The 71,471-nt window shown below is 46.6% G+C and overlaps 3 protein-coding genes and 1 long non-coding RNA gene across 7 annotated transcripts; 2 read left to right on the top strand and 2 right to left on the bottom strand.

The window, feature by feature from the left end:
- Positions 1-37,774: 37,774 nt before the first annotated feature.
- On the bottom strand, positions 37,775-40,350 carry LOC119288692. 2 transcript variants are annotated; one of them, XR_005141254.1, is made up of 3 exons: positions 39,830-40,350; positions 38,837-38,973; positions 37,775-38,002 (listed from the first exon to the last, which is right to left on the bottom strand). It is a non-coding gene; the product is annotated as an uncharacterized LOC119288692 (long non-coding RNA). The 2 variants fall into 2 exon arrangements; XR_005141253.1 differs by having other exon boundaries at positions 38,837-40,350.
- An 11,202-nt stretch (positions 40,351-51,552) lies between these two features.
- Positions 51,553-55,411, top strand: LOC119283413. The gene is made up of 8 exons (XM_037562972.1): positions 51,553-51,860; positions 52,794-52,870; positions 52,956-53,004; positions 53,667-53,743; positions 53,829-53,877; positions 54,441-54,499; positions 54,585-54,633; positions 55,154-55,411. Exons 1-8 carry the CDS (start codon positions 51,741-51,743, stop codon positions 55,409-55,411), a joined length of 738 nt encoding a protein of 245 aa, XP_037418869.1. The 5' UTR covers positions 51,553-51,740.
- A 1,226-nt stretch (positions 55,412-56,637) lies between these two features.
- Positions 56,638-66,143, top strand: LOC119285042 (proline-rich receptor-like protein kinase PERK2). 3 transcript variants are annotated; one of them, XM_037564238.1, is made up of 8 exons: positions 56,645-57,169; positions 57,606-57,754; positions 57,838-57,886; positions 58,638-58,721; positions 59,494-59,613; positions 64,790-64,852; positions 65,371-65,447; positions 65,749-66,143. In XM_037564238.1, exons 1-8 carry the CDS (start codon positions 56,675-56,677, stop codon positions 65,840-65,842), a joined length of 1,131 nt encoding a protein of 376 aa, XP_037420135.1. In that variant the 5' UTR covers positions 56,645-56,674; the 3' UTR covers positions 65,843-66,143. The 3 variants fall into 3 exon arrangements, with proteins under 3 accessions (XP_037420137.1, XP_037420136.1, XP_037420135.1); XM_037564239.1 differs by lacking the exon at positions 64,790-64,852 and having other exon boundaries at positions 56,641-57,169; XM_037564240.1 differs by lacking the exons at positions 64,790-64,852; positions 65,371-65,447; positions 65,749-66,143 and adding an exon at positions 61,999-62,468 and having other exon boundaries at positions 56,638-57,169.
- Positions 66,144-66,565: 422 nt separating this feature from the next.
- On the bottom strand, positions 66,566-68,035 carry LOC119288690 (peroxidase A2-like). The gene is made up of 3 exons (XM_037568259.1): positions 67,694-68,035; positions 67,246-67,600; positions 66,566-67,124 (listed from the first exon to the last, which is right to left on the bottom strand). The coding sequence occupies exons 1-3, from the start codon at positions 67,922-67,924 to the stop codon at positions 66,694-66,696; spliced, it is 1,017 nt and encodes a 338-aa protein (XP_037424156.1). The 5' UTR covers positions 67,925-68,035; the 3' UTR covers positions 66,566-66,693.
- Between the last annotated feature and the right edge of the window lie 3,436 nt (positions 68,036-71,471).

Genomic DNA, 71,471 nt, shown 5'->3' with positions numbered 1-71,471 from the left:
TGAGAAGGCGCAGTAGATGTTTCTTGAGGATGGTGTGAAAATTCGTCTCAGGTATTGACAAGGGTCTATTGTTTTCAAGCTCATCAATTTGAGCCAAGATCTCATTACAGTTCGCGATGGCCACTGACAAGCGAGAGAGATTTTTAATCCAGAGTTTCAGAGCATGCCGGAGTGCTTTGAATTTGCGGCAGAGAACTATCGCAGCATTAAGGGATCTGACCGGTCTGTTCCAAACCTCTTGAACTAGATCTATGAATTCGAACCTAAAAATTTTGCTGCAAAGTATAGAAGTTTGGATGGAAACCAGACAAGGGACATGGTCGGAGACAGACTTACCGAGAGGTTTAACCATGGTGTTGGGGTAAGCATTAGTCCAGTGGAGCGAGGTAAAGAACCAATCTAATTGTTCAAGTAGGGGGTCTTGTTGCATGTTGCTCCAGGTGTAGGATCGGCCTTTTATGGGTAGTTCAATTAGGCTTTGCTTGCGGATAATATCATTAAACGTACACATGTAATTGTCGGTGTCAAAACCGGCGGATCATGGGTAGGGGGTCCCGAACTGTGCATCTAAGGCGGATGGTAACATGAGGTAGGGGACACGATGTTTACCCAAGTTCAGGCCCTCTTGATGGAGGTAATACCCTACATCCTGCTTGATTGTTCTTGATGATATGAGTATTACAAGAGTTGATCTACCGCGAGATCGTAGAGGCTAAACCCTAGAAGCTAGCCTATGGTATGATTGTATGTTGTCCTACAGACTAAACCCTCCAGTTTATATAGACACCAGAGGGGCTAGGTTTACACAGAGTCGGTTACAAGGGAGGAGATCTACATATCCGTATTGCCAAGCTTGCCTTCCACGCCAAGGAAAGTCCCATCCAGACACGGGACAAAGTCTTCAATCTTGCATCTTCATAGTCCAACAGTTCGGCCGAAGGATATAGTCCGGCTGTCCGAAGACCCCCTGATCCAGGACTCCCTCAGTAGCCCCTGAACCAGGCTTCAATGATGATGAGTCCGGCGCGCAGTTTTGTCTTCGGCATTGCAAGACGGGTTCCTCCTCCGAATACTCCATAGAAGATTTTTGAACACCAGAATAGTGTCCGGCTCTGCAAAACAAGTTCCACATACTGCCGTAGAGAGAATAATATTTCCACAAATCCAATCTGCTGACACGTTTGACAGCATGACATCACGCCATGGCCCGGTCATTATTCGAACCGTTTTTCTCAACCAGCACCGCACGTAACGCGGGGTGGTTTTCTTGACACGTCTTGTCAAAGCAGAGATTGTGTCCCCCTTATTACGGGATTCTCATCAATACGGACGTGGGTAACCCAACCGCGCCATCAATTATGGTGCCTGGGGAATAAGCGATTTTACCAGGCAAGTGGGGAGATGCATCGCCTCTTCCGCCCTTATAAAGGGACAAGGATTCACCCCCTTTTACCCATGCCTTCTACCTCCTTGCTTATCCATTCTCACGCACTCGAGCTCCAGCGCCCAAGCTCGTGTTCCTCTTCTCCAACCACTCCAAGCATGTCCGGAGCAGGAGGCAAGTGGATGGTCTCCTCCGTCACGGAGGAGCACATCGCAAAGTTACGGGCAGCCGGATATCTGGCCGCGGATATCGCACACCGACTGCCAGATGCAGGACAGATCGTCCCTATGCCCGAACCCCATGAGAGGGTAGTTTTTCTTACCCATTTCGTCCATGGACTGGGATTTCCCCTCCACCCGTTTGTCCGCGGGCTCATGTTTTACTACGGGCTGAATTTTCATGATCTGGCCCCCAATTTCATCCTCAACATCTCGGCGTTTATCGTCGTGTGCGAGGCCTTCCTCCGCATTAGGCCCCACTTCGGCCTATGGCTGAAGACCTTCAATGTCAAGCCGAAGGTGGTGGTTGGCCAACAAGCAGAGTGCGGAGGCACCATGGTGGGCAAAATGCCTAACGTCACCTGGCTCGAGGGCACCTATGTGGATACCATAAAGGGGTGGGAATCGGGGTGGTTCTACATCACCGAGCCGCATGACTCCAACTGGGTGGCGGCCCCCAGATTTCGATCTGGAATCCCCACACGGCTCACCCCCTGGAAAGAGGAGGGCCTGTCCTGGGGTTCTTCGGTAGAGCTGACCGGACTCCAGACCTGCATCAGGAACATGACGAACAAGAAAATCAAGCTTGTCAATGTGGTCTAGGTCATGCTCTTCCGCCGGATCCTCCCGTGTCAACGACGGGCATTCAATTTGTGGGAGTTCGACCCGGCCAAGCACCAGACGTTGTGAGAGCTCTATGACATGATGCACGAGGACATCTGGAGGGTGTTGTTCAAGGGCGCCGAGGTACCTCCTTCCCTCACCGAGGACCGCGGACTCAGCGCAAAGCGTCGTGCCAATCCAGTAAGTTTTTATATCTCACAGGGTATCTATTTGCCCCAGTTAAGTCATGTGCAGGATCTAAGCTTCCATGTCATTAACAGGACTAGATAAAGACGGCGGAGCAGCTCGATTGCCCAGCCCCTCTGCCGGAAGATCCTACAGACGCTCTTCTAACGAAGATGCTGACTCCGGCACCTTACGAGGTGCCGGTAAAGAAGACCAAGAAGAAGGCCACGGGGACCCGAAAGGGTCTCCGACGCAAGGTTGTATCGGACTCATCGTCCGATGACTCCGACGCGCACTCCTCCCATGAAGACGAGGAGGAGGAAGAGGAAAGTCCCCCCCCCCCCCGCCGAGGGAGACAAGAAAAGGAAGGCCGACCCAACCAGGGAGGCCGAAGGGTCCAAGAAGGGAAGGAACCTCAATCCGGACTGCTCCACTACGGTCGCTCATAGCGACAACGAGTGGTTCCCCAGGGACAAGCCCCAGGCGAAGTCGTAAGTATCTGGATACCATAGTAATTCATAGTATGTTTTATTGCACTGCTTCTACTTACACCGAACATGATTATGCAGCCCGTCCCGAGCCCGTATCGATGTGTATTCGTCGGACGATTCTTTGGACTCGTCGGATATGAACAGTGATTCACTTCCGAACGCCTCCACCCCTTGCCCTGCGGACAACGTCGAGGTGTTGTATCAACAGGCACCGGGCCAAGGGGAGGTAGTCCTGGAGGCGCCTCGAGGCAACCTTCGGGACCCTGGGCGCAAAGGGAGCAAAACCCCCACGGGCTCCAAGTTCGGCTCCCAGCCAGACACTGCGCCGGAACCTTCAGTCGTTCCGGAATCCAGCAAGCGACCCCTTGTTAAGAGGGGCAAGCCGCCCATGCCGGTGGCCTCTGTCCAGCCAGAGGCACTGGCCAACTTGCTGGAAGCGCTTCGCGACGCTTCCATCGACGAGGAGCACCGCACTATTATGAGTGTGGTGATCGAGAAAGTTTAGTCCGCCAAAAACGGACTGACCGAAGCTTGTGCCAGCCTCCTAACAGGGTTTGAGGTAAGTAATGAAAATATAGGAAAAATATTACCGCATAGACATTAGCCCCTGATGCTCTGTTTGGCATTCGCGAAGAAAGGCCGAATAGAGGATCAAATGATAACTCAGGAGTCTAATCAGAATATGTCTATGTGTATGTGCAAGCTTCACTGCTGGCTGCTGTCGCACATACTGCGGAGGTCTCTGCACTGAAGCAGGACCTGGAGCGGTCTGAGGACGAGCTCGGCCTCACCAAGAGGCAGCTCGAGGAGAGCAAAGGTAAGCAATACCTTTGTCTATATATTTAAAAAGAAGTTCGGGTGTAAAGTAATAGGATCATCATGGATTTGTCAGGGGCCACGACCGAGGTGGCGACCCTAAAGAAGGCGTTGTCCGAGGCCGAAGACAAAGTGGCCAAGGAGCGCATTGAGCGGGAGAAGCAAGAAGCCCGAGTGGGCGAGGTGCAGCAAGAGCTCGAGGCTCTTGCCAAAAAGCACGAGTCCTTGGAGCTTGACTCTAAGACGCGAGAGTCTGAGCTCGCGCAGGCGCTTGAGAGCGCCCGGAGCGCCAAGGCTGAAGCCCACAAGGCCCTCCAGGAGATTGATGCGGTGAAGAAAATAGCAGCGGGTAAGGCATTTATTATGCAAAGCAAGCATGTGGAGGAAGCTTTCATTTTACTTACCCGAGTTCGGAGTTCTCCAAGGGCATTCATAGATCTTCCCCGCAGTGTAATGGATGCCGCGGAGTTTTACCGAGCTCAGGAGGGGAGCTCGGCGGAAAAGTTGCTTTGGTCTCAGTATACTGGGACCGAACACCCCGTGCCCTTGAGCGACCAGCTGAAGCAATTGGTCGAGCTTCACAAGGCGGCCGAACAGGCCATGAGGGGCCTTATAGTCCGGATGTGGCCTGGCGAGTCCCTGCCCGGCAGCTACTTTGGTCTAGTGAGGCGGCTTGTGGATGCCTGACCACGGCTTGAAGTTATAAAGCGGTCCGTCTGCATCGAGGGTGCGCGCAGGGCTTTTGCCTGGGCGAAGGTGCACTGGGCGAAGCTGGACGCCGTGAAGCTGGTGAAGGAGGGGCCGTCGGAGGGCAAGGAGCATCGCTGCCCCGAGATGTACTATGAGAGTGTCCTGAAGGGTTCCCGCCTTGTGGCGGATGAATGTGCCAAGGATGTAATTTTTGAATGAACATGCTCATGTGATCCTGTTAATGTGAAACGAGTTCATTTGCACCATGTGACGCTTTTTTAATTTAAAATATTACCTTCTGTGTGGTCGTTTATAAAATCTGAGAGTTGGCCAGTTGTTGGCTTCTGCCCCCATGTAACTGGTACTAGGGTGTTCAGGATAGACCTGAGCACTCTTTACCGCAATTTTGGGTCCTTCAAGGGAGGTGTTCAGCACAACGAACCAGGCAATCGGACTATAAGGCTTTATCACTCTCACTTAGCCATAGAAGTCTACAATTTTAAATTTTGGCGAAGCCCCTAGTATACCGAAGGCCGAATTTGGGGCACTATACACGCCTAAGTCGGACAAGGCCGACTCCTCACCCGAAGCGGAAAAGGTCTTTAAGGACTTGAGACCTCTCGAACAGCGACCAGCCTCTCGCCTTATCATGACAGTCAGTTTTCGGCTTTCTCTACTGAGGTGCTCGTTCGGAAGAACCGGGACACAATCGCAGTAGTTCTCCCACCGCTACCTTAGCCGATATAGCGGAACGTAAGGTACCAAAGCATGGGAGCCGGGCAAACCCAACTATTGACCCAAGACATGATTCGGAGATGATGCATATAATGTTATAAGTTCGGGGTGCCACACCGTCGAAAGTGTTCGGACTTCTCGCATCGTATTATGGGGTAAACGAAAGCCCCTGGCGTACTGACCATACCCAAATGTACGGGTAAAGATTGTCATAAATGAACGTATATATAAAAAAAGGATGAATAATGCAGTAATAGGCTAATGCTATGCATTGTTATTTAAATAATATGTCGAAGCGTATTGGTACAAGTGGTGCAATAAGCAAACAGTAGGACTATTTGACATGTCCTATCCAAGGGCAAGCTGCGTATGGAAAGTAGAAAACGGGTACATCAATTATTATTAGAGACCACCTGAGGGTTCCTGTGTACATCTTTGCATCTTGCCTCCTTGGTTGTTTCTTCCCATAATGTGTCCGGCCATCGTACCACCAGACAGGGCTTCCAGAGAGCTAATCCTGAAAGAGGAAAAATGACAAAGGTATGCAACCCCTAGGGTGGTTAAGCCGCATTGCGGGGCATGCCCTGATCATGCCCCCGTCTATGTCCATGGTATTTTCAGTGCGTAATTATGTACGCGCGGCACGGATTTTGTCGCTTTACTGGGACTGGGACGGGGGGCGAATTGCTAGGCGAGCTCTGAACATGTCAGGCAATCCTGTTGCAGTTTACCCCAGACTCGCTTGAAGGTGTCCGGGGGCTGTATCGCCGAATTAGTGGTTTGCCTTAAAAGGCTGCTTTGTGCTTCTGCAGCGAGGGCCGCGGTATTCTCTTCCGTGCGGAGCGAGCGTTCTGTGTTTCCATTCACTGTTATGACCCCCCCTAGGTCCTGGCATCTTGAGCTTGAGGTATGCGTAATGTGGTACTGCATTGAATTTTGCAAATGCAGTTCGTCCAAGCAGTGCGTGATAGCCACTGCGAAACGGGACGATATCGAAGATTAACTCCTCACTTCGGAAGTTGTCCGGTGATCCGAAGACCACTTCCAGTGTGATTAAGCCCGTGCAATGGGCCTCTACACCTGGGATGGCGCCCTTAAAGGTGGTTTTGGTGGGTTTGATCCTCGAGGGATCGATGCCCATTTTTCACACTGTATCCTGATAGAGCAGGTTCAGGCTGCAACCGCTGTCCATAAGGACTCGAGTGAGGTGAAATCCGGTGATGATGGGGTCTAGGACCAGTGCGGTGGATCCGCCATGACAGATACTAGTGGGGTGGTCCCTGCGATCAAAGGTGATCGGGCAAGCGGACCATGGGTTGAACTTTGGGGCGACGGGCTCCATCGCATAGACGTCCCTTAGTGCACGCTTCTGTTCCCTCTTGGGAATGTGGGTTGTGTATATCATGTTCACCGTCTTCACTTGCGGGGGAACCCCTTCTGTCCTCCTATGTTCGGCGGCCTGGGCTCCTCCTTGTCATCACTATGCAGCCCCTTGTCCTTGTTTTCGGCATTTAACTTGCCGGCCTGCTTGAACACCTAGCATTCTCTGTTGGTGTTATTGGCTGGCTTGTCAGGGGTGCCGTGGATTTGACACGAGCGATCCAGTATGCGATCCAAACTGGACGGAGTCGGAGTACTTCTTTTGAATGGCTTTTTCCGTTGACCGGATCTAGAGCCTCTCAATCTGGCATTGACTGTCGTATCATCGGTGTTATCGCCGTTGTTGCGGCGCTTTGGTCTGTTACGACATGGTCTGCCGTTGGCATCTTTGGTATCCGAAGTGCCCGGATTCCTGGATGTGTTGTTGCTGTGAGCCAGCCAGCTATCCTCACCCGCGCAAAAGTGGGTCATGAGTGTCGTGAGGGATGCCATAGACTTCGGCTTCTCTTGGCCGAGGTGGCGGGCAAGCCACTCGTCACGGATGTTATGCTTAAGTGCCGCTAGGGCCTCTGCATCCGGACAGTCGACAATTCGGTTTTTCTTAGTTAGGAACCGTGTCCAGAATTGCCTGGCCGATTCCCCTGGCTGCTGAGTTATACGGATCAAGTCATCAGCATCCGGTGGTCGCACATAAGTTCCCTGGAAGTTGTCAAGGAATGTGTCTTCCAGATCCTCCAACTTCCGACGGAGTCTGCTGGCAAGCTATTCAGCCAATGCCGAGCTGGTCCTTTGAGTTTTAGTGGGAGGTACTTGATAGCATGTAGACCATCACCGCGAGCCATGTGGATGTTAAGGAGGAAATCCTCAATCCATACAGCGGGATCTGTTGTACCATCATACGATTCGATGTTTACGGGTTTAAAACCCTCCGGGAATTCATGATCCATAACTTCATCAGTGAAGCATAGGGGGTGGGCGGCGCCTCTGTGCCGGGCTATATCCCGACGCAGTTCATATGAGTCTTGTTTGCTGTATTCGGCCCGGCCGGATTTACCTTTAGTGTATCCGGCGCGACGGTCATCGTCCCGCATTGGCGCGCGCCCCTGTGACCCATATATTGATCTTGCAAGTTTTGCCTTACTGTCCAATACGTCTCGCAGGTCCCGAGTGTTGCCCCGGGCCTTGGTATTATTGATTGAGTGGCGGCGGGGTGCAGGCTAAACTTCCGGCTGAAATGCCTCTTTGGCTCGGCCACGCGGTGGCCGGTCAGCCGCATCGTACACTGGTGATGGGTGAGGGGGTCCTGGATTAGGGGGTCTCCGGACAGCCGGGCTATATCCTTTGGTCGGACTGTTAGACTATGAAGATACAAGATTGAAGACTTCGTCCCGTGTCCGGATGGGACTTTCCTTGGCGTGGAAGGCAAGCTTGGCAATACGGATATGTAGATCTCCTCCCATTGTAACCGACTCTGTGTAACCCTAGCCCTCTCCGGTGTCTATATAAACCGGAGGGTTTTAGTCCATAGGACGAACAGACAATCATACCATAGGCTAGCTTCTAGGGTTTAGCCTCTCCGATCTCGTGGTAGATCTACTCTTGTACTACCCATATCATCAATATTAATCAAGTAGGACGTAGGGTTTTACCTCCATCAAGAGGGCCCGAACCTGGGTAAAACATTGTGTCCCTTGTCTCCTATTACCATCCGGCCTAGACGCACAGTTCGGGACCCCCTACCCGAGATCCGCCAGTTTTGACACCGACATTGGTGCTTTCATTGAGAGTTCCTCTGTGTCATCGCCGTTAGGCTTGATGGCTCCTACTATCATCGATAACGATGCGGTCCAGGGTGAGACTTTTCTCCCCGGACAGATCTTCGTGTTCGACGGCTTTGCACTGCGGGCCAATTCGCTTGGCCATCTGGAGCAGATTGAAAGTTACGCCCCTGGCCTCCAGGTCAGGTTTGGAAGCTTAAACTACACGGCCGATATCCGTGGAGATTTGATATTCGACGGATTCGAGCCTCTGCCTTGTGCGCCACGCGGTCACGATGAGCATGACTTAGCTCTCCCATCGGACAGTGTTAAGGAGATCGCACCGGCAGCCGCTCCAACCCTCAATTTGGAGCTAGTTGCACCTTCCGCGGATGGGTGGATGGACCCCGCCACGGAGGCCTTACCCTCAGCGGCGATCGAGCCAAACATCGACCTTGCCTTGCACGAGAGCCGTGTTGTTAAACTGTTGGATCCTTCTCCGGCCACGGACTCCGAACCGTCTGCGCCCGTTCCTATCGAATCCGATTGGGCGCCGATCATGGAGTTTACCTCCGCGGATATTTTTCAGCACTCGCCCTTTGGCGACATACTGAACTCATTAAGGTCTCTCTCCTTGTCAGGAGGATCCTGGCCGAACTATGTCCGGCAGGACCAGGATGCGGACGACGAAGAAATTTGAGGCCCACCCACCACCCACTTAGTAGCCACTATCGATGACTCAACTGACATGCTCGACTTTGACTCCGAAGACATCGATGGTATGGACGACGATGCAGGAGGCGAAGAGGAACCACCGCCCACAAGACACTGGACGTCCACCTCATCACATGACGTATACATGGTGGACACACCAAAAGAAGACGACGAGGAGGAACGGAAGGACGCAACGAAGGCTTGTCCCCTCGAGAAGCAGTCAAAGCGGCAGCGTAAGCGCCGCCCCAAATCCTGCCTCGACAAAAATAACAATCATACAGACCCAACGTTGGAACAGGGCGGACCACTACCGAACCATAGCAATACGGAGAATCAAACCGAACAAACCGATTCTGTCAAGGATAATAGTCCGAAGGACATAACACCGGATAGACGCCCGGAGCAACAAAATGCCCACCAAAGGCTTGTTTCCACTGCTAGGAGTCTAAAAAAGCAGAAGCAAAGGCTCAAGGCTGTGCAGGACACACTCCAAATCAGATGGAGCAAAGTACTCAACACAGCAGCGAAGTATGGCGGTAATCGCCCCACCAAGAGCTACCCGAAGCGGAAGCTGCTACCTGAATTCGATGAGGAGGCCTTAGACCCCCCGCAACCAAAAATTAAAATGGCCACCTGGCCAGATAGACGACCTCACGGCCAACATAGAGCGGCAAGCAATGCCGCACATAAGCCAATACGTGATCCACGCGAGGGCTCGCATCAAAAGGACAGCGCAACTAGATCCATCTATGGACCACGCAAGCGCGCCCCAACATACGATGCAACAAACCAAACATCCGAACACCACGGCATGCCCAGATACAGGGGCGCCGCACACCCCCTATGTTTCACCGATGAGGTGCTGGACCATGAATTTCCAGAGGGATTCAAACCCGTAAACATAGAGGCATATGACGGAACAACAGACCCTGGGGTCTGGATTGAGGACTATATCCTCCACATCCATATGGCTCGAGGAGACGATCTCCACGCCATTAAATACTTACCCCTCAAACTCAAAGGGCCAGCTCGGCACTGGCTTAAAAGCCTCCCCGAAAACTCCATTGGAAGCTGGGAAGAGCTCGAAGACGCTTTTCGGGCAAATTTTCAAGGGACTTATGTCCGACCCCCGGATGCGGACGATTTGAGTCATATAACTCAACAGCCCGGAGAGTCAGCCCGAAAGCTTTGGAACAGGTTTCTTACTAAGAAGAACCAAATAGTTGACTGTCCGGACACCGAAGCCTTGGCAGCTTTTAAGCATAGCATCCGCGATGAATGGCTTGCCAGACACCTCGGCCAAGAAAAGCTGAGAACAATGGCAGTATTAACAAGCCTCATGACCCGCTTTTGCACGGGTGAGGATAGCTGGCTAGCCAGATGCAGCACCAGCAACCCAAGCACATCCGAAGTTAGAGATGAAAACGGGAAATCATGATGTAGCAAAAATAATAAGCATCGGAATAAAGAAGACAGCCCGAAGAGCACGGCGGTAAACGCCGGATTCAGAAGCTCTCGGCCAGGTCAGCAAAAGCCGCCCTCTAAAGGCGCCAGAGATGAATTGTCCAGCTTGAACAAAATTCTAGACCAAGTATGTTAGATCCATAGCACCCCTGGTAAACCCGCTAATCATACCCACAGAGAATGTTGGGTCTTCAAGCAGTCCGGCAAGCTCAACTCCGTACACAAGGGGGAGGATACACCAAGCGAAGATGAGGATGAGCCTCTCAAGCAAGACACTGGGGAACAAAAGAAGTTTCCATCAGAAGTCAAAATAGTCAACGTATTACACGTGATCAAGGGAAGCAAAGCGGCCCTCCCAGATAAATATGCCCAAGGGCCTATCACCGCGAAACCCTGCCACTGGTCGTCTCAACCGGTCACTTTAAACCATCGTGATTACTCAGCAAGTATCCGGCGGGAAGGATGGGCTCCCTGGTATTAGACCCAATAATTGACGGATACCACTTTACACGAGTCCTGATGGACGGTGGCAGCAGTTTAAACCTGATATACTAGGATACAATCCGCGAAATGGGGATAGACCCAACGAAAATTTTCCATAGCAACACTACCTTTAAAGGAGTAACGCCAGGCCCAGGGGCTCATTGCATGGGCTCCCTGCTACTAAAGGTTATATTCGGCTTCCCCGATAACTCCCGTAGTGAACATTTAACCTTCCACATTGTTCCGTTCCAATGCGGTTATCCAGCACTACTTGGACGCGAAGCTTTTGCTCGCTTTAATGCAATACCGCATTATGCTTCCCTCACGCTCAAGATGCCCGGTCCACCTCGCATCATTACAGTGAACGGAAATATTAAGCGATCTTTGCGTGCCGAAGAGAATGCGACTGCCTTGGCAGCCGCCCACTAAAAACGACCTCACCAACTAAAGCATTTGATAGGTCGTCAAGACCACGGATGCGGTTAGACGAGCCCGGCGCTGCTATATGTAATTTGTACCGGATTGATGACCACACCCCTATTACAAATACAAGGGGCTCAACGCGCGCAGACAAGTGGCAATTTCTACTCATTTTAGTTATACATGGTTTCTTTAAAAACTATCTTTTTGCACGACAACTTTTTCACCTAAGTTCCTCTCTTTTACAGATGATCATCATGCTACACCCGTCCAGGATACGGCACAACGGAGACACAGGCGCAGACGTGCAGCAGGGACCCGCTCCAAGGATTCTTTTTAGATTAAGACCCTGCGTAAACCTTTTTTACTGTCTCTTGTTGATACACATCCCTCGAATTCTCAGTACAATTGAGAAGGATGCTGACGTCTTGGCATGTGGCCACGTCAGAATAATGCACATACCTGGACACAAGGAGCTTCTTACAAAGGGCACTATTTAGGCCCAGTTTATACCATAAAGACCGAATACCTTAGGGAGTGTTTGGCGTCGCGAGTTTGGCCTTATATGCATCAACTCTGAATCATTGTGTTTGGTCAAATGTTGGGTTTGCCCGGCTCTTGTGTTTTGGTGCCTTACATTCCGCTTTATCGGCTAAGGCAGCACCAGGAGAACTACTGCGATTGTGCTCTGGTTCATCCGGACGAGCATCTCAATAGAGAAAGCCGAAAACTGACTGTCATGATATAGCGTGAGACTGGTCAACCACTCGATGACCTATCGGAATGTTAGAATTCCTCCGCCTTAACGAAGGGTTGTTTTCCGGCCAGGCATGTACGCACCCCAAGATCGGGAGAGTGCGGAGCCACCAGGGGCTATCTAGTAGCCCCACTATCAAACTCCTATGGCTAAGTGAAAGTGTTAAAGCATTATAGTCCAGTTGCCTCGTTCGCTGCGCTATCACCTCCTTAATAGGACTAAGATGTTGGGTTAAGTGTGAACACGCGTTTTTTGCGAGCACCTCCGCATTATATGCGTGGGGGTTGAAGCCGGCGACTGCAATCTATCAGGTTATATACATATATAACAAACGGCCACACAGGAGGCATCACATTACTTTCCGGCAAAAGTATAAATACAGCCTTACTATATTTCATAAAAACATTGTGTTTACAATGGGAATACATGTCATCCAAACATAATATTCTTCGAGCACTGGGACTCTATCAAACGAGCACCCTCAAGAACCTCTTCAAAATAGTGCTCGGTAGCTACTCGGCCTATGGCCGAACCTTGCGCCGCAACAGTGGTAGCATCCATCTCCGCCCAGTATGCCTTGACACGGGCAAAGGCCATCCGCGAGGCTTCTATGCACGCCGACCTCTTCATCGCGTTGATGCATGGCACCACACCAAGGAACCGCTGCACTAAGCTAAAATAGTTGTTCGGCTTCGGCTTCTCCGGCCACAAATGATCTACAACAGACCTCATGGCGAGTCCGGACAACCTATTAAGTTCGGGCCATTCGTCTAGCTGATCAGTCAAGGGAAGCGAATGCTCTGGAACGTTGAATTGCGACCAGAATAGCTTGTCCACTTCACGATCTGATTGATCTTGGAAGTATTTGACCGCATCGACAACGCTCGCCGCCAAGTCCATATATGCGTCTGCCGAACTCCACAGCTGATCCAGAGGGGCATACAGCGGATCTCCGAACTTCCTCCGCAGCAGAAAGGGCTTCCCAGCCACAATATCCCCGGCTTCGCGCAACTCCTCCTTCTTCGCCCTCATAGCAGAGCGACTATCTTTGGTCGCCATAGTGGCCTTCTCAAGGTCCGCTGCCTTCACTCGGTTCTCTTCTTCAAGGAACTGGCAACGGTCGGCAGTGCCTTTTAATTCTACGGCCATCTTGGCCATCTTTTCTTTGCTTTCGCAATGGGCAGCCTTCTTGGCTCTTAACTCTTCGGCCGCCTTCAAAGCAGCCGCATTACTAACCCTCACTTGTTCCTTAGCTCGGGCGAGTTCCACCCGAAGGGTCTCCACGGTGGCAGCTCCGTCTGCAGTCACAACATATTAAAGATACTGGCAACATGCTGCTCTTATTGTGCGACATTCACCAGAAAACATTACTTACCCTGTGATTCGCCAAGACGCTTGTTAACAAGCTCGATGTCGGCGTCTGCCACATCCAGTTGCCGTTTTAATTCGGCAAACTCACTAGTCCGGCTAGCCACCGGAGCTTCCACCACCTGCACATAAAGGCGGTCTGGTTATTGCCTGGGACTATGATCCTCTGTTTGCCGCCGTTCTCGATGACAACCAGAGTCTCAGGGGCTACTATCTACACAGGGCACACCTAACATGTGCGGTACTATCACATATTATCTCACGTACCTCAAAGCCTGTCAGTAGACTCATAAAGGCTTCATGTAATCCGCTTTCGGTGGACGAAATTCTTTCCATCATCGTACCCATTAGCGTACGGTGTTCTTTTGAGATGGTCGCTCGCCCCAACAGCTCCCTCAGAATGTCCGACGCGCATACCAGATGGTGCCGGACTCTTTTGTTTGCTCTCTTCGGGAGCCGGACGCTGGGGACTTCGGGGGTCTATGGGATTATCTTCTGGCCTCACCGGATCCGGAGAGGCCCTCCGTGACGACACTTCGGGGTCGCCCTCTTATTGAGCGGAGGAGTCCGGGGGAGGCATTTCGCTCTCCATCATCTCCGGAAGAAGATCCCCCGAAGACGAGCTCGGCTGAGAAGGGCTAAGACCCGAACTGCAAAGATATATGCGGCAGTTATTTTCTCAGAAGAAAGATAGTATACCTTCACTATTAAAGTATTTTTTGGATCACTTACGACTCGTTGGAGGGCTGATCCCCCCGCGGACTTTGTGCGGCAAGAGCACCCCCCGAGGCAGGACCCTCTGTTGGAGACTTCTCCTCCCGTTTGGAGGCCTCGGCTTCCGGATCCTCGGAAGCAGTCCTCTTCCTCCCCCGGTTATCCTCCTTTATGGAGGCGCTCATTCCCTCGGTTGGAACTGGCAGCGATGGGGGCCCGCTTCCGCCCATATTATTCCCCCCTGTATCTTCCTTCGAGGGCTCCGGGCAAGGTGCGAGCTCGAGCATCTTTTCCAATACCGGATTTTCCAAACCCTCGGGGAGGGGGGCCGAACACCGAATCATCTTCGCCTTTGTTAGCCAGTCCTGGTCAAAGAGTGATCTCTCAGAAATAACTTCATGATGAATAAAAGACGGTGTGTTCGGCTAGAGGATTTCTTACTTGTTTGGCGGCGCAGTTACTGCTCAGGCCCATGTCCTCGGTAGTATCCGAACACTCTATTTGAGGTCCGAAGAATGACTTGTACATCTCCTCATGCGTCAGGCCGAGGAAACTTTGAATGGCATGCAATCCTTCTGGGTTGAACTCCCATGAGCGAAGGGGCCGACGTTTGCAAGGCTGGACTCGACGAACCAGCATAACTTACATTACCACAACCAAATTAAAATCTCCCTCGAAGAGATCTTGAATGCGGCTTTGCAGTATAGGCACGTCCTTGGCTGGACCCCAGCTCAGACCTCTGCTAATCCATGACATCAGTTGTGGTGGGGGCCCGAGCGGAAAGCGGGGGCAGCCGCCCACTTGGCACTTCTGGGAGCCGTGATGTAAAACCACTCCTGTTGCCATAATTTGGACACCTCTAGAAAGGAACCTTTCGGCCACGGAGCTCCTACCATCTTGCCTATTGACGCGCCTCCGCACGCTGCATGTTGCCCCTCGATCATCTTCGGCTTCACTTCAAAGGTCTTGAGCCACAGGCCGAAGTGAGGGGTAATGCGGAGGAAGGCCTCACACACGACAATAAATATCGAGATGTGGAGAAAGGAGTCCGGAGCTAGATCGTGAAAATCTAGCCCGTAATAGAACATCAAACCCCTGACGAAGGGATCCAGAGTGAGGCCTAGGCCTCGGAGGAAGTGGGAGGCGAACACGATGTTCTCGTTGGGTTCGGGAGTGGGGATGACCTGCCCTCGAGCAGGCAGCCGATGCGAAACCTCGGCGGTCAGGTATCTGGCCTCCCACAACTTCTTGATATCCTCTTCCGTGACGGAGGAGGGCATCCACTGGCCTTGAAGGCTGGATCCGGACATGATTGAAGATCCGGAGCACCTGACCTGGGCTTTGGGTGTTAGAACTCGAGGCGGGGGAGGGGTTCGATTGAGCACGAGAGGGAAAAAGCGAAAACCTTGTCCCTTTATAAAGAGGGTGAACATCAAGCGTCCTCTCTGTAGCCGTTTGGGACTTGCCTATAATCTAGGAGTCCTAGACATGGTTGGGTTACCCACGACCGTATTAATGAGAATCCCGTAATTGGGGGAACACGATCTCTACTTTGACAAGACGTGTCAAGAAACCGCCTCGCGTTATGTGTGGAGCTGGTTGAAGAAAAACGGTTCGAATAATCACCGGGCCATGACATAACATCATGCTGCCAAAACAAGTTAGCAAATTAGATTTGCGAAAATATTATTCTCTCTATGGTGGTATGTGGAACTTATTTTGCAGGGTCGGACACTATCCTTGTATTCAAATTCTTTCGTGGTGTATTCAGAGGAGGAACCCGCCTTGCAATGCCGAAGACAATACTGTTGGGGAACGTAGCAGAAATTCAAAAATTTTCCTACGTGTCACCAAGATCTATCTATGGAGAGACCAGCAACGAGTAGAAGGGGAGGAGAGTTTGCATCTACATACCCTTGTAGATTGCTAAGCGGAAGCGTTCAAGTGAACGGGGTTGATGGAGTCGTACTCGTCGTGATTCAGATCACCGATGATCAAGTGCCGAACGGACGGCACCTCCGCGTTCAACACACGTACAGCCCGGTGACGTCTCCCACGCCTTGATCCAGCAAGGAGAGAGGGAGAGGTTGAGGAAGACTCCATCCAACAGCAGCACAACGGCGTGGTGGTGATGGAGGAGCGTGGCAATCCCGCAGGGCTTCGCCAAGCACCATGGGAGAAGAGGAGGAGGGAGAGGGGCAGGGCTGCACCAACGAGAGATCAAATCGCGTGTTATGGGCAGCCCCATGCCTCAATATATATAGGGGGGAAGGGGGCTGCGCCCCCTTTAGGGTTTTCCCACCCCTAGGGGCGGCGGCCAGCCCTAGATGGGTTTTGGGGTGCGGCCAAGGAGGGGGGGAGGAGTCCATCCTCCCCAAGGCACCTCGGAGGTGCCTTCCCCCTTGAGGACTCTTCCCTCTAGGGTTCCCTAGGCGCATGGGCCTCTTGGGGCTGGTGCCCTTGGCCCATGTAGGCCAAGGCGCACCCCCTACAGCCCATGTGGCCCCCCGGGGCAGGTGGCCCCACCCGGTGGGCCCCCGGGACCCTTCCGGTGGTCCCGGTACAATACCGATGACCCCGAAACTTGTCCCGATGGCCGAAACAGGACTTCCTATATATAAATCTTTACCTCCGGACCATTCCGGAACTCCTCGTGACGTCCAGGATCTCATCCGGGACTCCGAACAACATTCGGTAACCACATACAAGCTTCCTTTATAACCCTAGCGTCATCGAACCTTAAGTGTGTAGACCCTACGGGTTCGGGAGACATGCAGACATGACCGAGACGTTCTCCAGTCAATAACCAACAGCGGGATCTGGATACCCATGTTGGCTCCCACATGTTCCACGATGATCTCATCGGATGAACCACGATGTCAAGGACTCAATCAATCCCGTATACAATTCCCTTTGTCTAGCGGTATGGTACTTGCCCGAGATTCGATCGTCGGTATACCGATACCTTGTTCAATCTCGTTACCGGCAAGTCTCTTTACTCGTTCCGTAACACATCATCCCGTGATCAACCCCTTGGTCACATTGTGCACATTATGATGATGTCCTACCGAGTGGGCCCAGAGATACCTCTCCGTTTACACGGAGTGACAAAATCCCAATCTCGATTCGTGCCAACCCAACAGACACTTTCAGAGATACCCGTAGTGTACCTTTATAGCCACCCAGTTACGTTGTGACGTTTGATACACTCAAAGCACTCCTACGGTATCCAGGAGTTACACGATCTCATGGTCAAAGGAAGAGATACTTGACATTGGCAAAGCTCTAGCAAACGAACTACACGATCTTTGTGCTATGCTTAGGATTGGGTCTTGTCCATCACATCATTCTCCTAATGATGTGATCCCGTTATCAACGACATCCAATGTCCATAGCCAGGAAACCATGACTATTTGTTGATCACAACGAGCTAGTCAACTAGAGGCTCACTAGGGACATATTGTGGTCTATGTATTCACACGTGTATTACGATTTCCGGATAATACAGTTATAGCATGAATAAAAGACAATTATCATGAACAAGGAAATATAATAATAACACTTTTATTATTGCCTCTAGGGCATATTTCCAACAGTCTCCCACTTGCACTAGAGTCAATAATCTAGTTCACATTGCCATGTGATTAACACTCACAGGTCACATCGCCATGTGACTAATACCCAAGAGTTTACTAGAGTCAGTAGTCTAGTTCACATCACTATGTGATTAACACTCAATGAGTTTTATGTTTGATCATGTTGCTTGTGAGAGAGGTTTTAGTCAACGGGTCTGAACCTTTCAGATCCGTGTGTGCTTTACAAATCTCTATGTCATCTCCTAGATGCAGCTACCACGCTCTATTTGGAGCTATTCCAAACAACTGTTCTACTTGGAGCTATTCTAAATTATTGCTCCATTATATGTATCCGGTCTCTCTACTCAGAGCTATCCGGATAGGTGTCAAGCTTGCATCGTCGTAACCTTTACGACGAACTCTTTTACCACCTCCATAATCGAGAAAATTCCTTAGTCCACTAGTTACTAAGGATAACTTTGACCGCTGTCCTATGATCCATACATGGATCACTCTTGTACCCCTTGACTGACTCATGGCAAGGCACACTTTCGGTGCGGTACACAGCATAGCATACTGAAGAGCCTACGTCTTAAGCATAGGGGACGACCTTCGTCCTTTCTCTCTATTCTGCCGTGGTCGAGCTTTAAGTCTTAACTTCGTACCTTACAACTCAGGCAAGAACTCCTTCTTTGACTGGTCCATCTTGAACACCTTCAAGATCATGTCAAGGTATGTGCTCATTTGAAAGTATTATTAAGCATTTTGATCTATCCTTATAGATCTTGATGCTCAATGTTCAAGTAGCTTAATCCAGGCTTTCCATTGAAAAACACCTTTCAAATAACCCTATATGCTTTCTAGAAATTCTACATCATCTCTGATCATCAATATGTCAACAACATATACTCATCAGAAATTCTATAGTGCTCCCACTCACTTCTTTGGAAATACAAGTTTCTCATAAACTTTGTACAAACCCAAAATCTTTGATCATCATCAAAGCATACATTCCAACTCCGAGATGATTACTCTAGTCCTTAGAAGGATCGCTGGAGCTAGCATACCTTTTAGCATCCTTAGGATCGACAAAACCTTTCTGATTGTATTACATACAACCTTTCCTTACGAAACTGGTAAGGAAACTCGTTTTGACATCCATCTGCCAGATTTCATAAATGCAGCTAATGCTAACATGATTCCGACGGACTTAAGCATCGCTACGAATGAGAAAATCTCATCGTAGTCAACTCCTTGAACTTGTGAAAAACTCTTCACCACAAGTCGAGCTTCACAGATGGTGACATCACCATCCACGTCCGTCTTCTTCTTAAAGATCCATTTATCTCAATGGCTTGCCGATCATCGGGCAAGTCCACCAAAGTCCATGCTTTGTTCTGATATATGGATACTATCTCGGATTTCATGGCTTCTAACCATCTGTCGGAATTTTGGGCCCACAATCGCTTCTCCATAGCTCGTAGGTTCATTGTTGTGTAGCAACATGACCTTCAAGACAGGATCACCGTACCACTTCGAAGTAGTACGTGTCCTTGTCATCCTACGAGGTTCGTTAGTGACTTGATCCGAAGTTTCATGATCACTATCATAAGCTTCTACTTCAATTGGTGTAGGTACCACAGGAACAACTTCCTGTGCCCTGCTACACACTAGTTGAAGTGATGGTTCAATAACCATACCAAGTCTCCACCATCCTCCCACTCAATTCTTTCGAGAGAAACTTTTCCTCGAGAAAGGACCCGATTCTAGAAACAATCCATATTGCTTTCGGATCTGAATTAGGAGGTATACCCAACTGTTTTGGGTGTCCTATGAAGATGCATTTTATCCGCTTTGGGTTCGAGCTTAATCCTGAAACTTTTTCACATAAGCGTCGCAGCCCCAAACCTTTAAGAAACGACAACTTAGGTTTCTCTAAACCATAATTCATATGGTGTCATTTCAACGGAATTACGTGGTGCCCTATTTAAAGTGAATGTGGTTGTCTCTAATGCCTAACCCATGAACGATAGTGGTAATTCGATAAGAGACATCATGGTACGCACCATATCCAATAGGGTGCAACTATGATGTTCGGACACACCATCACACTATGGTGTTCCAGGCGGTATTAATTATGAAACAATTTCCACAATGTCTTAATTGTGTGCCAAAACTCGTAACTCAGATATTCATCTCTATGATCGTATCATAGACATTTTATCCTCTTGTCACAATGATCTCCTACTTCACTCTGAAATTACTTGAACCATTCAATAATTCAGACTTGTGTTTCATCAAGTAAATATTCTCAACATCTACTCGAATCATCTGTGAAGTAAGAACATAACGATATTCACTGCATGCCTCAGCACTCATTGGACTGCACACATCAAAATGTGTTGCTTCCAACAAGTTGCTATCTTGTTCCATTTTACTGAAACCGAGGCTTTTCAGTCATCTTGCCCATGTGGTATGATTTGCATATCTCAAGTGATTCAAAATCAAGTGAGTCCGAACGGTCCATTTGCATGGAGTTTCTTCATGCATATACACCAATAGACATGGTTCGCATGTCTCAAACTTTTCAAAAATGAGTGAGTCCAAAGATCCATCAACATGGAGCTTCTTCATGCGTTTTATACCATTATGACTTACATGGCAGTGCCACAAGTACGTGGTACTATCATTACTATCTTATATCTTTTGGCATGAAAATGTGTATCACTACGATCGAGATTCAATAAACCATTCATTTTAGGTGCAAGAGCACTTTATTCAGGTTTAATACCAATCTTGATGGTAGAGGGAGCGTGCGATGTTCGATCACATCAAACTTGGAAACACTTCCAACACATATCGTCAGCTCTCCTTTAGCTAGTCTCCGTTTATTCCGTAGCCTTTTATTTCGAGTTACTAACACTTAGCAACCGAACCGGTATCCAATACCCTGGTGCTACTAGGAGTACTAGTAAAGTACACATTAACATAATGTATATCCAATATACTTCTATCGACCTTGCCAGCCTTCTTATCTACCAAATATCTAGGGTAATCCTGCTCCAGTGGTTGTTCCCCTTATTACAGAAGCACTTAGTCTCGGGTTTGGGTTCAACCTCGGGTTTCTTCATTGGTGCAGCAGCTGATTTGCCGTTTCATGAAGTATCCCTTTGTTCCCTTGCCCTTCTTGAAACTAGTGGTTTCACCAACCATCAACAATTGATGTTCCTTCTTGATTTCTACTTTCGCGATGTCAAACAACGCGAATACCTCAAGGATCATCATATCTATCCCTGATATGTTATAGTTCATCACGAAGCTCTAGCAGCTTGGTGGTAATGACTTCGGAGAAACTATCACTATTTCATCTGGAAGATCAACTCCCACTTGATTCAAGTGATTGTTGTACTCAGACAATCTGAGCACAAACTCAACGATTGAGCTTTTCTCCCTTAGTTTGCAGGCTAAGAAAATCGTCGGAGGTCTCATACCTCTTGACGTGGGCACGAGCCTGAAATCTTAATTTCAGCCCTCGAAACATCTCATATGTTCCGCGACATTTCGAAAACGTCTTTGGTGCCTATACTCTAAACCATTTAACTGAACTATCACGTAGTTATCAAAACATGTATGTTCGATGTTCGAAACATCCACAAACGACGTTTGGGGTTCAGCACATTGAGCGGTGCATTAAGGACATGAGCTTTCTACTGATCGCATAATCGCTACTATCAACTTTCAACTATATTTTCTCTAGGAACATATCTAAACAGTAGAACTATAGCGTGAGCTACGACATAATTTGCAAAAGGTCTTTTGACTATGTTCAGGATAATTAAGTTCATCTTATGAACTCCCACTCAGATAGACATCCCTCTAGTCATCTAAGTGATTACATGATCCGAGTCAAACTAGGCCGTGTCCGATCATCACGTGAGACGGACTAGTCATCATCGGTGAACATCTTCATGTTGATCGTATCTACTATACGACTCATGCTCGACCTTTCGGTCTCTGTGTTCCGAGGCCATGTCTGTACATGCTAGGCTCGTCAAGTTAACCCTAAGTGTTTTCGCTGTGTAAAACTGTCTTACACCCGTTGTATGTGAACGTAAGAATCTATCACACCCGATCATCACGTGGTGCTTCGAAACGACGAACTGTAGCAACGGTGCACAGTTAGGGGAGAACACTTCTTGAAATTTTAAAGAGGGATCATCTTATTTGCTACCGTCGTTCTAAGCAAATAAGATGCATAAACATAATAAACATCACATGCAATTATATAGTTGTGACATGATATGGCCAATATCATATAGCTCCATTGATCTCCATCTTCGGGGCTCCATGATCATCTTGTCACCGGCATGACACCATGATCTCCATCATCATGATCTCCATCATCGTGTCTTCATGAAGTTGTCACGCCAACGACTACTTCTACTTCTATGACTAACGCGTTTAGCAATAAAGTAAAGTAGTTTACATGGCGTTCTTCAATGACACGCAGGTCATACAAAAAATAAAGACAACTCCTATGGCTCCTGCCGGTTGTCATACTCATCGACATGCAAGTCGTGAATCCTATTACAAGAACATGATCAATCTCATACATCACATATATCATTCATCACATCCTTTGGCCATATCACATCACATAGCATACCCTGCAAAAACAAGTTAGACGTCCTCTAATTGTTGTTGCATGTTTTACGTGGCTGCTATGGGTTTCTAGCAAGAACGTTTCTTACCTACGCATGAACCACAACGTGATATGCCAATTGCTATTTACCCTTCATAAGGACCCTTTTCATCGAATCCGATCCGACTAAAGTGGGAGAGACAGACACCCGCCAGCCACCTTATGCAACTAGTGCACGTTTGTCGGTGGAACCGGTCTCACGTAAGCGTACGTGTAAGGTTGGTCCGGGCCGCTTCATCCCACGATGCCGCCGAATCAAGATAAGACTAGTAACGGCAAGCATATTGAACAATATCGACGCCCACAACTACTTTGTGTTCTACTCGTGCAAAGAATCTACGCAATAGACCTAGCTCATGATGCCACTGTTGGGGAACGTAGCAGAAATTCAAAAATTTTCCTACGTGTCACCAAGATCTATCTATGGAGAGACCAGCAACGAGTAGAAGGGGAGGAGAGTTTGCATCTACATACCCTTGTAGATCGCTAAGCGGAAGCGTTCAAGTGAACGGGGTTGATGGAGTCGTACTCGTCGTGATTCAGATCACCGATGATCAAGTGCCGAACGGACGGCACCTCCGCGTTCAACACACGTACAGCCCGGTGACGTCTCCCACGCCTTGATCCAGCAAGGAGAGAGGGAGAGGTTGAGGAAGACTCCATCCAACAGCAGCACAACGGCGTGGTGGTGATGGAGGAGCGTGGCAATCCCGCAGGGCTTCGCCAAGCACCATGGGAGAAGAGGAGGAGGGAGAGGGGCAGGGCTGCACCAACGAGAGATCAAATCGCGTGTTATGGGCAGCCCCATGCCTCAATATATATAGGGGGGAAGGGGGCTGCGCCCTCTTTAGGGTTTTCCCACCCCAAGGGGCGGCGGCCAGCCTCCAGATGGCATCTGGTGCGGCGGCCAAGAGGGGGGGAGGAGTCCATCCTCCCCAAGGCACCTCGGAGGTGCCTTCCCCCTTGAGGACTCTTCCCTCTAGGGTTCCCTAGGCGCATGGGCCTCTTGGGGCTGGTGCCCTTGGCCCATGTAGGCCAAGGCGCACCCCCTACAGCCCATGTGGCCCCCCGGGGCAGGTGGCCCCACCCGGTGGGCCCCCGGGACCCTTCCGGTGGTCCCGGTACAATACCGATGACCCCGAAACTTGTCCCGATGGCCGAAACAGGACTTCCTATATATAAATCTTTACCTCCGGACCATTCCGGAACTCCTCGTGACGTCCGGGATCTCATCCCGGACTCCGAACAACATTCGGTAACCACATACAAGCTTCCTTTATAACCCTAGCGTCATCGAACCTTAAGTGTGTAGACCCTACGGGTTCGGGAGACATGCAGACATGACCGAGACGTTCTCCGGTCAATAACCAACAGCGGGATCTGGATACCCATGTTGGCTCCCACATGTTCCACGATGATCTCATCGGATGAACCACGATGTCAAGGACTCAATCGATCCCGTATACAATTCCCTTTGTCTATCGGTATGTTACTTGCCCGAGATTCGATCGTCGGTATACCGATACCTTGTTCAATCTCGTTACCGGCAAGTCACTTTACTCGTTCCGTAACACATCATCCCGTGATCAACTCCTTGGTCACATTGTGCATATGATGATGTCCTACCGAGTGGGCCCAGAGATACCTCTCCGTTTACACGGAGTGACAAATCCCAGTCTCGATCCGCATAAAACAATAGATACTTTCGGAGATACCTGTAGTGTACCTTTATAGTCACCCAGTTACGTTGTGACGTTTGATACACCCAAGGCACTCCTACGGTATCCAGGAGTTACACGATCTCATGGTCAAAGGAAGAGATACTTGACATTGGCAAAGCTCTAGCAAACGAACTACACGATCTTTGTGCTATGCTTAGGATTGGGTCTTGTCCATCACATCATTCTCCTAATGATGTGATCCCGTTATCAACGACATCCAATGTCCATAGCCAGGAAACCATGACTATCTGTTGATCACAACGAGCTAGTCAACTAGAGGCTCACTAGGGACATATTGTGGTCTATGTATTCACACGTGTATTACGATTTCCGGATAATACAGTTATAGCATGAATAAAAGACAATTATCATGAACAAGGAAATATAATAATAATACTTTTATTATTGCCTCTAGGGCATATTTCCAACAAATACTGCGCGCCGGACTCATCGTCATTGAAGCCTGCAGGGGCTACTGAGGGAGTCCTGGATTAGGGGGTCTCCGGACAGCCAGACTATATCCTTTGGCCGGACTGTTAGACTATGAAGATACAAGATTGAAGACTTCGTCCGTGTCCAGATGGGACTTTCCTTGGCGTGGAAGGCGAGCTTGGCAATACGGATATGTAGATCTCCTCCCATTGTAACCGACTCTGTGTAACCCTAGCCCTCTCCGGTGTCTATATAAACCGGAGGGTTTTAGTCCATAGGACGAATAGACAATCATACCATAGGCTAGCTTCTAGGGTTTAGCCTCTCCGATCTCGTGGTAGATCTACTCTTGTACTACCCATATCATCAATATTAATCAAGCAAGACGTAGGGTTTTACCTCCATCAAGAGGGTCCGAACCTGGGTAAAACATTGTGTCACTTGTCTCCTTTTACCATCCGGCCTAGACGCACAGTTCAGGACCCCCTACCCGAGATTCGCCGGTTTTGACACCGACAATGGGGGTTTCAATGCTTCCTCCTCGAGGTGAGGTAGCAACCTGCGTTTTGGGTAACTCTTGGAGGGGCGCTCGAGTTCATATTCCTCGATCGCAAGGACTTCGGTCCATTTGTCTGCTAGCAAGTCTTGATCAGCTTGAAGCTGTTGCTGCTTTTTCTTCAGGCTATTTGCTATGGCCATAAGTCGGCGCTTGAAGCGCTCCTGCTCGACGGGATCCTCAGGCACGATAAATTCTTTGTTGACGAGGCTCGCCTTGTCTTCGGAGAGAGGCATGTAATTGTCCTCCTCCGGTTCTCCATCTGCTGCCTACCCTCGAGGGCTAGATTGTTCATCCTTCGGCTCTACATCATGCTGGAGGGGATTGTGGTTGCCTTCGGCACTATCCGGAGTGTTATTATCTCCTGTGCCAGTATTACTGCTTTTGCTGTGGCAGGACTTAGAGCGGCGCCGCTGACGTCGGCGCTTGGGTTGCTTCTTGGAGGGGTCATCCTCCGCTGTCTCATTGCCATTGCCATCTTTGGGGGTGTCCACCATGTATATATCATATGATGAGGTAGCGGTCCAGCGCCCTGTGGGCGGTGGTTCCTGCTTGTCTCCTGCATCGTCGTCCATACCGTCGATGTCTTCGGAGTCAAAGTCGAGCATGTCAGTTAAATCGTCGACAGTGGCTACTAAGTGAGTGGTGGGTGGGCAGCGAATTTCTTCGTTGTCCGCATCCCATTCTAGCCGGACATAGTTCGGCCAAGGTTCTCCTGATAGGGAGAGAGACCTTAATGAATTTAGCACATCACCGAAAGGCGAGTGCTGAAAGATATCTGCGGAGGTGAACTCCATGATCGGTGCCCAGTCGGATTCGACGGGCGCGGATGCAAGCGGCCCGGAGTCCGTGACCGGAGATGAATCCAGTAGTTCGGCAACATGGCTCTCGTAAGGGGTGAAGTCAGTATCCGGCTCTATCGCCACTGAGAGTGGGGCCTCCATGGCGGGGTCTATCCCTCCGTCCTCGGATGGCGCGATTTGCTTCGGATTGACGGTCGGAATGGTTGCAGATGCGATCTCCCGAATATTGTCCGACGGCAGAGTTACGTCATGCTCGTCACGACTGTGCGGCGCACCTATCATGGGCTCGAATCCGTCGAAGATCAAGTCTTCGCAGATGTCGGCAGTGTAGTTTAAGTTTCCGAACCTGACCTGATGGGCTTTCGATCTACTCTAGATGGCCAAGCGAATTGGCCCACAGTGCGAAGCCGACGAATACGAAGATCTGTCTGGGGAGGAAAACCTCACCCTGGACCGCATCGTTACCGATGACCGAAGGAGCCATCAAGCCTTATGGTGACGGCACAGTGGAACTCTCAATGAAAGCACCAATGTCGGTGTCAAAACCGGCGGATCTCGGGTAGGGGGTCCCAACCTGTGCGTCTAAGGCGGATGGTAACAGAAGGCAGGGGACACGATGTTTACCCAGGTTTGGGCCCTCTTGATGGAGGTAATACCCTACGTCCTGCTTGATTGTTCTTGATGATATGAGTATTACAAGAGTTGATCTACCGCGAGATCGTAGAGGCTAAACCCTAGAAGCTAGCCTATGGTATGATTGTATGTTGTCCTACGGACTAAACCCTCCGGTTTATATAGACACCGGAGGGGGCTAGGTTTACACAGAGTCGGTTACAAGGGAGGAGATCTACATATCCATATTGCCAAGCTTGCCTTCCACGCCAAGGAAAGTCCCATCCGGACACGGGACGAAGTCTTCAATCTTGCATCTTCATAGTCCAACAGTCCGGCGGAAGGATATAGTCCGGGTGTCCAGAGACCCCCTGATCCAGGACTTCCTCAGTCATGAGGACAGCCCCCAGGCTTGTTATGGTTATCAGGTGCTCGAATATAATTGAAATCACCGAGAAGGAGCCAGTCTTGCGTGGATGGAATGTCAATATTGTAAAGCCATTTTGTAAAGGCCGCACGTGCGTCACCGAAGCAAGGCCCATAGACGTTGGCTAGAGACCACGATTGAGCAGATAAGGTACTCGTAAAATTAATAACCAGGGCAAACTCAGATGAATATATGACATTACCAGAGAAAGTAGAGCTTTTCCAAATAGTAACTAAACCCCCCAAGGCCCCTTGAGAGGGGACAAAAGCAAATTTATCAAACTTTTGAGGATAACAAGTCTTAATAAACGATAAATCAAAAGATGTCTTTTTAGTCTCCTGCAGGCAAATCACTGAACAACCACTAGAGCGAACCGCATTATTCAGGGCAAGTTGTTTGTCATCGGAATTCAAACCACGGATGTTCCAATAGAGCACATTCCAACTATGCAAAGGTGGCATGCAAAAGAAGGGCTTTAGGCCCTGTGGTCAGCAGACTTGCCCTCTGGCTCATGTGGAGAGGAGGTCGCTGTTGCAGCAGTTGTCGAAGGTGCAGTAGTGAGAATTTCTTCAGACAGTTCAGAGGAGGGACTGCGCACCTGTTGATGTCAATCTCTTGCAGAACTTGGACTGGCATGGGAGGTATAATCTCATCCTCGGAAGCCCGAGCAGAAGAGGAAGATCCAATAGAAGGCACCAGCCGAGGTTTAACCCGGGAGATAACAGGGCGGGTGTCAGTTACCTGCTACGTTCTGAAGCCATTATATTTGTTGGAGCGGTTGTTGCGGCGCACCTCGGTGGTGGAGATGGGGGGCGGAGGACGGGTACGGTGCCCACGGGTGATCACATGGCCAGATGGCATGGTGATAGCATTGACAGCAGCGAGCCCAAGCGGACCAGACGCCATTCTGACATGGTGATCTTCATGCGAGCTAGTAGCTGTCCTAGTGATTGCAAGTGGCATATCAGTGTTCGGAGGATTTGTCATTGCGCTCTGCAGAGTTTCTTCTTGGATTTCTTCAATAACCAATGAGGAAGCAGAAGAAGGTCCATTGGGGCACCGAGAGAAACTAATCCCATTTGCATCAGAGGACACTATGACAGCAATATCCATGTTATCAGGCCTAAGACCTGTTGGGGAACGTAGCAGAATTTTAAAATTTTCTACGCATCACCAAGATCAATCTATGGAGTCTTCTAGCAACGAGAGAGATGAGTGCATCTACATACCCTTGTAGATCGTGAGCGGAAGCGTTCAAGAGAACAGGGTTGATGGAGTCGTACTCGTCGTGATCCAAATCACCGATGACCGAGCGCTGAACGGACGGCACCTCCGTGTTCAACACACGTATGGTTGGGGAAGACGTCTCCTCCTTCTTGATCCAGCAAGGGGGAAGGAGAGGTTGATGGAGATCCAGCAGCACGACGGCGTGGTGGTGGAAGCAGCGGGGATCTCGGCAGGGCTTCGCCAAGCTCAGCGAGAGGGAGAGGTGTTACGAGGGGAGAGGGAGGCGCCAGGGGCTAGAGTGCGGCTCCCATGCGCCTCCCCACTATATATAGGGGTTGAGGGGGCTGGTTTCTTGCCCTCCAAGTCCATTGGGGCGTTGGCAAAGGTGGGGGAAAGAAATCCCATCATTTCCCTTCCCCACCGATTGTTATCCCCCTTTTTAGGGATCTTGATCTTATCCCTTCGGGATATGATCTTATTCCTTCTAAGGGGAGATCTTGGTGCGCCTTGACCAGGGGTGTGGGGCCTTGCCCCCACTACACACGTTCATGTGGGTCCCCCCGTGCAGGTGGGCCCCACTCTGAAACCTTCTAGAACCTTCCCAGTACAATACCGGAAAATCCCGAACATTTTCCGGTGGCCAAAATAGGACTTCCTATATATAAATCTTTACCTCCAGACCATTCCGGAACTCCTCGTGACGTCCGGGATCTCATTCAGGACTCCGAACAACTTTCGGGTTACCGCGTACTAATATCTCTACAACCCTAGCATCACCGAACCTTAAGTGTGTAGACCCTACGGGTTCGGGAGACATGCAGACATGACCGAGACGACTCTCCGGTCAATAACCAACAGCGGGATCTAGATACCCATGTTGGCTCCCACATGTTCCATGATGATCTCATTAGATGAACCACGATGTCGAGGATTCAATCAATCCCGTATTCAATTCCCTTTGTCCAGCGGTATTGTACTTGCCCGAGATTCGATCGTCGGTATCCGATGCCTTGTTCAATCTCGTTACCGGCAAGTCTCTTTACTCGTTCTGTAACACATCATCCCGTGATCAACTCCTTGGTCACATTGTGCACATTATGATGATGTCCTACCAAGTGGGCCCAGAGATACCTCTCCGTCACACAAAGTGACAAATCCCAGTCTCGATTCTTGCCAACCCAACAGACACTTTCGGAGATACCCGTAGTGCACCTTTATAGCCACCCAGTTAAGTTGTGACGTTTGGCACACCCAAAGCATTCCTACAGTATCCGGGAGTTGCACAATCTCATGGTCTAAGGAAATGATACTTGACATTTAGAAAAGCTTTAGCATACGAACTACACGATCTTTGTGCTAGGCTTAGGATTGGGTCTTGTCCATCACATCATTCTCCTAATGATGTGATATCGTTATCAATGACATCCAATGTCCATGGTTAGGAAACCGTAACCATCTATTGATCAACGAGCTAGTTAAGTAGAGGCTTACTAGGGACATGGTGTTGTTTATGTATCCACACATGTATGTGAGTTTCCGATCAATACAATTCAAGCATGGATAATAAACGATTATCATGAACAAGGAAATATAATAATAACCAATTTATTATTGCCTCTAGGGCATATTTCCAACAAGACCATAGCCAGCAGTCCATGGGCCAATAGCAGCAATCATAGGGTGTAGAGCGTGAAAAATATAAGTGTTGAGCTGCTAACGAGGAATTGGATCATTCAGAAGGAGATTGACAAGATTAGACCCTTGAACTGATAGTCCAAACTGAATGCCATGGTTGTGCAAAGCCACAGAGACAGTGATAGAGGTTGGAGCAACAGGTTGTTGGTAGACATGTGCATTCAGAGGGATCAAGATCATCGCAGTGTTAGCAGAACTTTCATCATATGCAAAAAAGGTGTCCTTCCAGGCCTCCATTGCATTATCAGTCAAATTATCTTCAGGCACTAGTCCATGTTGGACAGTTAGTCCTTGTGCAGCTAGCCAGGCATGATAATTCACCAGATGAGGAGGAATCGGCGACACTGGTGGTGCGGGGGGTGCAGGCCAGTCACCCCAAGCACCATTGTTCTGGGCATTGCCCTGGTTTGCAACTCCATTAGGTGGTGCGCCATTCTGAACCAACCAATTATGCACCTGCTGCTGGTACAATTTTTCGGCGGTGAGCTCGAGACCAAACTGTGGATGAGGGGTGCCGTCAGGTGGGGGTGGTTCTTCACCGGGAGCAAGAACTTCAGGAATCAACCCGTTCCAGTCATTGCTACACAGGATCGTAACTTGCACTGTCCAGCAATCTCGAGCACCACCCAATTGATAGACCACAAAACTCTTGGGAATCAGACGTGGGCGAATAACGCGAGCTTTGAGAAGAATGTACCTTCTGTCTTGACGCGGATTGTACCAACTGACCAGGGAGCCATAACCACCCAAAGATTTGGTGATGTAGTAGTCGGTTTGATAGTCATACGAAAATCCAAAGAACATTAACCAGACTTCAGGGCCAAAAGATGTGGTGCAGCGATTAAGGACCTCATTATGGGGCACAAAAGTGATGAGGAGATCCTCATCCTCGAGCTCTAGCGGGGTGGCCACCGCAGTATCACGTATAAAGGAATCCACAAACCCAAAAATGCCAATGCCAAAAGGATGATCAGAAGCTTCCATTGTGAAGAGCTAGGATTCATGCAACAGACCTTCAACGGTGGCGCGGGTGGCCACACGATGATGCAGAGGAACATAGTGGCTAGCTTCGGCGATGGCGAGGAAGTCGTGGTTGAGCGGCGCAATGGGGCCGACCACCATACCGCTGCGCACCAGGCGGTCAGCCAGACCAGGCTCCATGGCGAAGCCCGGGGGAAGGAAAGGCACCGAATTCAGCGGGTGGTCGCCATGGGCACCAAGGAAGCAGAGGTGGGTGGTGGCGACTAATGCTGTGACAAGACAAGGTGATGATGCGGTGTGGGGGAAACCGAGGCGGAAGCTGGGCCGTGAGCGGTAGGAAAGGAAGTCTACGGATTCTTGGGCTTCCATTGCCATTTTTTGTTGTATCGCCGCTTGAGGCAGGATCGTTCCACGTGGCCGTAGATACCACAGGCAGAGCATCAAACGGTTGGTCTTTTTCAGCGTTGCATAGGTACGTCCATGCAAATAGGAGTATCTTTGGTCTGGCTCTTTTTTACCAAATGTGTTGTGTAGTTCAGGGCAAGTCTATGATTTAGGGACTGATGGGCAATCAGCCGCCTTGTGACCAGGAGATGAACAATCAATGCAAATCAACTGAGCATGGCAAGAAATCTTGTGATGGCCCCATTGTAAACAGTGCGGGCAAAGAATCGCCCAATTATTTGATAAATCCATAATTTCTGTAGCCGTGTAGCGAGCATGGGCCAAATCCGCTTTATGCCGGGCCGAGAAAGTAGCAGGCCAAGAGGTATGCGTGGGGGCATATTTTAAAGCTGAGTGTAGAAACATTGGGGAAGCTGAGGATATGGGCGAGACAGAGGGCAATTAAAAGCCCCAAATTTAATGAAAGGGGCCGGTTCGTGCTCCTCTAATTCTGCCAGACGTAAATAGTGCTCAATTAATGCAGCGGGATTATTGATGTCGGGAGCCGAATGAACAGTTCTTCCAATAGGATTGTCCAAATAATTGAAAGAAGAGACTGAAGAATTAGTGGGCAAGGAGGAAGATCCCTGTGCAGGTATAGTGTGATGCTGCAAAGTAACGTTAGCCGATGATGTCGAAGCCTCATCAGTATTATCATTTGAGAACTGCATGTGATCAAGGGGAACCAAATCAAATTTGCCAAGAACCTTGTGAGAGTCAGTGTCATGCTTCGAGCTCGAGTGTAAGAACTGGAGAGAAGTTCCAATTGCCACAGGACGACGAGCAGAGATATCCATAAGTTCTTGATCAGCATGCCGGCATGAATCAACAATAGGGGCCGGGGCAAAACGACCATTATAGAGATGGAACTGACAAACAAAGTCATGCCAAATTATGTCCCTTAACCAATGAATGAAATGCCCCACCTTATTATTTGCCACCGAGAACCGAAAAGAACGTGCATGATCTTGGACACACGAAAACTAGAGCTAATACCCCCAATGCAACATTGTAATGCAATGCCCACCGGATCAACAGAGAGAGCAAACGAGGACGAAGAGGAGACCACCAAAAAGAATTCCTTGGAGTCCCGAGAGGGGGAAAATGGACCATGGATCCAAACCTTCTTCTCACATGTTCGGCTAGGGCAAGGCCCGGTGCAAAATCCCAATGTAGGAGCCCTTCCATGGAGATCTAGCTTAGAGGTCGCCATGAAGCTCGGTGGAGGTGGGAGAGGGAGGAGAGAGGTGGGAGGTAGGAGCCATCCCGAGCCAACACCTGCATGACCAAGCCTTCGGTGCCACAGCCAACCTTCGATTGCCTTTGCAAGCAATCCATATCATGCATATGTTGTCTTGCAATGCTTAGTTTTTACATCATATACACAATATTGAATGTCATCTCCTTAGTTGACACATCATATATGCGATTGCCCTCTGCTCACTTGCTTAGTATATAAATCATACATTTGAATTATATCATTGCCAAGATGTTTACATAGAAAGCATGTATCTGAATTATGGCATGTCAACCCATATTCTAAGGACATAATATAGTTATATCATCTCATCTTGTTTACATAATCATCATATTTTGAATTATGTCATTCTATCCGTGAATTATATCATGCCATCATGTTTCCATCGATGGCGTGTTTATGAATTATGGCATGCCAACCATTATAATAGACACATCATATAGTAATATCATCTCATCCTATTTACATAGTCATCATATTTTGAAGTATGTCATTCTATCATGTTTAGTTAGCCATCATACATGTGAAATTGTGTCATGCTATCCTGTTTAATTAGCAATCATATATGTGAAATTATGCCATGCTATTCTGTTTGGTTAGACAACATAAATTTGAATTATTTCATGCCCTAATTTCTTCCCTACTATCCATTGCACCTGTTTATCTTACAATGTATGTACATTCAATTACTTTTCTTGTTTATCAGCCATTTGAATTGGAGGGGGTGATGGTTGTATCTGTGGGAGTAAAAATGTTGGGGAACATAGCAATAATTCAAAAATCTCCTACATGTCACCAAGATCAATCTAGGAGATGCTAGCAACGAGAGAGAGAGAGAGAGAGAGAGAGAGAGGGAGTGCATCTTCATACCCTTGAAGATCGCTAAGCACAAGCGTTACAAGAACGCGGTTGATGGAGTCGTACTCACGGCGATTCAAATCGCGGAAGATCTGATCAAGAACCGAACGGACGGCGCCTCCGTGTTCAACACACATACATCCCGGGGACATCTCCTCCTTCTTGATCCATCAAGGGGAGAGGAGAAGTTGAGGGAGAACTCTGGCAGCACGACGGCATGGTGGTGATGGAACTCGTGGTTCTCTGGCAGGGCTTCGCCAAGCACTGCGAAGGAGGAGGAGGTGTTGCACCAGGGGAAGGGTGCGGCTGCCCTCCCACCCCCCTCTATTTATAGGGTGAAGGGAGAGGGGGCCGGCACCCCATAGATGCATCTAGAGGGGGCGGCAGCCAAGGGGGAACTTGCTCCCCAAGTTTGGTGGGAGGCGCCCCCACCCCCTAGGGTTTTCAACCCTAGGCGCCTTGGGCCCTTAGGGGGGCGCAACAGCCCACTAGGGGGCTGGTTCCCACCCTTGTTCAGCCCACTTGGCCCACCGGGGCAGGTGGCCCCACCCAGTGGACCCTCGAACACCTTTCGGTGGTCCCGGTACAATACTGATAACCCCCGAAACCATTCTGGCGACTGAAACTAGACTTCCCATATATAATTCTTCACCTCCGGACCATTCCGGAACTCCTCGTGACGTCCGAGGTCTCATCTAGGAAGTAACCGCATACTATTTCCCATAACAACTCTAGAGTCACCGAACCTTAAGTGTGTAGACCCTACGGGTTCGGGAACCATGCAGACATGACCGAGACATCTCTCCGGTGAATAACCAACAGTGGGATCTGGATACCCATGTTGGCTCCCACATGTTACACAATGATCTCATCGGATGAACCACGATGTCGGGGATTCAATCAATCCCGTAAACAATTCCCTTTGTCCATCGGTATGTTACTTGCCTGAGATTCGATCATCGATATCCCCATACCTCATTCAATCTCGTTACCGGCAAGTCTCTTTACTCGTTTCATAACACATGATCCTGTGACCAACTCCTTAGTCACATTGAGCTTGTTATGATGATGCATTATCGAGTGGGCCCAGAGATACCTCTCCATCATACGGAGTGACAAATCCCAGTCTGGATTTGTGCCAACCCAATAGACACTTTCGGAGATACCTGTAGTACACCTTTATAGCCACCCAGTTACGTTGTGATGTTTGGTACACCCAAAGCATTCCTACGGTATCCGGGAGTTGCACAATCTCATGGTCTAAGGAAATGATACTTGACATTAGAAAAGCCTTTAGCAAATGAACTACATGATCTTGTGCTATGCTTAGGATTGGGTCTTGTCCATCACACCATTCTCCTAATGATGTGATCCCGTTATCAACGACATCCAATGTCCATGGTCAGGAAACCATGACCATCTATTGATCAACGAGCTAGTTAACTAGAGGCTTACTAGGGACATATTACGATCTATGTATTCACACATGTATTATGGTTTCCGGTTAATATAATTATAGCATGAACAATAGGCAATTATCATGAACAAGGAAATACAATAATAACCACTTTATTATTGCCTCTAGGGCATATTTCCAACAGTCTCCCACTTGCAGTAGAGTCAATAATCTAGTTACATTGTGATGAATCGAACACCCATAGAGTTCTGGTGTTGATCATGTTTTGCTCATGGAAGAGGTTTAGTCAACGGATCTGCGACATTCAGATCCGTATGCACTTTACAAATATCTATGTCTCCATCTTGAATATATTCACGAATGGAGTTGAAGCGACGCTTGATATGCCTGGTCTTCTTGTGAAACATGGGCTCCTTGGCAAGGGCAATAGCTCCAGTGTTGTCATATAAGAGAGTCATCGGGCCCGACACATTGGGAATGACTCCTAGGTCGGTGATGAACTCCTTCATCCAGACTGCTTCTTGTGCTGCCTCCGAGGCAGCTATGTACTCCGCTTCACATGTAGATCCCGCCACGACGCTTTGCTTGCAACTGCACCAGCTGACTGTCCCACCATTCAAAATGTACACGTATCTGGTTTGTGACTTGGAGTCATCCAGATCTGTGTCGAAGCTAGCATCGACGTAACCCTTTACGACGAGCTCTTCGTCACCTCCATAAAAGAGAAACATATCCTTAGTCCTTTTCAGGTACTTCAGGATATTCTTGACCGCTATCCAGTGTTCCATACCGGGATCACTTTGGTACCTCCCTACCAAACTTACAGCAAGGTTCACATTAGGTCTGATACACAGCATGGCATACATAATAGACCCTATGGCTGAGGCATAAGGGATAACACTCATCTTTTCTCTATCTTCTGCCGAGGTCGGGCATTGAGCCGTGCTCAATCTCACACCTTGCAATATAGGCAAGAACCCCTTCCTGGACTGATCCATATTGAACTTCTTCAATATCTTGTCAAGGCATGTGCTTTGCGAAAGACCAATGAGGCGTCTCGATCTATCTCTATAGATCTTGATGCCTAATATGTAAGCAACTTCTCCAAGGTCCTTCATTGAAAAACACTTATTCAAGTAGGCCTTTATGCTTTCCAAAAGTTCTATATCATTTCCCATCAATAGTATGTCATCCACATATAATATGAGAAATGCTACAGAGCTCCCACTCACTTTCTTGTAAACATATGCTTCTCCATAAGTCTGCATAAACCCAAACGGTTTGATCATTTCATCAAAGCGAATGTTCCAACTCCGAGATGCTTGCACCAGCCCATAGACGAAGCGCTAGAGCTTGCACACCTTGTCAGCATTCTTAGGATTGACAAAACCTTCCGGCTGCATCATATACAATTCTTCCTTAAGGAAACCATTAAGGAATGTCGTTTTGACGTCATTTGTCATATCTCATAATCATAGAATGCGGCAATTGCTAACACGATTCAGATGGACTTCTGCTTCTCTACGGGTGAGAAGGTCTCATCATAGTCAACCCCTTGAACTTGTCGATAACCCTTAGCGACAAGCTGAGCCTTATAGATGGTCACATTACCATCTGCGTCAGTCTTCTTCTTAAAGATCCATTTATTCTCTATGGCTTGCCGATCATTGGGCAAGTCTGTCAAAGTCCATACTTCGTTTTCATACATGGATCCTATCTCGGATTTCATGGCTTCAAGCCATTTGTTGGAATCCAGGCCTGCCATCGCTTCTTCATAGTTCGAAGGTTCATCGTTGTTTAACAACATGATTTCCAGGACAGGGTTGCCATACCACTCTGGTGCGGAACATGTCCTTGTGGACCTACGAAGTTTAGTAGCAACTTGATCCGAAGTTTCATGATCATCATCATTAACTTCCTCGCTAGTCCGTGTAGGCACCACAGAAACATCTTCCTGAGCTGCGCTACTCTCCGGTTCAAGAAGCAGTACCTCATCAAGTTCTACTTTCCTCCCACTTACTTCTTTAGGGAGAAACTCTTTCTCCAGAAAGGATCCATTCTTGGCAATAAACACCTTGCCTTCGGATCTGAGGTAGAAGGTGTACCCAATAGTTTCCTTAGGGTATCCTATGAAGACGCATCTTCCGACTTGGGTTCGAGCTTTTCAGGTTGAAGTTTCTTGACATAAGCATCGCATCCCCAAACTTTCAGAAACGACAGCTTAGGTTTCTTCCCAAACCATAATTCATACAGTATTGTCTCAACAGATTTCCACGGAGCCCTATTTAAAGTGAATGTGGCAGTCTCTAAAGCATAACCCCAAAATGATAGCGGTAGATCGGTAAGAGACATCATAGATCGCACCATATCCAATAGAGTGCGATTACAACATTCGGACACACCATTACGCTGTCGTGTTCCAGGCGGCATGAGCTGTGAAACAATTCCATATTTCCTTAAGTGCGTGCCAAACTCGTGACTCAAATATTCCCCTCCACGATCTGATCGTAAGAACTTTATCACTACAACAGGAACCCCCCTTCAGCAACGCATCGATGCGTTGTCGTATGTCCATATGTGTGTTGCTATGGTCTACACCAACGGATTAGTATGTGTTGCCGTTGGTGGCGTTGCAAGGGTCTACAACAACGTATATACATGCGTTGGTAAACAGCGTGTAGAAGCGTTGTAAGATAGCAACACATAGAGTTAGAGCTTAACAACATTTCATATGCGTTGGTGGATGCCCCGAGAAAAGGGTTTTCATATGGACATGGGAGATCATTGCAACGAATAGAAGCTTTGTTAGACAGCATGAACAGTTGATGATAGTTTATATATTGCCATCCAAGAATTATGAGTTGGCGAATAAGAGTCGCAATATAATGAACAGAAAGTCTCGTGTATTAAATCAATTGTGTTGCATTACAAAAGAACACATTCCAAAGATTACAAGATGTGAAACAATCTAGTAGTAGCCCAATTGTCAACCTTGCAATCAACTACAATGGTTGAAATGTTGACCTTAAATATGACATTCTAATTATCTAATAGTGGCCACATTCTCGACGTTGCCATCAACATCTGACCCAAGCATCATCACTTCTTGGCAATCTACAACAACAAATAAATAAGATGAGTAACGTATGGCAGAAAAAAAACTGGTTAACGCAATAGAAATTCAAAGAAGACCAAATGGTTAACGCAATCTACAACAACATTCTCGACGTTGCCATCAACATCTAACCCAAGCATCATCACCATGGTAGCTCTGTACAAAGATTATATATCAAATGTTTGTAAACTGCAGATTCAGCATCTGGTTGGTAATTTAGAAGACCAAATATATGTATACTGACATCAAATTTGATTGGTTAACAAATTGTAACCTGCATGAGCCAATAACACCCTTGTGAACTGGGGAAACAAAATTAAGTTCTGCTTACAAAACACACTGTAGACCGGCTGCCTGTCATCAATAAATCATTATTCATACGCTGGTATCTAGCAAAATTGTTTATCTCATTTTAAATACTGTATACTGAATATGAACTCTGAATTAATCTGAAATCCCAAGGAAGTGATATTAGTATGCTGAAAATCTTATTAATAAATAAATATAGCGATATTAGTATGCTGAAAATCTATTTAATAAATAAATATATTTTTCAAGGGACATGGTTCAATATTCACGTAAGTGATTACTATACTAATAGGTAGGCTACTTTTTCAACAACGTACAGTTAGTGTTGTTTGAACCAAAAAATTGCTTGCAAAAAAGAATACTATAACAGTTTAAAGTACATTGCTAAATGAGATGGGCAATGCAAAAACTAAACATCCTTGGATCATGTCATTTTTATTTTCCTAGTACTGTACATGCAGGTAACTTTTCCTCCTTGGCCAAACAGTTACCCGTGCATAATCAGTAGTTGTAACTATACTTACTTAGATCCATCTGACTTCTCAGTACTGCATCTTGCATTATATTCGCTGCATTAGTTCGGCCGAGTCGCTGCTGTCCATAAAGGAGATGCACCTAACCTCGCCTGTACAACCCATCAAGGAGAGACATTGTTCCTGCCCTGCACGTTTACAACTAAACCAAATTTTAAACCCAAAAATGAGCATAGTCGAAGCCTGGAATGGCAACCTGGTGGATAATATTGGTGTAACTGATGATGCGGACACCAAAATAGATAGAAGTGGGGCGGCACAAGAAACATATAGAACCAACAGGAACGAGTTAAGATGTGTAGAGATGTGCATGTCTGACTCATTTCTTTCCTGCCAAAGTGTGTCAAACAAATTAATAAGATTCATAACACTGATAAGGGGATCTTTTTTTCTCCATAAAGTAATCAAAATGTCATTCGCCGTTAATAGTGTTGACCCATTGATCCTTGAAGATCCACTTTGATGACATGGTCACAAACTAGGATAAGTTTGAGATAATATGGCAGCTAATTGAATGAGTATGATGATCAACTTCAACTGAAAATATTAGTAATTAAGTATTCACCTACATACTATATAGTTGCAAGAAAATCAAAGAAATTAAATGCATCACAAAAACAGTTTGTCAGAAAAGGAGGAAGCAAATATTCTTCCTGTGAATTAACACAGATAACCACGGTTCCATATATGTAAATCAGTCAGATAAGTAGCAACAACCTGCAGATGGAGAACTAGATAGGAAACATGCCTAAAATTGAACATCTGGAAAGGAGAAGTGGGAGCTTGGGCCTGCCCTATTCTACAACACTACAGCGGGAAATCCAGCGAAGATGTTGAAATACTAAAATGACTAAGAACTGAAAGATCCAGCAGAGAAATATGGATGCGTCGCCATCGACGCCGGTGGATCAGATCGACGGAGGGCGGGAATTGCGGCTGAGAAAGGTTGGACTGAGAAAACAAGAGGATTGCAGAAGTACGTACAGTGATGATGTTCTGGTGGCGGAGGCAGAGGGAGACCACGAAGGCTGCGCTCGAACTAGGCGGCGATGGCGGGATCCAGCTCTAGCTGGCTCACCATCTTGATGGCGACGTTGCGGACGGCGTACTAGATGCGAACCTGGCCCGGATCTCAAACTTGGATAGGTCGGTGTTCCAGAAGTCCTCCCCGTCGCTCCAGATCGTGGCCCCCGGTGGCACCACCAAGTACTTGGAAATCAAATCCAAAATTTCCTGCGAGAAAGATTTGGGTGAGGGGTTAATGATTCTTTCTCGACTCAGCATTTCAGTACGTTGCTCTAGGATAAGCATGCCAGGAGACTTGATCTGCTTTGGATCCGAGAAGCAGGGTGGCGAGGAGATGATTGTGGAGACGGAGAGGAAAATTAGGAGCAAGTGGGTACGAGGAGGAGGTTAGCTATTTTTTAAGTGGGAGGAAAGGGAGGAGGCATTCGTGGGGAGGTGGGAGAGGAGGCCACGGCCCAACACATGATGTCTCTCCGTTGCTAATGATGCGTTGGTGTATGTATGTTCTTGTTGTAGTGTATTTTCCTGTCACGTTGATTTTCTACCTCACTCTAAAATTTTTTGAACTTTTCAAAGGTCTCAGACTTGTGTTTCATTAAGTAGACATACCCATATCTACTTAAGTCATCAGTGAGGGTGAGAACATAACGATAGCCACCGCGAGCCTCAACGCTCATTGGACCGCACACATCGGTATGTATGATTTCCAACAAGTTGGTTGCTCGCTCCATTGTTCCGGAGAATGGAGTCTTGGTTATTTTGCCCATGAGTCATGGTTCGCACGTGTCAAATGATTCATAATTAAGAGACTCCAAAAGTCCATCTGCATGGAGTTTCTTCATGCGTTTGACACCAATATGACCAAGGCGGCAGTGCCACAAGTATGTGGGACTATCATTATCAACCTTACATCTTTTGGCATTCACACTATGAATATGTGTAACATCACGTTCGAGATTTAATAAAAATAAACCATTGACCAGTGGGGCATGACCATAAAACATACCTCTCATATAAATAGAACAACCATTATTCTCGGATTTAAATGAGTAGCCATCTCACATTAAACAAGATCCAGATACAATGTTCATGCTCAAAGCTGGCACTAGATAACAATTATTGAGGTTTAAAACTAATCTCGTAGGTAGATGTAGAGGTAGCGCGCCGACGGTGATCACACCGACCTTGGAACCATTCCTGACGCGCAACGTCACCTCGTCCTTCGCCAGTCTCCGCTTGTTCCGCAGCTCCTGTTTTGAGTTACAAATATGAGCAACTGCACTGGTATCAAATACCCAGGAGCTACTACGAGCGCTGGTAAGGTACACATCAATAACATGTATATCACATATACCTTTGGCATTGCCGGCCTTCTTATCCGCTAAGTATTTGGGGCAGTTCCACTTCCAGTGACCATTTCCCTTGCAATAAAAGCACTAAGTCTCGGGCTTGGGTCCATTCTTTGGCTTCTTCCCAGCAACTGATTTACCGTGCACGGCAACTCTCTTGCCGTCCTTCTTGAAGTTCTTTTTACCCTTGCCTTTCTTGAAACTAGTGGTCTTATTCACCATCAACACTTGATGTTCCTTTTTGATTCCCACCTCCGCCGATTTCAGCATTGAATATAACTCAGGAATGGACTTCTCTATACCTTGCATATTGTAGTTCATCACAAAGCTCTTGTAGCTAGGTGGAAGCGACTAGAGGATCCTGTCAATGACCGAGTCATCTGGAAGATTAACTCCCAGCTGAGACAAACGGTTGTGCAATCCAGACATTTTGAGTATATGCTCGCTGATAGAACTGTTTTCCTCCATCTTACAACTATAGAACTTGTCAGAGACTTCATATCTCTTGACCCAGGCATGAGCTTGGAAAACCATTTTCAGCTCTTGGAACATCTCATATGCTCCGTGCTGCTCAAACCGCTTTTGGGCCCCGGTTCTAAGCTGTAAAGCATGCCGCACTGAACCGGGGAGTAATCATCACTACACGACTGCCAGGCGTTCATAATGTCTTGAGTTGCTGGGAAAATGGGTGCGTCATCTAGCGGTGCTTCAAGGACATATGCTTTCTTGGCAGATATGAGGATGATCCTCAAGTTACGGACCCAGTCCGTATAGTTGCTACCATCGTCTTTCAGCTTGGTTTTCTCTACGAATGCGTTGAAGTTGAGGGCAACATTAGCGTGGGCCATTTGATCTACAAGACGTATTGTAAAGATATTTTAGACTAAGTTCACGATAATTAAGTTCATCTGATCAAATTATTTAATGAACTCCCACTCAGATAGACATCCCTCTAGTCATCTAAGTGATACATGATCCGAATCGACTTGGCCGTGTCCGATCATCACGTGAGACGAACTAGTCATCAACGTTGAACATCTCCATGTTGATCGCATCTACTATACGACTCATGTTCGACCTTTCGGTCTCTCGTGTTCCGAGGCCATGTCTGTACATGCTAGGCTCGTCAAGTCAACCTAAGTGTTTTGCATGTGTAAATCTGGCTTACACCCGTTGTATGTGAACGTTAGAATCTATCACACCCGATCATCACGTGGTGCTTCGAAACAACGAACCTACGCAACGGTGCACAGTTAGGGGGAACACTTTTCTTGAAATTTTAGTGTGGGATCATCTTATTTATGCTACCATCGTTCTAAGCAAATAAGATGTAAACATGACAAACATCACATGCAAATCATAAAGTGACATGATATGACCAATATCATCTTGCGCCTTTGATCTCCATCTTCGAGGCGCGGCATGATCACCATCATCACCAGCATGACACCATGATCTCCATCACCATGATCTCCATCATCGTGTCTTCATGAAGTTGTCTCGCCAACTATTACTTCTACTACTATGGCTAACAGTTAGCAATAAAGTAAAGTAATTACATGGTGTTTTCATTGACACGTGATACGTCTCCAACGTATCTATAATTTATGAAGTATTCATGCCATGTTTACTATCGTTTTATATGATTTTGGTATGATTTGATTAGAACTAACCCAGACTGACGTTGTTTTCAGCTGAACTACTGTGGTGTTGTTTTTGTGCAGAAATAAAAGTTCTCGGAATGCGATGAAAATCAACGGAGAATTTTTCTAGAAAATATAAAAAATACTAGAACAAAAATCTACCGGAGGGGAGTCCTATGGGCCCCACGAGGGTCGGGGGCACGTCCACCCCCCTGGGTGCCCCCCTGTGCCTCGTGGACTACCCGTGGGGTCCCCTGACTTGTTCTCGATGCCAACCTCTCCTATAAATACCCAAACCTCCAGAAATTAACCTAGATCGGAAGTTCCGCCGCCGCAAGCCTCTATAGCCACGAGAAATCAATCTAGGCCCTCTCTGGCACCCTGCCGGAGGGGCCCATCTTCACCGGAGGCTATGGAGGAGGATCCCAGAGGGGCCATCATCACCATGAAGGACAAGGACCAGAGGGAGAACCTCTCCCCATCTAGGGGGGCATGGAGGAGGAAGCACAAGGGGGAGAACCTCTCCTCCTCTCTCTCGGTGGCACCGGAGTGCCATCGGGAGGGGAATCATCGCCGCGGTGATCGTCTTCATCAACATCACCATCACCATCACCATCCTCATCTCTTTTACGCGGTCCACTCTCTCGCACCCCGCTGTAATCCCTACTTGAACATGGTGCTTTATGCCACATATTATGATATAATGATGTGTTGCCATCCTATGATGTTTTGAGTAGATTTCCTTCGTCTATGGGTTGATTGATGCTCTAGATTGGTATGAGTTGTATGTTTTATTTTGATGCTGTCCTATTGTACCCTCCATGTCGCGCAAACGTGAGGGATTCTCGTTGTAGGGTGTTGCAATACATTCATGATTCGCTTATAGTGGGTTGCTTGAGTGGCAGAAGCATAAACCCGAGTAAGGGGGTTGTTGCGTATGGGATAAAGGGGACTTGATGCTTTAATGCTATGGTTGGGTTTTACCTTAATGATCTTTAGTAGTTGCCGATGCTTGCTAGAGTTCCAATCATAAGTGCATATGATCCAAGAAGAGAAAGTATGTTAGCTTATGCCTCTCCCTCATATGAAATTGCAATGACGACTACCGATCTTGTTAACAATTGCCTAAGACAATTCCGCACACCGATCCACCATTATTCCACACTCGCTATTTATAATATTTAGGAATATATTCTAACTTTATGATAACAGCACCTACTTTTATATTTTATCTCTCCGATACCATGCAAAGTTATCCTCTTCATACCCACAACGTAGTTTTATTTCTCGTTTCTAGTTGGAAGCAAACGTTCGGTGTACGTAGAGTCGTATCAGTGGCAGATAGGACTTGAGAGAATATTGATCTTACCTTTAGCTCCTTGTGGGTTTGACACTCCATACTTATCACTTCCACCATTGGGAATTGCTACGATGATTCCCTGCACTTGGGGATTATCAAGCTCTTTTCTGGCGCCGTTGCCGGGGAGCAATAGCGTGGGGTTGATATTCTCGTGTGTGCTTGTTTGCTTTCTTCACTAAGTAGATTTTGTTTTTCCTTTTTGTTTCTGTTTTGTTGAGGGTGAAACATACAAAAAAATTAAATAATGAAAATACAAAAAATTTACTTGCCTCTCATGCCTAAAAAGCTTTTTAATAAGAGAAGTGATTGGAAGGTTATGCATTGGAGAAGTGAGAGTCTATTTTGATGAATCTATGGGTAGTATCGGGGGTATGAACCATGGTGAAGTTGGAATACAGTATATATAGTTCTAATATGAAATTGGAATAATTTTGGAACAATACCTAAAGGTAGTGATTTGCTTTATTACACTAATGGATCTCACAAAGTTTTTGTTAAAGTTTTGTGTGGATGAAGTGTTCGAAGATCGAGGAGCTATCAATATGAGAAGAATAAAGACAGGCAAGAGCTCAAGCTTGGGGATGCCCAAGGCACCCCAAGTAAATATTCTAAGGATACTCAAGCATCTAAGCTTGGGGATGCCCCAGTTGGCATCCCATCTTTCTTCTTCAACAATTATCGGTATACCTCGGTTTTTGTTTTGTTCACATGATTTGTGTCCTTTGTGTTTTTTTCCTTTAAGAACCATGCTAGTATAAGATAGCCCTTCATTGATTTATAGAATGCTTCATTTGCTTCACTTATATCTTTTAAGTATGATCTTATAGAATTGCTCTTTATGCTTCACTTAAATCTTTTGAGTATGGTTTTATAGAATGCTTCGTGTGCTTCACTTATATATTTTGAGCTTGGATATTGGTTAGTCTATATTAATTGTATAATGCTCCATGAACTTCACTTATATCTTTTGGAGTATGAATAATACTATCATCTAAAGTGGATTTAGAAGAAGTTTGCTCCAGATCCGATCAAGAGCCGAACGGACGGCGCCTCCGCGTTCAACACACATACAGCCCGGGGACATCTCCTCCTTCTTGATCCATCAAGGGAAGAGGAGAAGTTAAGGGAGAACTCTGGCAGCACGACGGCATGGTGGTGATGGAGCTCGTGGTTCTCTGGCAGGGCTTCGCCAAGCACTACGGAGGAGGAGTAGGTGTTGCGTCGGGGGAAGGGTGCGGCTGCCCTCCCACCCCCTCTATTTATAGGGTGAAGGGAGAGGGGGCGGCGGCCAAGGGGGGAACTTGCCCCCCAAGTTTGGTGGGAGGCGCCCCCACCCCCTAGGGTTTTCAACCCTAGGCGCCTTGGGCTCTTAGTGGGGGCGCACCAGCCCACTAGGGGGCTGGTTCCCACCCTTGTTCAGCCCACTTGGCCCACCGGGGCAGGTGGCCCCACCCGGTGGACCCCCGGACACCTTTCGGTGGTCCCGGTACAATACCGGTAACCCCCAAAACCATTCCAGCGACTGAAACTAGACTTCCCATATATAATTCTTCACCTCCGGACCATTCTGGAACTCCTCGTGACGTCCGGGATCTCATCCGGGACTCCGAACAACCTTCGGTAACCACATACTATTTCCCATAACAACTCTAGCATCACCGAACCTTAAGTGTGTAGACCCTACGGGTTCGGGAACCATGCAGACATGACCGATACATCTCTCCGGCCAATAACCAACAGCGGGATCTGGATACCCATGTTGGCTCCCACATGTTCCACGATGATCTCATCGGATGAAACACGATGTCGGGGATTCAATCAATCCCGTATACAATTCCCTTTGTCCATCGGTATGTTACTTGCCCGAGATTCGATCGTCGATATCCCCATACCTCGTTCAATCTCGTTACCGGCAAGTCTCTTTACTCGTTTCGTAACACATGATCATGTTACCAACTCCTTAGTCACATTGAGCTCGTTATGATGATGCATTATCGAGTGGGCCCAGACATACCTCTCCGTCATACGGAGTGACAAATCCCAGTCTCGATTCGTGCCAACCCAACAGACACTTTCAGAGATACCTGTAGTGTACCTTTATAGCCACCCAGTTACGTTGTGACATTTGGTACACCCAAAGCATTCCTATGGTACCCGGGAGTTGCACAATCTCATGGTCTAAGGAAATGATACTTGACATTGGAAAAGCCTTTAGCAAACGAACTACACGATCTTGTGCTATGATTAGGATCGGGTCTTGTCCATCACATCATTCTCCTAATGATGTGATCCCGTTATCAATGACATCCAATGTCCATGGTGAGGAAACCATGACCATCTATTGATCAAGGGACAATTGCATTTTTTTCCCTAGTTGGTTCCTACCTACGGGTTTTGCCCTTACTTTCCGAGCTTGCTCAGTTTTGCCCTTACTTTTTCCGCCGAGGTCCCTCGAATACCCTTTGACCGTTTGACCAAAACTTTGAAAATTCATAACTAATTCATATGAACTCAGAAAAATGCAAATAAGATATCGAAATGTTCAGATAAACATTACCTTTATGTGCATATCATTTGCATTCAGGACAAAAACACCCTTTAAACTACCCGAGGTAACTAATGTTATTAACATTATTAAAAATAAAAAGGTACAAACAATATTTTTTTCATGAATAAAAATTACATGCAAAAGTAGGTGATGTTTCTGAACATCTTGATATCTTATTTGCATTTTTCAGAGTTCGTATCAATTTGTTATGAAGTTTCCAAATAATGGTCAAAGTCGTTAGAACATTCATAACAAGATGATACGAACTCAGAAAAATGCAAATAAGATATCTGGATGTTCAGTAAACATCACCTACATTTGCATATAATTTTTATTCATGAAAAAATATGGTTCGTACCTTTTTATTTTTAATAATGTTAATAACATTAATACCTTAGGTAGTTTAAAGGGTGCTTTTGTCCTGAATGCAAATGATATGCACATAAAGGTAGTGTTTATCTGAACATTTTGATATCTTATTTGCATTTTTTCTGAGTTCATATGAATTAGTTATGAATTTTCAATGTTTTGATCAAACGGTCATAGGGCATTCGAGGGACCACGACGGAAAAAGTAAGGGAAAAACTGAGCAAGATCGAAAAGTAAGGGCAAAACCCGTGGGTAGGAACCAACTAGGGGTAAAAATGCAATTGTCCCATTGATCAACGAGGTAGTTAACTAGAGGCTTACTAGGGACATATTACAATTTATGTATTCACACATGTATTACGGTTTCCGGTTAATACAATTATAGCATGAATAATAGACAATTGTCATGAACAAGGAAATATAATAATAACCACTTTATTATTGCCTTTAGGGCATATTTCCAACAAAAAACACGGTCTTCAGAAAAAATCGTGCTACCTGTCAATGCAGATAGAACCATGGTTGTACTTGCCCAAGAACCAGCCCCACCACACATAACCCAAACTCACGCAGATTGTACCCCTACCCAGTTGGATAGAGAATCAGCTACACCCCTTCTAACCCCAACCCTAGTAGATAGTAACCCAGTTCCAGTTGACACAATACCGTCTCCACCACAGAGCACCCAAACACGAGCAGTTAGTAAGGCAACTGCAGTGCCCAAAGCACGAGGACCACCACTCCAAACCCCAAGTCAACGCTTAAAGCAGAAGAAGAATTATTCTCAAGTCAGGTTCCGTAGCTATGGTTCATACTCCTTTGCTCTTACATCATTGTATTTACTTATACCAGCTGATTTCAAATTTGAAGGATACAACTGAAACTCCAATGGCGCAACAGGTATGTTTTAAACCTGTTTCTTTAATGTGTTCGCTGTTGTAACTTCCTCTATGTTGATTTCAGTTTCAATTAAATAAACAGTTATGTTCTCATGCCATTCACATTACAAGTGTTGTTATTGTTGTGTAGTTTCCCACACTTATATTATGTCTGTGCTGCTTTGTCTTAAATAGATATGATTTCAACTGTCTCTATCTTGATTTGGCAACATAAACTAGAATGATATAGACCATACAGTGACCATACTACATAGATATATGTTTGTTTTATGTTGTTATCCTGTCCACCTTACTACTGAACTGGTTTACCAAAATGAGTTTCATATACAACATGGTAAACCTGTGATGTGTCTGTTTTTTCTCTTTTAGAATGCGGATAAAATATTGGAGAAGATTACCCCGTTATGCAATGGTAAAGGAAGTAATGCAGATATGGTTCAAGATAGTGAGACATCCCTCTTGGTCTCCAAGAAAGCTGATAAAAACTATACTGAAGACACTGAGACAACCCCAAAGTCCTGTCTTGATGTAGTGTTCTAGTTACTGGCCACTACTGCTGGCACCAGCTCTTTGAACTCGCTACCTGAATCATTTTGGCTTTTTGAGTCTCAACTTCAAGTTGAAATACATCGATCAGATGTTCTACGATAGGAAGCCGAAGGACTGAGGATGTCCCTGCAGAATTCAGGTGCATACTTTCTGGTGCAACAACAAGCACTGGAGGATTTAAGCGCCAAACAAGAGAAAGTTAATAAGCTTGCTAAACATCTTGCCAGCATTATGGGTACCCAGGATATTTTTTCTTAAGATCTTCTGAAGTGGTTTCAGTTCTGGACTTGTTTTGCTGCGGAGTTTATTTGCACTAGTCGCCAACTTTGACAACGAGTGTATGTGATATGCTGCTTTGTTCCCTACATTTGCACTGGTGGCGAACCTTGATGCCCAGTGGATGTAATATGTTTAATAGCCGTGATAGCCTAGCGTAAGTTGCTTGCTTATTTTATTTCCTTGTTGTCTTGTTTATTTGTTTGCTTGTAGTCAGTGCAGTTCTTTTTTCGCGGTTTGCTAGTGGCCGCAATAACCTATTTTTTTAAACTAGGCCACAATAACCATGGGCTACATATTTACTGTAGTGACCATGGGCCTTCTACGAGGCATAGCATCAATGGGCCTTCTACGGGCCGTATGATCGATTGGCCAAACATGGGCCAATAATGGACCGCATTATGGGCCATAAACGGGCTAGAGTTGGAATCGTCCGTTCCTGGGCCGACCATAATGGGTCATCTTTAATTGGCCGTATTTGATGACGCTATGAAAACAGCCCAGCGAATTAACGGGCCGACTGTAACCATAGGCTGAATTTGGCCCATAAGCAGAAAAGGCCAGTAACGGGCTGTAAGTAACCGACTGCTGGAAATGAGCCCAAGAATAAATGGGCCTTGAGAAGGCCGAAAGATAACACGGGCTGGAAACGGCCCAATGGAATAATGGGCCATTAATGGGTATAAAGCGATACATTATTCATTACGGGTTAGTTTCACCACGGGCCGTTAATGAGCCAAGAGTTACAAAGGGCCTCATATGGGCCGAAAGACATCATGAGCCGGAAGTTACAACAGGCTGAAATCATATTGGACAGCCCAAATGACGCTACTGGGCCTAATTCGGATAGGCCGTAACGGGTCGTGACTTAGTGGGTTGTAAATGGGCTATATGTGAACATGTCGTTAACAGGCTTTCCGTGGTCCGGCCCGCTACCTTTTGACCAAGTCAAACGGCTCGGCCTTTTCATCGGAATGGGCCTCTGTTGGGCCGTGCCATGTGTCGATGTATCATATGCGCCTTCGGTCCAATGAGTGGATGACATATGTCCCAACGGTGAGCCGACACGTGGTTCCTCTCGCCATTGAGAATTTTACACGTGGAAAATCCCCATTGGTCCGGGTTGTTAACGGGTTATCGGATCCAAACTGGAACCCAATAGCTTAACGGCGACCCGTTACGGTGGATGCCACGTGTCGGTTACCCTTGACGAAAGCAATTCTATGACGCGCGATTTATCGTCATGGAAGTGGACACTCCCGTGATGATAATTTTGGTAATATCATGGAACACTTCTACGACAACACAGGTATGAATATCTTGATTCTGTCATAAAATCATCATGGATGTACATGCAGGACAGAAAACGTGACCTACTGTGACAAACATGTATCATCACGGAAGTGTTTTTTTTGTAGTGATGGGAACCCGCACCACGACCACCTATCAAGTCGGTGGTGCTTTGACGCAGTGAAACTGAAGGAGCATCGGGTGGTGGTGTTGGTGACGCGTCAGTCAATCGAGGTGGAGGCACCGGAGGGTATAAGAACTGGCCGACATGGTGGATCATGAGTCGGGCCCCACCTTAGTTCTTGAGCAGGAAAATGAAGCCGTAGATAGCTAGCGGTGATTAGTCGGGGAAGAAGGCAACTACCCTAATGGTGGAGGGAATAGGGGAGATGGGGGCGTGAAGAACGGGAGGTTAGAGCGGGATTTGATGGAAAATCTTGACTGTAGGATGAAACAAGAAATGGACGCTGTAGGACTGGTCTAACGAATTGTTTACATTAGACTACTAATAGGAAGTGTTTCTCATTTTTTATAGCTAGTTGAGCCCGCCCACCCCCGGGCTAGAGAATGTATCGTAGAAATTCTTAAGTGTAATCCATGTACTCGAGGTCAAATACATTGCTAAAGGGTACCAAAAATATATATGAATAACTAATAACATAGAAATTATGTATGTGCCACATCCCAATAACCCAATTTCAAACTATAACATGGGGAGTTTTAAAAAAACTTATACCTCAAATTAGATTTACTATTATTCATAACATGATTTTATCTTTAGTTTATTGAGTTTGTGGGTCGAATTTAAAATAAATATTTAGTACATTATATGTGAGCCATATACTCATATCCATGTACTCAGATGTTTTCAGAGTTTTTTTACATATAGCAAAGAATCTGGACCTCAGGTGCTCCGATTGCATGGCAAGGTTGGTCCACAAGATACATCATGCATCAAAATTATTTGAGCATGCCACTGTCTAGACAAGCATTCTTCCATGAGGAAATCCTCTACAAAACATGAAAGATGGGGTGTCAGTTGAGTTGTCTTAGTTGACTCATCGTGTTGTCATGTAGCTGTGAACATTTTTGAACACGTGGATGCCTTTACTTGAAATGGCGTGTTTTTGGCATGGTGTGTGGCTCTTTAGAAAATTTTGACATAGAGTGGAAACAACTATGTACTGCCTTTTGGAAAATATTTCATTTACTTTTCTCTATTTGATTTGTTTGATATTGGAAGGGGCCATTCAATTTTTTGATGTCTCTGCTGTCAGGTGGGTCCATCTTAGTGTATATGTTCATCCCCCACACCCTCTGATGTGTCCCGTACCCTACTATATATAAACCACCTGGCCCTGATTTGGACCAACCTAGATCCCATCCCCTTTCCCCCTCTACCAAGTGGCGGCGGTAGGCAAGACATGGGAGAATCATGGTAGAAAAGGGCGACTAAGGAATAGCTCCACTTGACGGGGTTGGGATCAAGTTGCGACCACCGGGTCAGGCAACGAAGATCTAGCAACCAGTAAGCGTTGAAAAAACGAGCATCGACGAATCTCAACACGGTAAGAAACTTGTCTCTAATGTCGTCGAGCAGATTTGGTCGCGACTATAACTCCAATAGTAGCGGTGATGAGTGGGTACCAAGAAGTCAACGACCACGGCAACAGAAAGGGCGAGCAAAGAAGGCAACACCTATAGAGGTTGGTCTGCTTGAATCCTTCAACCCCTCCCCACCCCTTTTCATCGCCTCTAATGCAGACATGAGACCAAAAGTGCTAGGGGATTTTGCTCCTCGTGTGAGCTTTAGTTGGTCTATCTTCTTTATCTCATACCTTTTCAAATCTCGTGTTACTTTTAAATCATATGAATAACATCGAACATTTGCGTCGATGAGTGCGCCAATTAATGTTCCTTCTTACCCTTGACATATCTCCTTTGAACATGGGGTATGGATATAGATCTAGATTTCTTTGGTGTATATGAAGACATTTTTTTGCTTAAAGGGTGCAATGCCTGGTATGCCATTAAGGAATCATTTCAAAACAGTCTTAGGTACATCATCAGATCTTAGGTAAGTGTACTGTCAACTGTTGGCTTACACCCGATTTGCGTTGCGTCGTATGGATGAAAGTGGTCCCAACAATATTGGTCAATGATGTGTGTGGTGTTGCAAATAATGGGCTTTTATCGGGGCAGTGGCTTTCCTCACCAATTGGAAGCGTCTCTTTCTCAATGGCAGCCATTTTTTTGCATGATAAGGCCACATCACCCTCCATCCCCGGTGTCGTGCCACGAGTAGTGGTGGCAGGCGTGATGTCATGTCCCGAGCAACCTCCCCGAGGGGTTCCCATAGCTCTGTAGCCTAGCTCAAGGTGAATAGCTAGGTTTCTCGCCCTAAGGTTTTTGGATCTCACTATTTAGATGCCTATGTGCATGGTCATGCGTTTGTGATTTATAGATTATGAAATCACTAAGAAAATCATAGTATCTTGTTGTCTAAGCACATGTTATCCGATTTTACATAGTGATGATTTGTGATCTATTATACAATTTTAGGCATTGCGCTGATTAGGATATTCCTCTGTCAGGACTTTGAGGTTCTCTTATAGTGTTTGTTTCTTGGGTTAATTTAGGTTACTCCAATTCCACTTGTTACTCCACCTGCAGTTGTTGCTTCAGCTCCTCAAGAGCATGTAAACACAAAGGAAAGGTAAGGAACAAAACTACAGGTGTATTATCTATCTTCCATGACAAAAATTTGGAAGTAAAAATTTGTAATCTTGAATTCATTGCAGAGAAGGCACTAAAGAAGATTGTACAACTATGGTGATCAATGATCACAAAGTAAGTGCACATTTATTAACACCTCCTCTTTAGACATAAAGTTGAGAGTTACAGTATCTTGTACTATGATTAATGGTCTAGTAATAGAGAATAGTTATACTGTTTGACTACTTTACATGTTAATCGTTGTTTCAAATGCAACTGGATCTTCAGATAAATGTATATTTATCACATACATTGGAAGTGTGGGTGACATGAGCTTGCAACACTTGACACGCCATTTTGAAATCATTCCAAAAGAGTCTTAGGTACATCGTAAGATCATAGGAAAAATATACTAGTCAATTATTGGCATACATTCGATCCGACTTGCGTCATATGGATGAAAGTGATCTTGAAGATATTGGTTGGTAACGTATGTAGCTAGCGTTCAAAATCACGACCTGCAGGCAGATAGTCGACTTCCTCATCAAGGGGGGCATCCTGGTTTGCCCCTCTCTCGTAGTGGACCTGGTCCTTTTCTCAATGGCGATCATTTTCTTTTTGGCACGACAAGGCACGACTAGTTGGGCAAGTGTTTGTTGGGAGTAGTCAAACTCACTTGCTTTTTATTATGTCTTATACCACTTTACGCATTGTGTCAATTAGGATATTCCTTAGCCATACATTTTGCCATATAAGACTTGTGAGGTTCTCTGTAACATTTTTTTTTGGTAATTTAGGTTACTCTAGTTCCAAGTGTTACTCCATATGTAGCTGTTACTCCATCTCCTCAACAACATGCTATCACAAAGGAAAGGTAAAGAACAAAACTAAAAGTGTATAATTTGTCTTCCCTAATGACAAATTATAACTAAAAATTTGTAATCCTAAATTCATTGCAGAAAAAGTATCAAAGTACATGGTACAACTATGGTGACCAATGATCACAATGTAAGTGCATTAAAACCTTTCTGCAAGCATATAGTTGAGAGGTTCAACATCTCGTACTATGGTTAATGGTCCAGTAAGACTAAAGGAATGCTACTTTTTCACTAGTTTACATGTCCAATTACTATTTCAAATGCGACAAAATCTTGAGTTACCATGTATTTCAAACCCATGTCCAATTATTGTTGGCATACACCCGATTTGCCTCACATCGGGTATGCATGAAAGTGCTCCCAGAGATATTGGTCGGTGACGTGTCTAGCGTTGCAAATAACGAGCTTCTAGCAGAGAGTATACTTCCTCGCCAATCGGGGTGGGGGGGTACTGTTTTGCACCTCTCTCGTAGTAGACTTGGCCTCTTTCTCAGTGACGATCATTTTTCTCTTTGGCATGACAAGGCGATGATGACCGTGCGAGTGTTTCTTGGGAGTTGTGAACTCGCTTGATCTACATTCTGATATATACTATTTTCAACATTGTGTTGATTAGGGTATTCCTTAGCCATAAGTTTTGTTGTATATGAGTGTGAGGTTCTCTTATAAGGTTTTTGTGTGCGGGTAATTTAGGTTACTCCGATTCCAACTATTACTCCATCTCCTCGAGAGCATGCCAACACAAAGGAAAGGTAAAGAACATAACTATAAGTGTATAATCTGTCTCTCGTGATGAAAATTTGCAAGCAAAAATTTATAACCTTGAACTCATTGTAGAGAAAGTAATAAAGAAGATGCTACAACTGTGGTGATCAATGACCTCAATGTAAGTGCACTAAAACCCCTCTTTAGACATAGAGTTGAGAAAGTGCAGTATCTTATGGCTATTTTTCTAGTAAGAAGAAAATAATTACACTTTTGACTAGTTTTACTTGTCTAGTTACTGCTCAAATGCAATTAGATCTTTAGTTACCTATATATTTGTCACCGTGTAAGGTGCGTGTGTTACATGAGTTTGCAATGCCTGTCATGCCATTGTGTAATTATTCCAAAAGAGTCTTACGTACACCGTAAGGGCATCTTCAACGCGAACCCTAAAAATGCCCACATTCGTTTGTACGTAGCTGCCAGGGCATAGTTTACCATCCAACATGGTATCCCATTGGTGTATGGACCTGTCCGAAATCCCACAAATCAGACACAAACCAGGTGGCTTTGCATGTGTCCAGACCACTGCCACCTACACGTTCGCCACCCCGGACCCACTCAAATCCTCTCCCACGCCCTCTCTCGCATGAAGCGGTTGTCACACATTCATGCTGGTGAGCGTCGCCATGATGGCTCAGAGCGGACACGACCTCTCACTAGAGCCGACATTGAAGTGGAACACCGTCAGAGAGCGCCACCTGCACCGCGTCCCAGTCTCCGCGCCTGTTCAATACCGCAGCGACGTTACTGGACGGGACGACTATGTACCACATTCAAACCGATTGCCCGTCCGCGCCAGCCAGCCAACATTAAATAGGCATGACAGCCCAGAAACCCACTCCAACGCCCGCATTGACACAATCCACCGCTTGGCCTTGCCGGTACCCGCTATTTGAACATGGCCTCGCCCGATACCATTCGCGCCACACTAGGTCTGCTTCCAATCCTCCTCCGTGCACCACCTCCGCCATGATCGCGAGCTCTCTAGAGCGACGAGGAGAAGAACGAGGTGGCCAGCCTTGTGGCTGGCTGGCAGGGCCGTCATGCTCGGTGAATACAAGTAAGCATGCCAGCGACCTCGCCGGAGGTGAGCGACGACGACTCGACGATGAGCCGGCACCCCTGCATGCGCCGATCCATGTCAGCCTCACCATGAAGGAGCAGTAGGCACACTTCGCCGCCGTCATGGCGGAGGAGCAACCAACACCGTGTGTCGGCGTTCCAACTAGCACATGAGGAGCAACACTACAACCTCTACTCCTCGCGTATCACCGGCTGGTGGAGTGCCAAATCTACGGTGAGTTCACGAGCGAGGAGGCCGTGGCAGCCGTGGCCGCGGTGAACCCGAACTTCGTCGAGGAGCAGCGGACACTCGACGAGGCCACATGCAGCGGGCGCGCGGTGGCATCAAAAGCGCAAGTGGTATGCAACGGGAACGCCAAACAGTTGTGTGCCATTGGCACCGCTACTACCACGAGGCCGACCCGTTCACGTCCATTGTTGACCTCACCTCCAACGACGATGGCCAGGCGCAAACTCTGATGAGGAAGGATAGGGCATGGGAGACGATGCTGCCTCGTGTCCCATGTGGGCCTGTCCGTGTCCAATGTTTCACTCTTCCTCGCCGGAGATTGCAACTTTACTTCCCGCGGCTCATGGCTGCTGAACATGGACCCGAAGGGAAACAACAAGGACTTGAAGGATGGACTCTGATGAAGATTTAGAATATGTTAACTTCCAGACGCTTCTTTTAATGAAATTTTTGACAAAGGGTGGGATTTATTGACTTAAAATGAAGCATCGAAGGCTTCACAAATTGACCAACCAGTTCCTTTTTATTTTACGCTCTCGGTAACACGTCAGCAGTCAGCTTGTACTGTTTCTTTGACGCTGTTAGAACGTGCGGGCTTCACAAATGGACCAACCAATTCCTTTTTATTTTACCGAAGAGAAGCTTCTGTCTTTTTTTTTTCTTGAGAAGAAATAGCTACAGAACATTCGGCCGCGCCGCCCAGCGCCGCAAAGCGGCCCGCCCCCGCCCAGCCCAAAAATTTCGAAATAAAATCCCCAGCCGAGAGGCGCGTGTCAGTTTTCAAAGCCATTTTTCAAAGCGGAGACCCCACCAAACCCCTGTCTCTCGATCCTCGCGAGTCAGCGCCATGTCGTCCCCACCACCACAGCGGCCACCACCCACCACCACTGCGCCCCCGCCTACCGCCACGCCCCCTCCTCCTCCGGCCACCGCCCCGCAGCCCCTGCCGCGCGCCTTCCTCGCCACCTCCGCCGCGCCGCAGCGTGCCGCCAACTCGACCCCGACCCCGTCGCCGCTCTTCACCGGCCGCCCATTGAACCCTAACCCTAGCCACCCCTCCCCCGCGCACGGCATCCTCTACCCCGTCGGCACATCGTCCACCATCCCCGCCGCCGCCGCCGCCGCGGCGAACCATCGCCGCGCCCCCCACGTCGGCGTTGCGTACCCGCGCGCCCACGCCCACGCCGTCGCTGTCCCCGTCACAGCAACGTCTCAGCAGCCCCAGGCGCCAGCGCAGCAGCGGTCCTACGCAGCGGTGCCTTGGGCGGTGGTGGCGGGCGTGACCCCGCGCCCAGAACACCCTCCCCGAGGGGTTCCAATAGCCCCGCATCCTCAGCTCAAGGTGAATGGCTATTTTTTAGTTTCTGGGCTTCGACTGGAAGGGAATTATACTAAACCTCGACCCTTCCCTTAATTCTCACCCTGAGGCTTTTGGATCTCGCCGACTGAATGCCTAGTCGGTAATGCGGCTAGGGTTTCATACGCAGATTGAGGTTTACTGCACTCATTTTGGCAATCTGATGAAGTATTGTTGTTGAGATAGGGCCGCCTTGTGAATGGTCAGGCGCTGGTGATTTATAGACTGTGAAATCATCAGAGAAAGGAAATCATAGTATCTTGTTGTCTGAGCACATGTTATTTGATTTTACACAGTGCTGTTTCATGTTCTGATTTATGGCCTTTCAGGCATTGTGTTGATTAGGATATTCCTTACCTGTAAATTATGCTGTCAGGATTTGTGAGGTTCTCTTGTAACATTTGTTTTTTGGGTAATGTAGGTTAATGCTGTTCCAGCTGTTACTCCATCTCTGGCTGCTACTCCATCTCCAGCTGTTACTCCATCTCTAGTTGTTACTCCATCTCCAGCTGTTACCCCATCTCCAGCTTTTACTCCATTTCCTCAGGAGCATGTCACCACAAAGGAAAGGTAAATAACGAAACTGCAAGCTTATAGTTTGTCTCTCGGACTGAAAGTTTTAAGTGAAAATTTGTAACTTGGATTTATTGCAGAGAAAGTACCAAAGAAAACGCTTCAACTGTGGTGATCAATGACCGCAAAGTAAGTCCATCTTTATTAAAACTTCCTCTTTACACATAGAGTTGAGAGATGTCATATCTTGTACTATGGTTAACACTCTAGTAAAAGGGGAACGATTCTACTTTTTGACTAGTTTACATGTCCAGTTACTGTTGCAAATGCAATTATGCAAATGGATCTCCAGTTACCTGTATATTTGTGATGCACGGAAGATGTATGGTGGGTGCCTGGGTGGAATTTGTAATTGTACTGATTAGAGTTGACATATGCAATATTTGTGCTCATTTGTGCTATGTTAATGGTCTAGTAAGAGGAGAATGGTTATACTATTTGACTAGTTTTAACATGTCCAGTTACTACTGCAAATGCAAATGGATCTTTAGTTGCCTTTAAATTTCTGACTCTCATCAGATGTGTGCATGACATGAGTTTACACTTTGTACTGATTATTGAAATGCTATTTTAGTTCCTATGGTAATATGACCTTATGGGGTGTAGTCTTTTTTACCATCGAGATGAAAAATGATCTAAAAATATTCCATTTTAAGCAAGCTCCTAATTCATTTTATGAGGGGTCATGATGCTGAGATTATATGTTTAGGTACTAATCAGATAAGCTTAGTACCTGAGTCGTAACAAAGTAGACCTTCGGCTCAGGAAGGACAAGTATATGTCGATCAAATTTCTCAATTCCTTGTTTGTCATCTAGATAGGCGAGTTCGATATCGTACTAGAACTGACATTTCTTCTGATCTTTTTTATTGTTCCAAAGGTTAATGTGTTAGACAGTGAGTCAGGATCCTTGTATGCTCTTTGTCGATCTTGGCTACGCAATGGTGTTCCACATGAAATTCAGGTTGGCATACTTCCATTCTTTCACCTTTCCTGCTTGTTGAACATTTTCTTTACTCTGGCATTCTCTGCATCAGCTTCTTTTATGTTTGAACGCGCTTCAGATGTCTCTCTGGTGGTTTTTGCACTTCAAAATGCTGTCTTTGACTCCTTGATTAAATCTATGGATTTTCCTTAGATAAATATTGAAGGGGAGCCTTGGCGCAGTGGTAAAGCTGCTGCCTTGTGACCATGAGGTCATGGGTTCAAGTCCTGGAAACAGCCTCTTACAGAAATGTAGGGAAAGGCTGCGTACTATAGACCCAAAGTGGTCGGACCCTTCCCTGGACCCTGCGCAAGCGGGAGCTACATGCACCAGGTTGCCTTTTTTTTTTCCTTAGATAAATATTCTATATGCTCGCTGAGAAAGAAAACATGTTATTAGTTAGGTAATTTTATGTTAGGAAATTTGGTCTATGGGTATTGGTCAAAGTAAATCTAGGAATTTTTATTCTAGGACCCATATATTTTCTTGAAATTATTATTCATTAATCCTGGTAATGCTCACTCTTATTTGCTTTAATTGCATCTATGTATTCTGTACACCAAAACATGATTTGAGTTAAACAGGACCTTCACTTTCTGTCCACAAAGATCATCCATAGATATCTGTGTCCTACTGTAGGACTGGATTTATTGTTGTGTGTTTTGGGGCTCCCCTCATATTACTTTCAGAGGTTATATATTTGTATTTTCTTATTCAAATTTCTTATCACTTGTGTCATTTTTGTTTTCAGCCAAGCTTTGTTGGAAACGTTGCACCACTTCTTCCAAGACCTTTGCCTGCTTCAGTTGTAGATTCTAGGATGTCAGAAAAGGACAATGATGTTGAGAATCAAGTTTCAGAAGAAGAGCAGGTATCTTGTAAAAATCATCTTTACAACATTGCTACGTTGATTCGACATACCTCTTAGTTATAATATTTTCCTGGCAATTCTGGATTGTAAATGACATCTATATTTTCCCAATCCTATAGCCAGTTTTAGGTTTTTGAACAGTTAAACTTGCTTCCATCAGTAGCAATATCTGTTTTCTGAAACATTCCTTTATAGAGACGGGAGGGTATTTGCTAATTCGTTATCAATACCACTGAATAGTAGGTCAATTGGCGCAGTTTGTTTCATACTCTGATACAAGTCTTGTGTTCTGTCAAAAAGAGGATTGATGGAGCTATAGTTTCATTTATTCATGTTTTGATCCATTTTCCTCTACCCAAGTACAGAGTTCCCTTCCACTTTCTTGTTTGGGATTCGAATTGATTAGAGCGGGAGTTTCAGTTCTGGCTTGTTTCATTCATTCTTTTTTTTTTGAGCGGTAAAGGACAGTAGGAGAGGCTCCTACTGTCTTGTATTTAAATTTCTGTATTACATGTACAACAAGCCACTACCATCATCCACCTACATCTCCCATCCCAGAGAAGGGAGTGAGGGAGACATGGGTTGGATGATAGGGGAAGGGGGGCTAAAAGAGGGAAAACAGTGAAGGGGAAGATGCCGCCTACACAAGGGTGCTAATCAAAGAATCAATAAAAGGCCCAAGTCTAGGCTTAGCTCTATGGGCTAAGAGGGCAAAGTCTAACTTGAATCTGTTGGTCCAGGATCTATGAGTTGGAGGGATTCGTTGGGAAATTTTGCCGTTCCTCTCTTTCCATATACCCCACGCTGTCGTGAAAACCTCCATGAACATTGGTCTCGACCATCCATCCCTAGTGGCAAAAAAAAGGGCAGCCCCAGTGCATGTAGCTCCCGCTTGCGCAGGGTCTGGGGAAGGGTCCGACCACTTTGGGTCTATTGTACGCAGCCTTTCCCTACATTTCTGTAAGAGGCTGTTTCCAGGACTTGAACCCGTGACCTCATGGTCACAAGGCAGCAGCTTTACCATCCATCCCTAGTGGAATGAATCAAATTTAGTCTGTTGCCATCTGAGAGCCAGGTCATTTGCAGGTCTTCCCAACACTTCTTGCTGAATGGGCACGTGAAAAACAAGTGCTCCACCATTTCTTCAGACCCCGAGTCACATAGGACACAGTCCACGTTCTCGTCCACATTGAAGTTTTCATATTGATTCTGTCAGCTAGGATCAGCCACTCAAAAAACATTGAGCTTCATTATACAGGCCAACTTTCAGATCCACACAAACGCCTTGTCGGCTGTGATGACCTTGAAATAGAATTTGTAGTATTTGGCAGACGAAAAGCTCTCCCCCCAGGTACAGACCCATTTGTCTCTCGTTGCGTTATCGGGTGACGTCGAGGCAGTCAACAGTTGCATGTCTTGGACCTCCTCATACACTTCCACGGAGAGGGGCGGGTGGAATCCTTGACTGATGTCCTCAATACCAAGTAATTCTGCCACAGAGGCGTCCTCGATTTTATTTAGAGAATGCTCGGGGGTGTGTATCACCAATGATCTCGTCTGGCCATAAATCGTTCCAAAACAGAGAAGTGGATCCATCCCCGATCTGAACTCTCGTGATCCTCTGTAAATATCATTCAGCTGCATTATGTCTTCCCACCAGAACGAGCCGTAAATTTCCGAAGCGTGAGGGACCTTGTCAGCATAGTACGTAGCCCACACTAGGTCGACCCAAGGCACGTCCTTTTTGTTGTAGAAGTTGTGTAGGTGTTTGAGAAGCAGACCCGTGTTTTCCACCTGAAGATTTATTATGGCAAGGCCCCTTTCTTCTTCGGGCGACAAACAATGCCCCACGCAGCAAGAGAGTTGCATGATTCTCCATTTCCCCACGCAGCAAGAAAGTTGCATGATTCTCCATTTTCCATTTTCTTACGCCAAAGACATCTTCTTCGGATCTTGTCGAGGTGCTCAATCAGCTTTGGAGGGAATTTAATGGTGCACATTGGGTAGATTATCATAGAGGTCAGGACTGAATTCAGGAGCTGAAGTTTCCTGCCATCGGAGAGCATGCTGGTGCGATGAAGACAATCGCCTCTCAACACTGTTCACCACTGGCATAAGATCTGTCATCGTTGGTCTTGTAGTTCCCATTGGCAATCCCAGATAGGTGAATGGCATTGAACGATCGAGCACCGAAAGATTTGAGCTAATTCAGCAGCCAGAGCTCCAGTAGTATTGATGGCTACTAGGACAGATTTCTGAAAATTAATTTCAGACCAATGGAATCAGCATAATCCATTTTGCTAGCTTTTGTAGGGCACGCTGGCATGACAAGTATCATGTCATCGCCGTACTGTATCACTGGGTAATCTGGTGATCCTCGTGCAGGGATGGGGAGTTCAATTATGTTGGGCCGATGTGCTTCGTTGATAGCCGACTGGAGAAGATCTGCCGCAAGAATGAAAATGAGGGGGGAAAGAGGATCCTCCTGACGGACACTGCGTTGACAGATGAATTGTCTGCCGGGCACGCCATTCAACAGCACCGACGACGTCCCAGAGTTGAAGATACACTCAATCCACCCAAGCCAGCGAGCGTCGAAGCCCATGTTCTTCATAATTTCCAGCATAGCAGAGTGTTCAATTGTATCGAAGGCTTTGGCAAAATCCAGCTTTAACAGAACTATTTCTTTTCCAGAGTTTTGACATTGAAAGATGTACTCCTGGATTTTGCGGTCGCGTAGGAAGCCGTACTGGTTCCTATGAACAATTTTCAGTATCAATTTTTGGAGTCGATTTGCAAGGAGTTTTGTAATGATCTTCAAACAGCAGTTCAATAGTGTAATTGGCCTGTAGTCATTTGTTGTTTGAGGCGATCCAGTTTTCGGGATAAGAGTAATGAATCCCGAATTGATGCTTTTCAGATCGAAGGCTCCATGGTAAAAATCACCACACATCTGATAGAAATCGTTTCTGATGATGTGCCAGCAGGTTTTCAGAAACATGCCAATGAACCCGTCCGGTCCAGGAGCGCGATCAGCAGGCATTTTTTTGACAACCTCGTCAATTTCCTCATGTGTGAAAAGACAATGTTTCCGAACCATGTACCTTTTGGATTATGGATGGTAAATCAAATTTCATAGCCGGAGGGGATGATTCACCTAGTCGCTGTTTAAAGGCTTGGAAAAGGACAGCCTCTTTGGCAGCATGATCATGCACTTCAGTGCCATCAGGGAGCTTGAGAGATGCAATTGTGTTTTTTCTGCACCGTTCAGTTGCCAAGGCTTGAAAAAGCTTGGTGTTCTCTTCTCCGTATTTAATCCGTCGAATAGTGCAACGCTTCTTCCAGTAGGCGTTTTGGTGCTGCAGGAGGGTGAGGAGATGGGCTTTGACAATCCTTCTGATGTTCTTCTCTGGGGTAGATAGTGTCCGTAGGTCTTCGAGCCCATCGGAGACAGGTTTTCCTAGAGCCATCGCCGTAGTGTTTGGATACGAGAGAGTCCAATTACTCGAAGAGAAAACCCAATCAAGTTGTTCCAGCAAGGGATCCTCTTGCATATTGCTCCAGGTGAATGAGTGCCCTTTTAGGGGAATTTCAACTAGTGCCTGACTGCGGATTACGTCATTGGATAACATGATATCATTTAGGTCTCCTCCAGGTTTATTCCTGTTACTTACGGATCTTATGAAATTAAAATCGCCCAAGAGGAGTTCTGGATGTTTAGGTCATAAAGCCAAGAAGCGAAAGAATTCCTGTCTTCGCCACGACATGGGCCATATATATTGAAAAGCTTCCAAACATTTCCAGATAACTTAGAAGTAAATTCAATACCCAGTGCAAAAATATCAGAGAAAGTAGTTACTCCATCACAGACTGAACTATTCCACACGGAAGCAAATTTATCGAATTTTCGGGGACAAAGGTCTTGATGAAGTTCAAATCAAAGTGCATATGCTTGGTCTCTTGCAAACATATTACATCACAACCACTGATAGAAATGGCGTTTCTTATAGCTAGTAGCTTATCATCTGAATTTATTCCGCGCACATTCCAAACAAGCACCTTCCATTGTTTCTTACCAGACATGGATGATTATGTAGTGGAGGAGGAAGAAGTCTCTTCCGGCGGCTCAGCAGTCAACTTGGAAGTGGAGAGCTCTTCGTCTGGAATCCCACATCTGACAGTCCCAATGTGTTGGAGTACTGGAAGCGGGGTAGGATCGCCGCCGTCTTGGCGATGGGAGCAGCAGCAGAGGTGGTGTTGGCCTGGTTTGGAGCAGCTGGGATCATCCTAGGATTGACTTTGCTTTTGGTGGTGCGAGTCTCTGCCAGGGAGGGGCCTTGAATCCGTCGTACTTGTTCCCCTGGTCACTACGACGAAGCTGGGTAGTGATAATTTCAGCAACTATCTTACTCTTGCGTCCCTTGTTTGCGGTGGGTCTGTCAGAGATCATTGCAGTGGTGTCACTCATTACAATATCATTCCCCAGGCTATCAGACTATATCTGTAGCAACAGGTTTGGTATCTAATTCATGACAAGCTTCATCAGAGTATGATAGAGTAGCAAAGGCAGTGTTCCAATTCATTTGGTCAACTCTAACCACTTCCATTATGTTCAGAGGGACCAGTGTCGGCCAGGTAGTTTTCAGAGCATGAGCAACAAACAAGAACTGCAGTTTCTTGCAGAAAAGAGTAGCATTCTGATCCATACCTGGTTCATAAGTTATCATCAAAGGCATAGCTTTATAGATGTAAGACCTGAAGAAATCAATGAGCTGGTTGAAGGGCAGTACCCTGAAGTTCCTGTGAAGCTGGTTGAAAGGCCTAGGGATGAATTGGTAGGGTGTCACAGGAAAGATGGCTATGGCTTCCAAGCTTTGTGGTGGTGGTGGTGTGCTGGAGGAGCTCATTTCTTTCCGGAACCCCACGATTTGGTTCTCTCTAGGAGCCTGTTGCCTATTCATTTTGGGTTGCCAAATCAAATGCTGACGATCCGCCCTGAAATTACATTGAGATGTATAAATCTGTTTTTTCCTCCATATCAAAGATCCTTGAACATTTCCTTGCTTGCTGTGCTCATATATCCTTCCTTTCATGGACTGATTGGCATTCACTTTAGAAATCTGTATCTTAGGCTTCTAGAAATATTTGGCAGTATTAATCCCCTCACAATTTGCAGAGATATGCCCAAGAAAGGAACGCCCTGAGCACCAGAGACGCGATGGACAGAGTATTGACCAATGTAATGTGGATGAGCAGTGTTTCATTCATTCCGTACCCTTTACCTTTTTTTCCGTTTATATAAGTGTTTGAAGCCTTATATCCTGCATATGCTAACTGTTGCTTGTGATTGCTTTTAATCCTTATTATGGGTCCATTATTTGTCTGTTCTGGAAAGTGAAACTTGTGTCTCATTTGCTCATGTTGAAGGTTTAAATTGGGTTGGTGAGCATTGCATTAAATAGCATCTAGCTAAACATTCCACACCTTACCTGTTGGCAAGATTGGGCACATCTGTTGTACCTTACCAAAATATGTTAAATTCCGTAGATTATTTCTCATTTGTTGAGACCAAATGGATAAAGGATCAATTTTAAAATGCGACTTTAGGGTGGAATTTACTTGTTTTATGACCTTTTATTACCCAGTATGTTTACCCTGCTTTGGTTAATTTTACCTCTTATCTTATTTTTCTATCACCAAAAACACTAGTTGGGGTGTTTAGACTGATACCATTATATTTGATGTTTTATTGCGCAGAATGATACTGCTGCTGAATATACTGTGGCTGACTTGTTGAGGGAGCATGTAACTCGTGCAAAAAATATACGTGCCAAGTATGTACTTCTCCCAGACCTCTTCTGTCTTTTTACTAGAGGTTGAATCAATCACCAGTAGAAGATTAGGCCAATAATAATGTGCAGACAGTAATGTTTTTCAAAATGTGACCAATGTAATCATTTTTGTCTTTGGTGAGTTGTCATTAAGTTTGATAATTAGGTGTGCCTTTTTCCATGTTCAGATCTGTCAGCTTGTTGTATTGGCAAGCTCTCAAGCATGCAAAAATGTGAGCATGCCAATATGATCTTGGCTGGATTTTGAGTTAGTCTTTCATTTTAACGTAATTTTGTTTGGCAGATTGCGCAAGGAGCGGCAAGTCCGGATTGAGAGATACAAGCAGCGCCTTGCACTTCTTTTACCTCCACCACCACCCCCACCTAGCGAGCCATGATGGACTTATATACAAACCAACTGATGAGATTGGAAGTGCCATGGCTTCCATGTTGCCTTTGTGTTGTCATGTTAAGTTACAGAATCTGTAGAACCGGAGACAATTCCAGATGTTGTACTGTTACTCTGTTTTAGAATTCATTCCAGCCGCCAAATAATCAACATTAAACTTTGCATCTTTGCTTGGAATGTTTTTCTTCCGGAGAATTTAGCATTTTCTTTTTGGAACATTTGCTCCATGTAAATGTGTGTCGAGAATCTTTCTAGACCAACAATTGAACTATTTCTCTAGCATGGTATAATTTCTGCTCTTTATGTACTCCCTCTGTAAACTAATATAAGAGCGTAGTGATCTAAACTAAATGCCTTTATATTTCTTTACGGAGGGAGTAGTTATTACAGTTGTCATCTGTCAGCTAATTAACCTGTTTTTATGTGACGATTGAGATGTTATCAGCCATCAGAAACATGAAGATTTAGACTCGAAGCATGCCTAGCTAGGGTATGGGCTCAACGTAAATAACGTGAAGATTTAGACTCGAAGCATGCTTGAGTTTCTCTTGCTTAGCTAGGATAAATAACATATTGCTGGCAGGTAGTTCGTATGCACGTCCTAGGTGACTAGTTATTGTCTTTGAGCGGGTTTCACTGACTACACGTAAGAAAATTTTGAGACAGTTATTGTCTTTGTGCAAGTTATTTCTCCCAGAGTTGGGACATTTATTCAGAACATTTCGATTTTTTTTTTACATAAACTCTTCAATGACCATTCGTGAAAAAATGAATTCCTTCAAAAGAAAATCAATAAATCAAATGAATGACTCCTTTGAACAACAAACAGCACCGGCGCGATCAGCTTCTGTTCACCACCCTGCAGTTCCTCCTGACCTCCCCCATGCTTCCGGTCAGCGGGGCGATGTTGCCCATCTTGATCATCGCCGTGGCGAAGCTCCGGAAGAAGTCGGCCTGGCTGGCGGCGAACCGCTCGACGATGGGCGCCGTGGAGGCCGCGGCGCCGTCCGGCGCGGAGAGCATCACCTGGTCGGACCGGAGCAGGCCGCGGTTGCGCAGCAGGTTGTGGTAGTAGCTGTTGTCGAACGCGTCCGGCGTGGCCGGGTCGAGGTTGTTGAGGCGCGCGTCGGCGGCGCCGGCCGCCGGGCAGCTCTGTCGCAGGGCGGACAGGTACGCCCCGTCCAGCGTCGGGTCCGGCTGCCCGGTGCCGGCGAAGTTGTCGAGCCTGTCCTGGAAGAACCTGCACTGCGCCCGGCCGATCGTGTGCGCTCCTGGAAGATGAAGCGAGACGTACGTGTCATTTGAACCGCTCCAGTCGTGTCATAACATATAGAGACCGAGGTTTGATCCGAGGAGCTGATGGTGGATCAGCAATGGAGTGCGTCGTGGTACCTTGGAGGGCGACGAAATCGGTGTCGTCGAGGCCGACGTCGGCGAACTTCTGCCGAAGGACGTTGAGGGTGTCCGTGGGGGCGGGGAGGTTGTCGGCGGCGTCGAAGTTGGCCGTCGTGCCGTCCCTCCGGCCCAGCAGCACCCTCCAGTAGGGCCCTCCTGCCAGCTCGACGGAGACCTCGGCGGCGAGTGCGACGATGTCGGTGCAGGAGACGACGCCGGGGCACGCGCTCTCCAGGGCGGCCTTGATGTCGTCCACCACCGGGAACCCGCGCGCCGAGTTGTTGTTCGGGGCGGCGTTCTTCTCGCTGTTTATCGCCGGGCCGTCGTCCAGCAGCAGCGACCCGTCGCAGCCCTGCACGCGAACACGCACGTTAGCTTCAGCTCAAATCATATACTACTAGCAGCGGCGGCGCATGCACGCACGGTGGAGGTAGACGGTGCTTACGTTGACGAAGCAGTCGTGGAACTGGAGGCGGACGAGGCTGGCGAGGATGCGCGGGTCGGCGGTGCGCGCCGCCTGGATGACGCGGCGCACCGTGTCGTAGACGTGCGGGCACGACTCGTCGTAGTAGGCCGGGCTCAGCTGCTGCGCCCGCGCGCCCTGGAGGAGCGCCATGGCGGCGAGCAGGGCGCACACGGCCAGCAGCGCCGCTGGCAAGGGAGAAGGAGGCGCCATCTTGATTTGCTACCGAGAAGTAGAACCAACAAGATCAATCAATTCGATCTCGATCTCTCTTTCGCTTGCTCGGTCGCGCTAGCTAGCTTGTTGGTGTGCTGATCTGCTCTGCTTGCGCTTGTGATTCTTGGAGCGGGCAATGCCGATACGGCGGTACTTATAGCAAAGCTAGCGCGAGGCTTCCTAGAATATGAGTGGACTCGCTCTTGGGACGCAACGCGGAGGTTGATCTGGTAGTTTTGGCACTGTGGTTGAAAGGGTCCGTAAAACCATAAACTATGTGCTGATACGGTTTAGCACTGGGTCCACACTCAACTAATAACCCTATAATAATTTATTTATTCCAAAAAGCGTATACTCAGAAGGCGTGTGGGAGTACGTTTGTGTGTTGATGATGCGGTTGGGCGGTGCTTTTCTTTGACACGCTCATTGTTGGTGATACTCCTTAGCTCCTGAATTAGTCTATGCATGCAGGGAGTGAATTTTCCAGATAGAGAATTAGTCTGTATACCACGAGGGGGGCGCACTGCAGGCAACAGATAGAAGTATGCACTTCAGGTGGATGAAATTCTATCGTTTGATGTCATCTGCAAGGACATCTTTGCAGCAAAGATCACACGTGATCGAAATGAAGCTGGCCATCACCGTGTGCTGGGAAATTTCCCCGAGGATCGAGTTAGTGCAGGCGTGATCAACAAATGATTGTACTTTTCGACAAAGGGTGGATTTTATTTACTCAAAATGAAACATCAAGTGCATACAGGCACAGTAAGCACACACAAGCTTCTACATAGTTAGAATGAACACAACCAACACTAGCGCACACACACACAAAAACACCAGCAAAGAACAATTTTTGCCGATTAATGACAAGGTTATCAACAAATGATTGTACTTTTCGACAAAGTTATTGTTGGCAGCACAGTAAATCTACATCCAATTAATGACATCCCAAATTCAGTTATTGTTGTTGGACAATTTTTCTTATTTTGTTAGGATGCTCATGCTTACAGTTAGGTGGCGGCAAAGATTTTTTAGTTCGGATTATAAGATATCACATTATATCCCTGTTAGAGCAACTCTAGCAGACCTCGCATTTTGCCGATCCGTAAACTGTGTTTGCAGGTCGCATGGGGGCGCTTATGCAGGCTGAAAAGTGCGGCGGCAGAATAGAAACCGCAAACAGACCCCTAATATTTTAAAAAAGTTGTTTCGCGCGAGAAATTTAAGCAGCAGCTCGCCGGATCTCGCTCGCATAGATGGTTCTTCTTCGCATAATAAGTTCGTACACTCCACATACATATTAAAGGTCAGAGATGCTAGACACGGCCTACGCTACCGCACCATGATACGTCCATTTTGCATCATGCTTTTATATCGATATTTATTGCATTATGAGCTGTTATTACACATTATGTCACAATGCATATGCTTATTTCTTTTATTTTACAAGGTTTACATAAAGAGAGAGAATGCCGGCAGTTGGGATTTTGGGCTGAAAAAGGAGCAAATATTAGAGACCTATTCTGCATAGCTCCAAAAGTCCTGAAACTTCACAAAAGTTATTTTCAGAATATATAAAAAATACTGAGTGCAAGAAGTACCAGAGGGGGGCCACTCACCAGCCACGAGGGTGGGGGGCGCGCCCTACCCCCTGGGCGCGCCCCTGCCTCGTGGGCCCTCTGGTCGCCCTCCGATGCCCATCTTCTGCTATATGGGATCTTTCGTTGAGGAAAAAATCATAAGCAAGCTTTCGGGACGAGTCTCCGCCGCCACGAGGCGGAACCTTGGCGGAACCAATCTAGGGCTCCGGCGGAGCTGTTCTGCCAGGGAAACTTCCCTCTAGGAGGGGGAAATCATCACCATCATCATCACCAACGCTCCTCTCATCGGGAGGGGGCCAATCTCCATCAACATCTTCACTAGCATCATCTCCTCTCAAACCCTAGTTCATCTCTTATATCCAATTCTTGTCTCTAAGTCTGGGATTGATACCTATAGGTTGCTAGTAGTGTTGATTACTCCTTGTAGTTGATGCTTGCCGGTTTATTTGGTGGAAGATCATATGTTCAGATCCTATATGCATATTAATACCCATCTGATTATGAACATGAATATGCTTTGTGAGTAGTTATGTTTGTTCCTGAGGACATGAGAGAAGTTTTGCTATTAGTAGTCATGTGAATTTGGTATTCGTTCGATATTTTGATGAGATGTATGTTGTCTCTCCTCTAGTGGTGTTATGTGAACGTCGACTACATGACACTTCACCATTATTTGGGCCTAGAGGAAGGCATTGGGAAGTAATAAGTAGATGATGGGTTGCTAGAGTGACAAAAACTTAAACCCTAGTTTATGCGTTGCTTCGTAAGGGGCTGATTTGGATCCATATGTTTCATGCTATGGTTAGGTTTACCTTAATACTTTTGTTGTAGTTGTGGATGCTTGCAATGGGGGTTAATCATAAGTGGGATGCTTGTCCAAGTAAGGACAACACCCAAGCACCGGTCCACCCACATATCAGATTATCAAAGTACCAAACACGAATCATATGAACGTGATGAAAACTAGCTTGACGATAATTCTCATGTGTCCTCGGGAGCGCTTTACTTCATATAAGAGTTTGTCCAGGCTTGTCCTTTGCTACAAAAAAGATTGGGCCACCTTGCTGCACTTTATTTACTTATGTTATTTGTTGCTCGTTACAAATTATCTTATCACAAAACTATCTGTTATCTATAATTTCAGTGCTTGCAGAGAATACCTTGCTGAAAACCGCTTATCATTTCCTTCTGTTCCTCGTTGGGTTCGACACTCTTACTTATCGAAAAGACTACGATAGATCCCCTATACTTGTGGGTCATCAAGACTCTTTTCTGGTGCCATTGCCGGGGAGTGAAGCGCCTTTGGTAGATGGAATTTGGTAAGGAAAAAATTTATATAGTGTGCTGAAATTTACTGTCACTTGTTACTATGAAAAGTAATCCTTTGATGGGCTTGTTCGGGGTATCTTCACCCCGACAAGTAGAGCAAAGAGTTGCTCCTCAATCTACTGAACCTACTGAAAATGAAAATGTCTATTTTGAAATTCCTTCGTGTATGATAGAAAAACTGCTAGCTAATTCTTTTACAGGAGATGGAACATTACATCCTGATGAGCACCTAATATATGTGGATGAAGTTTGTGGATTATTTAAGCTTGCAGGTATGTCCGATGATGTTATCAAGAAGAAGGTCTTCCCTTTATCTTTGAAGGGAGATGCATTGACATGGTATAGGCTATGTGATGATATGGGACCATGGAACTACAAACGATTGAAATTGGAATTTCATCAAAAGTTTTATCCTATGCATCTTGTTCATCATGATCGCAATTATATATATAATTTTTGGCCTCGTGAAGAAGAAAGCATTGCTCAAGCTTGGGGAGGCTTAAATCAATGTTATATTCATGCCCCAATCATGAGCTCTCAAGAGAAATGATTATTCAAAAAATTTATGCTCGGTCTCCTTGGTCATGCCGACTTTTATAGGAGGTTCATTAAGG

Source organism: Triticum dicoccoides, chromosome 4A (assembly GCF_002162155.2).
Source record: "Triticum dicoccoides isolate Atlit2015 ecotype Zavitan chromosome 4A, WEW_v2.0, whole genome shotgun sequence".
In the NCBI taxonomy this organism is placed as follows: Eukaryota; Viridiplantae; Streptophyta; class Magnoliopsida; order Poales; family Poaceae; genus Triticum; species Triticum dicoccoides.
Note: the sequence above shows the minus strand (reverse complement) of the source record. Positions and strands in the feature narration are given on the sequence as shown.

Bases quoted from the DNA above. Each gene is read 5' to 3' on its own strand.
- LOC119285042 (XM_037564238.1), top strand. From the start codon at position 56,675: ATGTCGTCCCCACCACCACAGCGGCCACCACCCACCACCACTGCGCCC. The intron at 57,887-58,637 runs GTAAGTCCATCT...ATTGTTCCAAAG, and splicing joins TGGTGATCAATGACCGCAAA to GTTAATGTGTTAGACAGTGA. The intron at 65,448-65,748 runs GTATGTACTTCT...TTTGTTTGGCAG, and splicing joins GCAAAAAATATACGTGCCAA to ATTGCGCAAGGAGCGGCAAG.
- LOC119283413 (XM_037562972.1), top strand. From the start codon at position 51,741: ATGTCGTCGAGCAGATTTGGTCGCGACTATAACTCCAATAGTAGCGGT. The intron at 52,871-52,955 runs GTAAGGAACAAA...AATTCATTGCAG, and splicing joins CATGTAAACACAAAGGAAAG to AGAAGGCACTAAAGAAGATT. The intron at 53,878-54,440 runs GTAAGTGCATTA...CGGGTAATTTAG, and splicing joins TGGTGACCAATGATCACAAT to GTTACTCCGATTCCAACTAT.
- LOC119288690 (XM_037568259.1), bottom strand. From the start codon at position 67,924: ATGGCGCCTCCTTCTCCCTTGCCAGCGGCGCTGCTGGCCGTGTGCGCC. The intron at 67,601-67,693 runs GTAAGCACCGTC...GTTCGCGTGCAG, and splicing joins TCCACGACTGCTTCGTCAAC to GGCTGCGACGGGTCGCTGCT. The intron at 67,125-67,245 runs GTACCACGACGC...TTCATCTTCCAG, and splicing joins CGATTTCGTCGCCCTCCAAG to GAGCGCACACGATCGGCCGG.